General features: G+C 41.3%; 3 protein-coding genes across 8 annotated transcripts in view; 1 reads left to right on the top strand and 2 right to left on the bottom strand.

Annotated features, from left to right (window-relative positions):
• The window catches only part of LOC308239298 (BTB/POZ domain-containing protein KCTD12-like), a 6,937-nt gene extending 5,636 nt beyond the window's left edge, over positions 1-1,301 (bottom strand). The window contains exon 1 of the mRNA XM_080652103.1: positions 1,183-1,301. The gene's annotated coding sequence lies outside the window, so the exon portion shown is untranslated. The remainder of the gene's footprint in view (positions 1-1,182) is intronic.
• Positions 1,302-14,637: 13,336 nt separating this feature from the next.
• On the top strand, positions 14,638-33,913 carry NBDY (negative regulator of P-body association). 6 transcript variants are annotated; one of them, XR_013959729.1, is made up of 4 exons: positions 14,638-14,684; positions 14,763-15,036; positions 17,432-17,569; positions 33,075-33,913. XR_013959729.1 is itself a non-coding variant. In XM_080652104.1 (2 exons), the coding sequence occupies exon 1, from the start codon at positions 14,804-14,806 to the stop codon at positions 15,008-15,010; it is 207 nt and encodes a 68-aa protein (XP_080508230.1). In that variant the 5' UTR covers positions 14,697-14,803; the 3' UTR covers positions 15,011-15,036; positions 33,075-33,905. The 6 variants fall into 6 exon arrangements, 1 of the variants encoding a protein (XP_080508230.1); XR_013959733.1 differs by lacking the exon at positions 14,638-14,684 and adding an exon at positions 15,610-15,685 and having other exon boundaries at positions 14,697-15,036; positions 33,075-33,905; XR_013959730.1 differs by lacking the exon at positions 14,638-14,684 and having other exon boundaries at positions 14,697-15,036.
• A 25,725-nt stretch (positions 33,914-59,638) lies between these two features.
• Positions 59,639-64,625, bottom strand: SPIN3 (spindlin family member 3). The gene is made up of 2 exons (XM_080652838.1): positions 64,401-64,625; positions 59,639-64,197 (listed from the first exon to the last, which is right to left on the bottom strand). The coding sequence occupies exon 2, from the start codon at positions 64,002-64,004 to the stop codon at positions 63,228-63,230; it is 777 nt and encodes a 258-aa protein (XP_080508964.1). The 5' UTR covers positions 64,005-64,197; positions 64,401-64,625; the 3' UTR covers positions 59,639-63,227.
• Between the last annotated feature and the right edge of the window lie 2,978 nt (positions 64,626-67,603).

Below are 67,603 nucleotides of genomic sequence, written 5' to 3'. Positions count from 1 at the left end.
CATGTATTTTTAATGTAAAAATATCTTTTGCATATAAAATTCTTTAAATATTTTCCCTTCCTTCCCCCACCCCAGTATTTCCTGTTCAGCTAGCTTACTGAAGAGGAAGCCAAATAATTGTTCATTGAATCTAACCTTTCCTCAAGTCTTTTCAATGTTTGTTTGGGATATAGCCCTGTAATGTCTCATTTTTTCCCTCCTGCACATAAACCTCAGGCTGATAATGGCTTGTGGTTAGCTGCTCTCATTAAATCAAAGAAGTAAAAATCTCTGCAAGAAGGAAATGAAAAGAGAAGATGTGAAAGGTAAATAGTTTAAATCAGAGGATGAAATGTTCAACCCAGCTGTATGCTACAAAAGCCAGGAAAAACTGAACTTTACATTTCAATGTTTCAAGGACACTGAAGAAAGTAGCTAGTGCATCACTTGCTTTTATAGTCAAAGAATGCTGCAACCAAGATACAGTGTTTTTAAAAGAAAAATAAAGTCAGATAGATCAAAACCCCTGATTTCTACCTGAAAATGAGAAGGAAGCATTTTCTAAGGAAATGAGTTAATAAATGTCCTATTTTCAATTTTATTAACCCTTATAGCTCTGTGTCCTAATATCTCCTCTCTTCTCTCTTTCCCTCTTACTTTCTCCTCTTTTGACCAGTCTGTATTAAAAATACACTCTTATAAGAATGAACGCATCAATGTTCATTTGAAATGTGATCCCCACCTTTTATGTTGTTCCAGTTCAAATTGATTCAAGAAAACAAAGTAGTGACAGCTGAACTGGAAGTGTAAGCAAAAGGAAACAACAACTCTAATAAGAATTAAGAAAGTGCCTTTTCCTACTTGAAGGAGAAAACCATCAGCAGCATTCCTAGCCCCTGCAAGTAGCTTTGGTGGATGGCTTTTTGTCTGTTCGTAAAATGAAATGCTAGTACCGAGATGCTTTAACAACTCAAAATAAAGACAAACAACCAAATGATGAAACGAAATGTGAATTTTCAGAATTCCCTTTCAGGGAAGAAACTTGCCTGCTTTGGGATCTCTAGGCAGTTTTCACATCAGTCCTGTCTCGGCACACAGAAAGAACATACAGTCATGCTCATCCCCAGCTCAAATGCAGAAGCTCCAGAATTCCAGAAGCTGTGGGCCGGAAAGGAAAGGTAAGGGGATTAATGGAGTAGTTACCTTGAATCTCCAGCCACTCGAATATTGCCAAGCACAGCCTCAGTCCCTCTCTGCCTCTCTGCAAGCCTGGCTCAACTTGTGAACTGTCTTCCTGCTCTCCTCCCTCTCCTTTGCTGTGTGCTTGGGGCTCAGTCTGAGTTTCCCCTTTTAACACTAGGAAGTCTGTAGAACCTCCCCTCCTGCTATGACATACTTGGCTCCCTCCCCAGACAGCCTCCCAGATGGAAAAGGCAGTTTGAGGAGAAAGCAAAGTTCAGAAAGGGAGAAGATGGTGGTGGTGATGTTAATAAAAGAATATCACTTGGGGATAAGAGAAACTATTTTCTGACCTTTGGTGATTCAAAAAGAACAAATAAGCATTTAGCAGCTGCAAATGGTGTTGTTTTTTAACTTAAGAGTTGGTTGAATTTTCAACATGGATGCATCAGAGATGTTTATTTTAATAACTTTACTGTAATAAACACTCAAATGGCATCCATAGTTCAAATAAATCATTTACTAAGCACTTCTTATGTACCAGATACTGTGCTAAATGCTGAGGATAAAGAAATAAATTAGTCACATACGCCTTATATTTTAGTCTAGGAGAACAATTTGTGAACAAATAAATTCAATATAAGTTAGTGTTATGTTATGGAAGAGGTGGACACACAGAGCTGTAAGAACATAAAGGAAATACTCCTAGCTCATATAGGGGTTCCCAAAGACTTCCTGGAAGAGATGTCTAAACTAAGTTTTATCAGATGAATAATAATTAGTAGGAAAAAATAAGTAGGAAAAGCATTCCAGGAAGAAAGAACAGTGTTAGCAAAGTGGAACAGAATGAAAGAGTATGTCATGTATTAGGAACCAATTTTTTTTTAACGTTAGAATAAGGAGAGGCAGGATTTTATAATCCTAAACTCTAAATTTCTTCAGATTACCTCTGTAATCCAAGTAGAGAATGAACAAATGATCTAATATGGGTAGCTCTAACTTAATGATTGCATTTCACATGCAATTTCTCTTTTTTACCTCAAGTTGAATCACTGAATTCAAATGTGGATTTTTTTCAAAAAGGAATTATGAATTTTGCCATGGCCAGGTCTCTCTGAACCTTGTACCTCTTCTCCATCAGTTAAACAGCCAAACAGATTCCTGAGAAATAATGTTAGAAATGGTGCGATTTGGGGTGAGGTTACCTTTGTTTATAAGGAACAGAAAGCCAGACTCAACAATAAGGGGATATGTGTTTTTCACATAACAAATCTTTAGGTAGGCCAATTATACTATTGGTTATTTCAGTAAATAAATGACTTCATTAAGGACACTTTCCATTATTATGTTCAACTGTCTTTGACATGTAACACCCTTCTCAGTCACCAAATGGCTTTAGCAGCTTCAAATATTATAAAGTTTCACAAAAGGCTCTAAAAACCTGCAAGTGAAGAAAAGGGATATTCCTTCTAATCTCTCTCTCTCTCTCTCTCTCTCTCTCTCTCTCTCTCTCTTTCTCTCTCTCCTATTTTCCTATTTTAGGAGTATTTAAGTAATGACAAAACAAAGAAGGATGTATGCAGTATTATCAAATTATTTAGAAGCTAATGTATTTGGACTCTACAATTACAAGATCTCATTATCTATAGCCTTTCCAATATTTATTGTTAAGGTAAAACAATCATTCCCAGGAGCACTACCTGTTCCCACAGTAGATATTCCCACAGATGACATTGGCCCTGATTGGGTCATATGCCCACCCATGAACCGATCGCTGGTAAGGGGATTTAGATAAGAATCATAGGCTAAAATCAATCTTAATTTTTTAAAAATTTATTAGGATGACATAGGTAAACAGCATCTTAAATGTCAAAAGTTGAGCTTCTTCCCCCAATTGCATTGGTCAGGAAAGAACAAAAACTTGCGCTATAGCACCACTTACTGGAAAACAAAAGAAATACCTCTACTTATCAAGCTGCTGAATTGTTCAAATAAAAATGGTACCTAAATAGGAAAGATGTTCACTACTTCAAATGCACCAGCAGAGACCAACCTATCAAGTACCACGAATAACCATGGTAACAAAGTATCAAAAGGAAAATGACAACTTTCCAGAATTAAACTCAAAGTCATGGAAGATTATAATCAAAATGATAGAGAATTCAAAATAGCAGTCATGAGCAAACTAAACAAGATACAATAAAATTCATAAAGGCACCTCAATAAACACAGAAATAAAATTAATGAACAGAAATATTATACCAAGAAGATCAAAACTCTTAAAAAATCTAAGCAGAACTTCTGGAGCTGAAAGAACTCAAATAAAATGAAGAATGCATTGAAAAGCACTGGAAATATAGAATATCATATGAAGCAGAAAATTAGCAAGCTCAAAGACAGAAATCTAGAAATGACTCAGGTAGAAAAAAAAAGAGGACTGAGATTTTTATTTATTTATTTTTATTGATTTCAGAGAGAGATGGAAACATCAATGATGAGAGAGAATCACTGTTCAGTTGCCTCCTGCATGCCTCACACTGGGGATCAAGCCTGCAACCCAGACATGTGCCTTGACCAGGAATTGAACCTTGACCTCCTGGTTCATAGGCTAGAGGAATAATATGTTTAAATTAAAGAAGCCATTGTTCCTTTGCTGAGCCCTCCCCTTGCAGTTGCAGGTAGGTGCCATATCTGAGTCTCCATCAACCTGCCTAACACTGTTCAACCTGCCCTGGCAATTCCCTGACACTTCAGCCCACCCAATTTGCAGGCCCACCCAAACCACTTCCAGTGTCTTTTCCATAGAAATTGCCTGTCTTGGCTCATGTGTTGGACTTTCCTCAAATCTCTCAAAGGTTCACAAACCCCAAACAAGCAGCCTCTGGCCTGGGCATGCCTTTACCTCTTGTTAAGTAGCCCCACACCTGGCATTAGAAGCAGCCGGCCTTGGTTCACAGCTTAGCCTCTCCCAGCACCTCCAATCCCAGCACAAGTGGCCACCATCTGAACATAACTTTTCAGCTCATTCCAGGTGGCCATGAACAAGGCAAAGGCAATGGCTGACTTTGGTCTGCAGTTCCTGGGAGGCCCAGAGCTAGCACAAATAATTCTAAAAATTTTATGGACCCACAAAAGACTGCAAATAGCCAAAGCCATCTTTTAAAAAAAAGCAAAGTTGGAGATATAACACTACCTGATATCAAACTATGCTACAAGGCTATAGTACTCAAAGCAGCATGGTACTTGCATAAAAACAGAAATATAGAAATTATTCAGATGGAAAAAAGAGAGGATTAACATTTTTCTTTCTTTATTTTTATTGATTTCAGAGAGGAAGGGAGGGGGAGAGAAAGATAGAAACATCAATGATGAGAGAGAATAATTGATCGGCTGCCTCATAAATCAATGGAACAGAATAGAGAGCCCTGAAATAAACCCTCACATATAGGGCCAATTAATCTATGAAAATAAGACAAGACTATAAAATTGAGTAAAGACAGTCTTTTCAATAAATGGTGTTGGGAAAACTGGACAGATGCACACAAAAAATAAAACTAGACCACTTGCTTACACTGTGTATAAGAATAAACTCAAATAGACTGAAGACTTAAATATAAAACCTGAAAACAAAACTTTTAGGAGAAAACATAGACAGTAAATTCTTTGACATCACTTTTAGAAATATTTTTGTATGTCTCCTCAGGTAATGGAAAGAAAATAAAAAATAAGGAAATGGAAAATGTACAGCAAACTAAAAAAAGTTTTGCACAGTGAAGGAAACAACCAAATGAAGTCAACCTACTCAATGGCAGAAGATATTGGTCAATGGGGCCTCCAATAAGTTGTTAATATTCAACCTGATGGGATATGACATTTACAAATTATATTTCTGCTAAGGGGTTAATATCCAAAATATATAAAGAATGCATACAACACAATAGCAAACATATAATAAAAAAGCAATCCTATTAAAAATGGGCTGAGGAACTGAATAAATATTTTTCTAAAGAGGATATACAGGCATATAAAAAATGCTCAATTTCACTAATTATTAGCAAAATGCACCTCAAAATCAAAATGAGATATCATGTGTCACCTGTTAGAATGGCTATTACAAAAAAGACAGATAACAAGTGTTGAATATAGCCATTCTGATAGGTGTGAGGGGATATCTCAGGGCAGTTTAATTTGCATTTCCTTGATGATTAGTGATGTTGAGCATTTTTTCACATTTCTTTTGGCCTTCTGTATGTCTTCTTTGGAGAAGTGTCTATTTAGGAACTTTGCCCATTTTTTTAATTGGATTGTTTGTCTTCCTTTGTTAAGTTGTATGAGTTCCTTATATATTTTGGAGATTAACCCCTTATCAGATATTTCATTGGTGAATATGTTCTCCCATTCAGTGAGTTATCTTTTCATTTTGTTGATGGTTTTCTTTGCTATGTGATAATAGCCATCTTATTATGTGTGAGATGGTATCTTTTTTTAAAAATAAATCTTTTTTTTATTTTTTTAAAAAATATTTTTTATTGATATTTTACAGAGAGGAAGGGAGAGGGATAGAGAGCTAGAAACATCGATGAGAGAGAAACATCGATCAGCTGCCTCCTGCACACCTCCCACTGGGGATGTGCCCGCAACCAAGGTACATGCCCTTGACCGGAATCGAACCCGGGACCCTTCAGTCCACAGGCCGATGCTCTATACACTGAGCCAAACTGGTTTCGGCTAAATAAATCTTCATTGTTCAGATTATTACAGGTGTTCCTCTTTTTTCCCCCCATAGCTCCCCTCCCTGATTCCCCACCCCACCCCATGCCCTTATCCCCTGCCACTGTCTTCATCCATAGATGTAAGATTTTTGTCCAATCTCTTCCCTCACCCTTCACACCCCCTCCCCCCTGAGAATTGTCAGTCCACTCCCTTTCTATGTCCCTGATTCTATTATATTCATCAGTCCATTCTGTTCAACAGATTTTTTATTCACTTGATTTTTAGATTCACTTGTTGGTAGGTATGTATTTGTTGTCTTTTTGTTGTTCATCATTTTTATCTTTACTTTTTCTTCTTCCTCTTCTTAAAGAATACCCTTCAGCATCCTATATAATAAAAGAGTAATATGCAAATTAACCATCACTCCGCTACGCCCGCAAGCCATGCCCACAAGCCATGCCCACCAGCCAATCAGGAGCGAATATGCAAATAAACCCAACCAAGATGGCTACGGCCACAGACAGCAGGAGGGAGGCTTAGGTTTCCCCGGCAATGGAGGAAGCCAAGCTTTCCTCCTGCCCTTGCCAGCCTAGGCCTCCACTCAAGGCTACAAAGTTTCAATGATAGAAGATACATAAATCCAAACAGAAATGGCGGCAGCCACAGAGCTGGAAAGAGCAGGAGGCTAGGGTTGCCCCCAGCGATGGAGTAAGCCAAGCTTTCCACACACCCTGGCTGGCCCAGGCCTCCGCTTAAGGCTACAAAGTTTCAATTATAGAAGATACATAAATCCCCCCCAAAATGGCTGCCGCCATGGAGCAAACAGAAGTCTTGGCTCCGCTCCAGGCTACAAAGTTTCAATTGTAGAAGATAAATAAACCCCAGATACCAGGGCCTCCGCTTGGGTCACCAGGAGGCGTGGCTGGTCTGCAAACCACCACAGGCCCCTCACCCAGGCCGCTCCATGCCCCAAGGAAACCCCCACCCAGATCCGGGACACCCTTCAGGGCAAACCAGCTGGCCCCCACCCGTGCACCAGGCCTCTATCCTATCTAATAAAAGAGTAATATGCAGATTGACCATCACTCCAACACACAGATGGCTGCCCCCATGTGGTCAAAGATCCTGCCCCCATGTGGACACAAGATGGCCACCACAAGATGGCCAGCAGGGGAGGGCAGTTGGGAGGGACCAGGCCTGCAAGGGAGGGCAGTTGTGGGCGATCAGGCCAGCAGGGGAGGGCAGTTGGGAGGGACCAGGTCTGCAAGGGAGGGCAGTAGGGGGCGATCAAGCCTGCAGGGGAGGACAGTTATGGGGGACAGTTATGGGTGACCAGGCCGGCAGAGGAGGGAAGTTGGGGGCGACCAGGCCTGCAGGGAAAGGCAGTTGGGAGGGACCCAGGCCTGCAGGGGAGAGCAGTTGGGGGGTACCAGGCCTGCAGGGGAGGGCAGTTAGGGGTGACCAGGCCTGCAGGGGAGGGCAGTTGGGGGGTACCAGGCCTGCAGGGGAGGGCAGTTAGGGGTGACCAGGCCTGCAGGGGAGTGCAGTTGGGTGGGACCCAGGCCTGCAGGGGAGAGCAGTTGGGGGGTACCAGGCCTGCAGGGGAGGACAGTTAGGAGTGACCAGGCCTGCAGGAGAGGGCAGTTAGGGAAAAACAGGCTGGCAAGGGAGCAGTTAGGCATCAATCAGGATGGCAGGGGAGTGGTTAGGGGGTGATCAGGCTGGCAAGCAGAAGTGGTTAGGGGCAATCAGGAAAGCAGGCAGGTGAGCAGTTGGGAGCCAGCAGTCCTGGATTGTGAGAGGGATGTCTGACTGCCCGTTTAGGCCTGATCCTATGGGTCAGACATCCCTCGAGGGGTCCCAGATTGTAGAGGGTGCAGGCTGGGCTGAGGGACACCCCCCCCTCGCCCCTGTGCATGAATTTCGTGCACCGGGCCTCTAGTTTCATATAATACTGGTTTGGTGGTGATGAACTCCTTTAGCTTTTTCTTGTCTGTGAAGCTCTTTATCTGACCTTCAATTCTGAATGATAGCTTTGCTGGGTAGAGTAATCTTGGTTGTAGGTTCTTGCTGTTCATCACTTTGAATATTTCTTGCCACTCCCGTCTGGCCTGCATAGTTTCTGTTGAGAAATCAGCTGACAATAGTATGGGTACTCCCTTGTAGGTAACTAACTGTTTTTCTCTTGCTGCTTTCAAGATCCTCTCTTTGTCTTTTGCCCTTGGCATTTTAATTATGATGTGTCTTGGTGTGGTCCTCTTTGGATTCCTCTTGTTTGGGGTTCTCTGCACTTCCTGGACTTGTAAGTCTATTTCTTTCACCAGGTAGGGAAAGTTTTCTGTCATTATTTCTTCTAATAGGTTTTCAATATTTTGCTCTCTCTCTTCTTCTGGCACCCCAATAATTCAGATGTTGGTACGCTTAAAGTTGTCCCAGAGGCTCCTTACACTATCTTTATATTTTTTGATTCTTTTTTCTTTTTGTTTTTCTGGTTGTGTGTTTTTTGTTTCCTCATACTTCAAATCTTTGGTGTGATTCTTGGGGTCCTTTGATCTACAGTTGAATTTCTGTATATTCTTTATTTCAGACTGTGTATGCTTAATTTCTGACTGGTCCTTTTCCAATTTTTTTTGGCATTTTCATTAAGATCCTTAAAGGTCTCATTACGTTCCTCAGAGGTTTTTAGAAGATTCTTGAGTAACCTTATAAATGTGGTTCTGAACTCTATGTCGTCCAGTAGTTTGCTTTCCTCCATTTCTTTCATTCGTGACATGTTTCTTTGTCTCCATATTTTGCTGCTTCCCTGTGTTGATGGAGTGGTTTTCTGTGGTAGGTGACCAGTGGTTCAGCGTATCACCTGAGGTGGACACTCTTGGTGCACCCCTTTGTGGGCTGAGTGCAAAGTCTTGGTGTAGTTAAGCCTTGATTGTTGTTGGTATCACTGGGAGGAATTGACCTCCAGGCCAATTGGCTGTGAGGACCCGCTGTGTCTATAATGGAAGAACTGCTGTGCTGGAGACACCCTTATGGGGCAGGACTTGCTTCAGTGGGGCTTTGGTGCTCACTGAGTCTGCCTCTCGAATGTGTCACTTATGGATATGAGTAGTTGAAATCTGGTGTCGTCTCACACTGACCACTAGGTACACTAGCTTCTGGATCTCCAATGGGGTTCAGGTCAGCTACTGTCTGAGGCCACTCAGCAGGAGCTACAGCGAGAACTACAGTTTTCTCCTCTTTGCTTGGGTTTTGGAGGTTTTGGAACTGTCTGACCAGAGCTGCAGTTTGTTAGGTTAAGCTGCGATAGTGCAGGACATTTATGTGCAAAAGCCGCTGCGTGGAGCTTGGGTGGGTTTGTAGATTGTGCGGGGCGGGGTCTCAGGACGTCACTAGGCTAGGGCATGGCAAACAGCGATGGCTGCCAGTCAGCCATCTCTGCATCTCCACGTTTCCAAATCCCCATGCCCTGCGCCCCAGTGCAGTAAACAATGATTTCTGCATGCACCTCTGCAAGAAAGCCACCCTCACTTTCCAACCTGATGGCAGACAGTCCAGCTTCTCCCCGTAGGAGTTTGGGTCCCCAGTGTCTCCCCAGAAACTGGAGTTTGGAGTAATCAGGAGCTTGGGTTGAATAAAGCAGCGCTCCCAGTCGCCATCCGCCAGTCCGATTCGCGCACCTCTGTACCTCAGCTTTTCAGTGCTTGTGCACCTCTCAATGCTGTTTTCTCTTTCCTTCTAGTTGTAGAACTTCCATTCAGCCAGCTTTTCCGTGGTTCTGGGTGATAGACGTTTTGTCTTTTAGTTGTAATTTTGAAATTGTTGTGTGAGGCAGCAGTTTAGGTGTTTACCTATGCCGCCATCTTGGTTCCTACCCAAGATGGTATCTTATTATGGTTTGGATTTGCATTTTCCTAATGACTACTGATGTTGGGGATGTTTTCATGTACTTATTGGATATTGGTCTATCTTCTTTGGAGATGTGTCTCTTCAAATCTTTGTCCATTTAAAATTTTTAATCTTTTGAATTTTAAGTGCTCTTCATATATTCTGGATACCAGATGCTTATCAGTTGTGTGATTTGCAAATATTTTCTATTCTGTGAGTTCTCATCACTTCTGTGATAATGTCCTTTCATCCATAAAAGTTTATAATTTAGATGAAGTTCAACTTATCTCTCTTTTCTTTTGTTGTTTGTGCTTTCTACATCATATCTGTAAATCCATTACCAAATCCAAGTCATAAAGTTGTGCCCCTGTTTTCTTGTAAGAATTTTATATGCACCCCTATGCTCATTGCAAAGTTCTTTACAATAGCCAAGGTTTAGAAGCAGCTCAAGTGCCCATCTATGCTAATAAAAGGGTAATATGCTAATTAGACCCGGAGACCTTCCGGATGTCCTTCCAGACAAAGCCACGGTGGCAGGGCTAACCGAGGCAGAGGCAGTTAGGAGCAATCAGGCCAGGAGGGGAGGGCAGTTGGGGGCGAGCAGGCTGGCAGGGGGGGGTGCAGTTGGGGGTGAGCAGGCTGGCGGGGGGGCAGTTGGAGATGATCAGGCCAGCAGGGGGGGCAGTTCAGGGCAAGCAGGCCAGCGGGGGGGGGCACAGTTGGGAGTGATCAGGCTGGCAGGGGGGGCAGTGGGGGCGATCAGGCCATCAAGGGGGGCAGTTGGGGGTGAGAAGGCTGCCGGGGGGGTCAGTTGAGGGCAAGCAGGCAGAGTGGTTAGGGGCAACCAGGCAGGCAGGCAGGTGAGCAGTTAGGAGCCAGCAGTCCCAGATTGCAAGAGGGATGTCTGACTGCCGGTTTAGGCCTGATCCCACAAGGTCCCAGATTGGACAGGGTGCAGGCCAGGCTGAGGGACACCCCTCCGTGCACGAATTTCATGCACCAGGCCACTAGTCAGTAGATAAGTGGATAAAAAAAGCTGTGGTACATTTACACAATGGCATAAAAAAGAAGGAAATCTCACTTTTTGTGACAGCATGGATGGACCTGGAGATTAGTATGCTAAGTGAAATAAGGCAGTCAGAGAAAGACAAACACCATATGGTCTCACTTATATGTGGAATCTAATGAACAAAGTAAATAGACGAACAAAATAGAAACAGAGGCATGAATACATGGAACAGACTGACAGCTGTCAGAGGGTGTTTGTTGGGGGGAACTGGATGAAAGAAGGTGAAGGGATTAGCCAAAGAACATATATGCATAACCCATAGACTCAGACAAGAGTGTGCTGATGGCCAGAGGGAAGGGGGGGCCTGGGGCTGGGTGGAGGTGGGCAAAGGGGGGGAATGGGGACATCTGTAATAGTGTCAATAATAAAAATAAAGTTAAGCCAAAACCGGTTTGGCTCAGTGAATAGAGTGTCGGCCTGTGGACTGAAAGGTCCCGGGTTCGATTCCGGTCAGGGGCATGTACCTTGGTTGTGGGCACATCCTCAGTGGGAGGTGTGCAGGAGGCAGCTGATCGATGTTTCTCTCTCATCGATGTTTCTAGCTCTCTATCCCTCTCCCTTCCTCTCTGTGAAATATCAATAAAATATATTTTAAAAAAATAAAGTTAAAAAATTATGGTAAATCCATAAATTGGTATTTTGTGAAGCCTTTAAAAAGACGTTTAAAAATGAGAATAAAGAATGTGTTATCTGGAAAACTTGCCAAGCTGTATGGTTAAGTTCAAAACAAAACAAAACAAAAATCTAAGTATAAAAACTGAATATTTCACAGAGTTCTTAAAAATTCCTAGTTAAATAATACATTAAAACCTAAAATAAAACAAAAAAATCATATGTGTATTCTCCCTCCAAATGATTCTTATTTTTCATTTTATGAGAATGTTGCAGAAACTCCAAGATTCTTGTCCTTAGATATGTACTTAAGCCAAGGAAGAGGGAGGTGGGGGAGAGTGGAAGCAGGCAAAAGGAGGGAGGGGAGGAAGACTCCTGCAATAATGTCAACATAAAAAAAAGTCTTTTAAACCTTTATTGTTAAGAGTATTACAGATGTCCCCCCATTGCCCTCCTCCATCAGGTTCCTGCTTTGTCCCAGGCCTTCATCACCCTATTGTCTGTGTCCATAGGTAATGCATATATGCATATAAATTCTTTGGTTAATCTCTTCCTGGCCCACCTCCCCTCTTCCCTTTGAGATTCAATTAACAGAGAAGTCCTTTATATTTCCACATAGAAGAGAAAAAGTCTTGACCTTGAGATGAAAGCTCATTTCCTAAAGAAATCACAATGAATTAACCAACTTCTCAATTTAAAAATATATGAAAACTGACTAATGTCACCCAGAGGTGAGTTTGGTTTTTTTCTTTGTCTTTGTACTCTCTTTGGGCACTTGAAATTATGAAAGAAATTCATATCTACAGACCCTTTTAAATCTGGTTCTTCAATTTAACAGTGCCCCCTTCTGGTTCCATGTTTCACATTCTGCTAATTCATCACTGTTGGGAGGTGGGGGCGGGGTGGGGGGAAGCTTAACATGGAAAACATGATGGGGAAAATTATTTTGAAACCTAAAAGTAAAAGGCTTTAGTTTTCCATCTTGCCATGACAAAATAAATGAGCAAAAATCCAGTTGTGAGTATAATGGTAGTTGCGAAGTGCTGGGGAGAGGGAAAAATGGAAAGCTATGTTTAATGTGTGTGAAAAGTTTCTGGAGATTGTACAACATTGGGAATATACTTAACACTACTAATCTGTATACTTAAAATGGTTAAGGTGGTATGTTTTGTTATATGTATTTTACCACAACTAAAAATAAATAAACCCTATTGAAACAGAAAGAGTGCAGGTTGATGGCAGCCTCTCTAAATTGAGATTGTTGTCACCTCAAGTCAAATGTTTATAATAAATCAAAACCAGCTGAATTTGATATAATTGTAAATTCCCGTAATTTCACTAAAATGGGCACATATTTCTCTTAATTTCCTAAAACTATAGCTATAAAACAACTGCATTTCAACTTTTACTCTTAAACTCTCTAGTCTCGGAGATTTGGAGACCCATGTAAAAAGATTGTAAAAATGTCACTTCACTTACTTTGGGAAATAATAAAATATTCTTCAATATAAAAAAAAAAATAAAGACTCAAAGTTTGGCTTCTACTGGGTCAAAGGCATGACATTTACTGAGATTAAAAAAACACACACTAGGAAAGGGACAAGTGGGGTGCTACTGGCCTGGGTTGTGATACTGTTAAACATCCTACAATGCACAGGACAGCCTCTCTCCACCTCCCCAAGAACCATCTGTCCTCAAATATCAATAGTGTCAAGTGTGAGAAACCCTGGGTTAGAGTTCTTTCCTCTGACTTGGGCCATTTTTCTTAGCCTTTGCAGCAGGCTTCTTTCTCTTCTTCTGTCTCTAATGACTCACTATTCTGCCTTTAGCCCACTTCTCTTTTCTCTATATTTTCTTTTGGGGATAGCATCCCTTCTCACGATTTCAACTACCACATCCATGTTACTGATCCCCGCAGGGGAGTGGTTAGGGGTGATCAGGCTGGCAGGCAGAAGCGGTTAGGGGCAATCAGGAAGGCAGGCAGGCGAACAATTGGGAGCCAGCAGTCCTGGATTGTGAGAGGGATATTAATGTAGATGATTTTAATTTTAAAATTAATGTAGTTAATTCTTTAATGACCCTGCCTCTCAGTTCCAACCCCTCCTCTAGCTCTAGAACTTTTTTCTCTTGATTCCCCTTCACATATTTCTCTTAACCTATTGGTAGAAAACTACAGGGTCATTTATATTCCCAACATTTTCCGAGCATCTAATTTGCATTAAAGGCTGCGCTGGTACTTGGAGGAAGGCAGTGACGGTGGAGACCAGAGGCAATCATGGTTAATAAGTGCTTTAATTGCATTATATCTGATTATGGCACTAGTTCTGCAAGGGAAAAAAAGCATTATCTCCTGGAAAGTAACGCTCCAAGTCTTTAATCAATTACTTAAATATTGCAAAGTTTGCTTTTAGCAGAATGTTCAAAGTGCCATTATATTTTGATATTAAAGATTGAACTATTCCCCCCCCCCCTTTTTTTTATGAGGACAGTGCTGGAAATGTGTGGTCCAGTTCCTCTGTAGCCAAAGGGGGATGGGTGTGAATGTTGAAGTAAGTTCTAGTAGCCTCTTCTTCTAAGCCAATTTGCACCCCCCTTCTGGTTGCTACCGTATGTCATAGAATATAAAACTTGCGATAGTAAGATGAATCATTATTTTCCACAACTCTCGGGGGTTAAAAATAAACATTGCCAATTAAAGTATGACATGCCATCAATTGTCCAAGATGTCCCAGATGCTGAAACATTTTTTAAAAGGTAAGCCTTCAGAGGTATCTAATTTGCTAAAATATGAACAAAAAAGTGATGTTAGATTCTATGACATACGGTGAATTTATTTTCCACATCCATTTCCAAGGTCAGTTCCAGTGTCCTATTTTGCACTTTCGTAAACTATCACGGGTGTATATTGTTTTTGAAAGAGTCGTCTGCAACTCGATCCTAAAGCCCTTAGCTCTTCAATCATTTCTTTGTTCGCCCAACCCGCCCCTCCCACTTCGCGCCGGTCAATAATCGATGCAGAGTTTATGATTTAGGAGTAAACCTCAATTTCTTCTAATCATAAAATTGCATAGATTGTATACGACTGTCCATAGCATTCGCTACATTAAGGGGGAAAGATGATGGAAAACATTATGTTACATAAACGCATCTTTTGTAAAGACCCATCCTTGTAGAAATGTTAAAATGGGGTAGGGTAGGGAGCCCGGCGGAGGCGGAGAGGGGATATACGTCTCGGGATACAGGAAATACGGTAGGAGAGAAACCCGGAGGAAGCTCTGGGTCTGGAGGGGAGGGGACCCGCCGCCATCTCAGGTCTCTGCCTGGCTAGGGCCCACCGGAGAGAGCTGACGCCCAGGTCCTAGAATCCTTATGGGGGACCAACCTTGTCCCTCCGGGAGATCCACGCTCCCATCTGCCAACACGCGAGAAAGCAAGCCTCCAAGAAAGCGCTGCCTCTTAGCTCCACGGTGGGATTATCCAGAAGGGACCCCAAACGGAGGTACCCCTCTTCCCTCCGCACCTCCTCCGGCATCTCCCGGCCTGAAGTCGCACCCTCTTCCTCCGGAGAAGTCATAGAATAGACTTCTCCCACCCTAAACCAGGTCAGATTCTTTCTCATCTGGGACATTCTGGCTCTCAGAAACTTAATTATGCGTTTCCTAGCTCGCCTTCCCGTTCTCTCCCCCGCCCCCCCCCGACTCCGTTCTCTCCACGATTTAAAAATTGAAGAAAGCATATGCAGACATTAAATAGCTCTTTTATAAAATATGCTTGGATGAAATTTTGGCTATTTAATGACATTAAGTAATTATTTTAAATATACAGGGTCTCCCCACCCCCCAAACATGTATACACACTTCAACAGCTGATAGCTCAATTTTGAAAAGGAAATGCATTTTAAGAAACACTGCCTCTATAATTATTCCAAGTGTGTGTATACATTTTTGGGGGACATCCTATAGCAGTTGTGATAATTGTGGGTTATATTTTTTAAGAAATAGACTTCAATGTTTTTATATACGCAAAAGTAATTTAGTGGGGTCCAGGTGGGGGGTACGAACTAAAGGTCCATCAGTTGATAATTGTTAAAGCTAGGCGATGTATTATGGTGATTCATTATAATGTTCTCACGACTTCTGTGTACATTTAAAACTTTTCCATTTAAAAATGCTTAGCTCCAGATTAATAACAACAGCGTATGCAAGGCCTAATTGCGATGCCCAGCACTGTGCTAATAGAGGGATTTATAAGGTGAGCTACGTAAGTGTGTGTTTCTCTGTGCATGGTAGGAGGATTTAATAAGTAAAAGCAGTGACAATATGGTAAGTCAAACCCAAGTGCCCTAATGTTTGCTTGTTCAGAGTATTCAGGAAGCATCCTAGGATGGACCAACTCATTCTGCCTGATAGTAATCATGAACTTTTAGGGAGGAAAAGGGAAATGTGGGTGAGCCTTAAAGAGTGAGTGACATCTGCCCTGCGGAGGTGGAGAGAGTGTTTTTCAGGACTTTTGTTTCTAAAACAAAAGCCCCAAGACAGGTTTGTTTTGGGGAAAGCTTGGCTCTAACTCTGAAATCTGTTAGGAGATCTTAGGAGGTGAGATAGAATGTTGTAGGACCTTGAATGTTATACTAAAGGAATATGCAGTTTAATCCATGAGCATCAGCAACCATGGAAGATTTTCAAGCAAGATGATGTATTTCAGGAGGCCAGTTTTTAACATCAGAGAAACAATCTTCTATTTGCATCAGCTTATAGAATGCAAAAACTAAAATCAAATCTGATCTGAGCCTCACAGATCCTTGTAATCTAAAGGAGACAGGCCATCCTTTCTTCACTTCTGCAATAAACCTCTCTATGAAGCCCTTGCAATGGACTAGCCATTGTGCTGGCAGCTGGAAGGGATGTATGACCAAGGAATAGTGCCTGGTACATAGTAGGAGTGAAACAGATATTTGAATAAGTAACAACAATGAATGATAAGAAACAGTAGCAAGTAAGAGGGTTCTGGATTTAGGGGTTGGTGGCAGTGCATAGAAAATGAATGAGCTCTATTTTACCTGAAAGCATCGCCTGGCCATTCCTTACAGCCTCACTTCCCTCAACTTTAGCTCTGTGTCCAAACCAGTAGTGGCAGAGGATGGGAGAGCAGAGGGATAGCAGTGCTTAGATATGGCAAGAAGTGCAAGAGCTACTTAATTCCTTCCAGTGATTCAAATAATTGAAAATTATCATAATAGTAAATATTTACTGAATATCTTTATGTGCCAAATACTGTTCTAAAGGGCTTCCATAGTCTATGCTTATTATTATGCTTACTAGAGGCCTGGTGCATGAAATTCGTGCATGGGAGGGGTGGTGTCCCTCAGCCCAGCCTGCACCCTCTCCAATCTGGGACCCCTTGAGGGATGTCTGACTGCCCATTTAGGCCCGATCCCACCGGATATCCCTCTCACAATCCAGGACTGCTGACTCCGAACCACTCGCCTGCCTGCCTGCCTGCCTGATCACCCCCTAATCACTCCCCTGCCAGCCTGATCACCCCCTAACCACTCCCCTGACAGCCTGATCGACGCCTAACTGCTCCCCTGCCAGCCAGGTCACCCCTAACTGCTCTCCCATGCTGGCCTGGTCACCCCCAACTGCCCTCCCCTGCAGGCCTGGGGCCCCCCCAACTATCCTCCCCCTGCAGGCCATCTTGTTGTGGCCATCTTGCGTCCACATGGGGGCGGCCATCTTTGACCACATGGGGGTGGCCATCTTGTGTGTTGGAGTGATGGTCAATTTGCATATTACTCTTTTATTAGAAAGGATTATTAATATTGTTAATTATTATTATTGCTATGCAATAAACCTTTTCTAATACTATCTTTGTAACTGTTTTACAGGACTATATAATTGAAATGTGGGCATGGTGGAGCATAAGAACTTGAGGAGGCCAGGAGAAAGATAAACAGCAACAGAAAAAATGATTTTACCTTATTTTACTATTTTTCAGTTTTGGAGGGATTGCAGTATGACTCCATTTCCATGGTGCGTTCATAAAATAGTTTATCCAGTGACAACAATGAAGGTTATTGACAATGCTACCCTGATTTTTCTGTTCTTCTGCACTGGAAAATTGTGATTTTTTAAGGTAATGTCTTTGCCAAGAACTCATTAAAGGGGGAAGAAAAATAAGTTGATTATGACACTACCCTTGATCATGACATTACAAATGACTAGCCAAACAAAAACCAAAAAGTTATCACCAAATGATAAAACTGAAACCACTTTCTACACTATGTGAAACCATATATACCACATAATAATGCAATCTATAAGCTGTTTTGTTAGATTAACTCCTAATTACCTTATCGTTTCTGTTGTTACTGTGAAATGTGTCTTTTAAACCAGGTTAGCTGATTATTTCTGGTAAATGGGAATAGGATTGATATATTTACATATATTTACATACTTATTTAATATGCTGCAACCTTTCTGAATTCTATTTATTCTAATAATTTATGGATTCTCTGTTATTAATTATATTGGGAATAATGGCAGTTTCTTCCTTTCCAAATTTTTTTAGCTTTTCCAATATTTTTAGCAATTTTTCAGGTTGTGTTACTGTGCTAGCTAGGATCTTCAGTACAACAAAATATAGTAAAAGTGATAGAGAATTTCCTTGTCTTCCTACTGAATTTACAAGGGAATTCTGCAAATGTTTCATTATTTTTAGTAGATTTTTCTTTCAGCTCAGGAAGTTTTTTTCTATTCTTAAGTTGCTGCAAGTTTTTCTTATGAATGACTATGGAGTTTTTCTCCAGGTACTTGGTATTTATTGCCATGATCATATGGGTTATTTCTCCACTAATATGATAGTGTGACTGTGTGATAAATTAAGATAATCAATTTCTAATACATTTCCTGCTTTTGATTTCATCAGGTCTCACCATTGAATAATTTGTTTTCTATTTTAGTAATTTTTGCTTTTATCGTTTTTTCTTTCTGTTTGCTCTTTTTATATTTATTTATTTGGACCGTTAGCTCAGTAATTTTCACTTTTCTAAAATAATTTGTGACTATAAATTTTTTAAAAATATATTTTATTGATTTTTTACAGAGAGGAAGGGATAGGGATAGAGAGTTAGAAACATCGATGAGAGAGAAACATCAATCAGCTGCCTCCTGCACACTCCCTACTGGGTATGTGCCCGCAACCAAGGTACATGCCCTTGACCGGAATCGAACCTGGGACCCTTGAGTCCACAGGCTGACACTATCCATTGAGCCAAACTGGTTAGGGCATGACTATAAATTTTTAACTATCAATTAGAAGAATTTCACAAGTTTTTATATGTAGTGATTTATCATTCAGTTTTTCTTAATTTCACTTATTTCTTTTTGCTCATGAGTAATTTTTAAAATCTACAAACACGTGTCTCTTTTTAAAAATCATACTGTGAAATCATTAGTTCAATTGCAAACTAACTTATTTTCTGCTCTAAAGTGTTTCATGTTTTTTATCCGTCTGGTAACAAAAAACAGAATTACACAGTGGCTCCTCATCCCACTGGATTTTGACAATATAAAACTTCTTTCATTAAATACATGGAACAGTGTGATTATACTATTCAGTGATGGAATTATTGCTGACAGTTATGCTTGTGTTTTTTAAAACCTTTGAAATCTTTTTTTAAAAAATATTTTTATTGATTTCAGAGAGGAAGGGAGAGGGAGAGAGAGATAGGAACATCAATGATGAGAAAGAATCATTGATTGGCTGCCTCCTGCACACCCCCTACTGGGGATCAAGCCTGCAACCTGGGCATGTGCCCTTGGCCGGAATTGAACCTGGGACCCTTCAGTCCACAGGCAGAGGCTCTATCCACTGAGCCAAACAGGCTAGGGCTAAAAGCTTGATCTAATTCTACACTTAAAGAAAATTTGTGAGAATATCACAACAAACTCCCATATACCCTTTATCAGGATCTACCAATTAACACATCACCATGTTTGCTTTATCATTCTCTATGTCATTCTCTATTTCTATATCATTCTTTATCATTTTCTATCATTCTGCTTCCCCCTCTTCTTCCCTTTTTTCCTCTCCTCCTCCCCCACTCATTCCCCTTTCCTCCACCTCTTTCTCTTCTTCTCACCTCCTCCCTCTCCTTTTTTCTCTATCTGAACTGTTTGAGAATATCTTGCAGGCATTACGCTTTACCTGTAAATACTTCAATGTATATATCCTCAGAGCCATGTCTTTCTCTTAATGACCTCAATACATGTGACAATGTACTAGTAAAAATTTGGCATTGTTCCATAAACCTTTATTGTCAAAATTATACAGTCATACTTACTGAAAAAAGGGATGAGTTTGGAAAAACATATATTTATTTGTTTAAAAAACATTTTAACAGTTTTATTTCAGTATAGTTAATATTCAATAAACTGTACATGATTAAAATGTACAAGTTGAGTATTTTATCATATCTATGGGACCATAACCATAGTCAAGATAGTACAGCACATTTTCTTGGGGTTCCTTTTTATTTTGTTTTGTGGTGTTTATTTAAAACTTATTTTTAGAGAGAGAGAGATAGGAACATTGATGAGAGACAAACATCGATTGGCTGCCTCCTGCATGCCCCCCTCCGGGCATCAAACCTGCAACACAGGTACATGGGTGCCCTTGACTGGGAATTGAACCGATGGCCCTTAGGTACTCAGGCCAACACTCTAACCACTTAGCCACACTGGCCAGGGTTTGTTGTTGTGTTTTTATTCTTTGCTTTTTTTCAGTTGTTATCAACAGCTATTCTTTTCTTTCTTTTTTTGTTGACAGTATTACAGATATCCCCCATTTCCCCTTCTTTACCCCCCTCCTCCTAGCCCCTGCCCCACCCTAGACCTTCACCACAAAATTGTCTGTGGCCATGGGCTATGCATGTATGCATATCAGCTCTTTGGTTAATCTCTTCCCCTCCCCCTCCCCCACACCCCTTCTCTCTGAGATCTGACAGTCTGTTCCATGTATATATTTCAAATGGACAATGTAAGCTGTAATCTTTTTTCCCCAGCTTTATGGAAATATATTTATCATATAGCATTTTTTAAGTTTAATGTGATGATTTACTATACATATATGTTACAGAATGATTAGCACAATACGGTTCATTAATACATCAGTTATCTCACAGTTACCATTTTTTTGTGTGTGATTAGAACTTTTGAGATCTACTCTTTTAGAGACTTTTAAATATACAGTACAGAATTATTAACTATAGTCACTATTTTTTGTTAATATTCACCTGAGGATATTATTTCCATTGATTTTTTAGAGAGTGTGGAAGGGAGGGAGGGAGGGAGTAGGAAAAAGAGAAAGAAACATTGATGTAAGAGAGACACATTGATTGGTTATTTCCCACACGTGCCCTGACCTGTCAGAGATCAAGCCTGCAACCTAGGTACGTGTCCTTGACTGGAATTGAACCCATGACCCTTCAGTCGGTGGGCCAATGCTCTAACCACTGTGCAAAAGCAGCTAGGGCTATAGTAACTATTCTATAGTATAGTACTATACTATGACTATAGTTATATAACTATATATAACTATATATAACTAAATATACTATAACTGTATTATTAACTATAGTATGATGTACATTATGCTGTATATTAGATCTTGAGAACTTGAAATAATTGAAGGTTTATACACTTTGACCTACTTCATCCATTTCCCCCATGCTCCCACCCCAGAAACCACCAATCTACTCTCTGTTTCTATGAGTTAGGCTTTTTAAATTTCATTCATAAGTGAGATTATACAGAATTTGTCTTTCTCTGTCTTAATTATTTCCTAGGTCTTCAGGTTTAGCCATTATATCAGAAATGGCAGGATTACCTTCTTATAACTGAACTAGAGGCCCGGTGCAAGAAATTTGTGCATGGGGGGGAGGTGTCCCTCAGCCCAGCCTGCACCCTCCCTCTCCAATCTGGGACCCCTCGAGGGATGTCTGACTGCCCTTAAACGGGCAGTCGGATATCCCTCTCACAATCCAGGACTGCTGGCTCCCAACTACTCGCCTTCCTGCCTTCCTGATTGCCACTAACCGCTTCTGCCTGCTAGCCTGATTGATGCCTAACTTCTCCCTTGCCAGCCTGTTTTCCCCTAACTGCCCTGCCCTGCAGGCCTAGTCACACCTAACTGCCCTCCCCTGCAGGCCTGGTCACCCCTAACTTCCCTCCCCTGCAGCCCTGGTGCCCCCCAACTGCTCTCCCCTGCAGGCCTGGGTCCCCCCCAACTGCCTTTCCCTGCAGTCCTGATTACCCCCAACTTCCCTCCCCTGCCAGCTTGGTCACCCCTAACTGCCCTCCCCTGCAGGCTTGATCGCCCCCAACTGCCCTCCATTGCAGGCCTGGTCCCTCCCAACTGCCCTCCCCTGTTGGCCTGATTGCCCACAACTGCCCTCCCTTGCAGGCCTGGTCGCTCCCAAATGTCCTCCCCTGCTGGCCATCTTGTGTCCACATGGGGGCAGGATCTTTGACCATATGGGGGCAGCCATCTTGTGTGTTGGAGTGATGGTCAGTTTGCATATTACTCTTTTATTAGATAGGATAGAGGCCTGGTGCATGGGTGGGGGCCAGCTGGTTTGCCCTGAAGGGTGTCCCGGATCAGGGTGGGGGTTCCCTTGGGGTGTGGGGTGGCCTGGGCGAGGGGCCTGTGGTGGTTTGCAGGCCAGCCACACCCCCTGGTGACCCAAGCAGAGGCCCTGGTATCTAGGGTTTATTTATCTTCTACAATTGAAACTTTGTAGCCTGGAGCAGAGCCAAGCCTTCTGCTTGCTCCCTGGAGGCAGTCATTTCTGTTGGGATTTATGTATCTTCTATAATTGAAACTTTGTAGCCTTAAGCAGAGGCCTGGGCTGGCCAAGGTGTGCGGAAAGGTTGGCTTCCTCCATTGCCGGGGCAACCCTAGTCTCCTGCTCTTTCCAGCTCCGTGGCTGCCGCCATTTCTGTTTGGATTTATGTATCTTCTATCATTGAAACTTTGTAGCCTTGAGTGGAGGCCTAGGCTGGCAAGGGCAGGAGGAAAGCTTGGCTTCCTCCATTGCCGGGGAAACCCAAGCCTCCCTCCTGCTCTCTGTGGCCATAGCCATCTTGGTTGGGTTTATTTGCATATTTGCTCCTGATTGGTTGGTGGGCGTGGCTTGTGGGTGTAGCGGAGTGATGGTTAATTTGCATATTACTCTTTTATTAGATAGGATAATATTCTAATATACACTGAGCGGCCAGATTATTATGATCTCTGAATGCGTATTAATCTGGCCACTCAGTGTATATCCTATATAATAAAAGGCTAATATGCAAATTGTCCCCTCGACCAGGAGTTTAACCAGCAGGCAGGCCGGCCAACCGCCCATGTCCCCTCCCCCTGGCCAGGCTGGCCGGATCCCACCCATGCATGAATTCATGCACCGGGCCTCTGATACATATATATATATATATATATATATATAGTGGCCAGATTATTATGTGTTCAGAGATCATAATAATCTGGCCACACAGTGTATATATACTGTATGTCACATTTTTGGTTCATTCATCTCTCTGTGAACATTTGTTTCAATGTCTTGGTTATAAATAATGATGTAGTCAGTGAATATTGGGGTGCAGATATCTCTTAGAGATAGTAATTTCATTTTTTTCAGCTATATTCCCAGAAGGAGAATTGCTGGATCATATGGTAGTCCTCTTTTTAATTCTTTGAGGAACCTCCATACTGTTTTCCATAGTATATGTAACTATTTACATGCCCACCAACAGTATACAATGATTCCCTTTTCTCCACATCCATGCCAGTATTTGTTATCACTTGTCTTTTTGATAGTAGTAATTCTAACATGTGTGAGATATCTCATTGTGGTTTTGATTTGCATTTTCCTGATGATTAGAGATGCTGAGCAAATTTTCGTGTACCTGTTGGCCATTTGAATATCTTCTTTGGGAAAATGTCTATTCAGGCCCTGTATACCCTTTAAAGTTGGATTACTTATTTTTCTCCTGTTGAGTTGTATGAGATCCTTATATTTGGGGTATTAATTTCTTACCAGATATGTGCTTTACAAATTATTTTCTCTCATTACACAAGTTTTCTTTATACTCTGTTGATCATTTTTTTTGCTGTGTAGAAGCCTCTTAGTTTGATGTAGTCCTACTTGTTTTTTTTTCCTTTATTCCTTTTTCTTGTAGTGTTATAGCCATAAAATCATTGCCAAGACCTATGTCAAACTTTTTCACTATGTTTTTTTCTAAGACTTTTACGGTTTCAGGTCTTACCTTAAGTCTTCAATCCATTTTAAATTGATTTTTGCGAGTGGTGTAAGATAGGGCTCCAGTTTCATTCTTTTTCATGTAAATATCCATTTTCCAGCATCATTTATTGAATAGACTATTTTTCTTCATTGAGTACTCTTGGCTTCCTTGTCAAATATTAGGTGATCATGTATGTGGGGGTTTATTTCTGGGCTCTCGATTCTTTTCTATTGGTTTAAGTGTCTTTTTTATATGCCAGTACCATACTGCTCTTTTTATAAATTTTCATTAAAGTATAGTAGCCATGCAATATTATATTAGTGTACAATATAATGATTCAACATGCATATCATATACCTTACAATGTGATCACCACACTAAGTCTAGTAGCCATCTGTCACCATACAAAGTTATTACAGTATTGACTATATTCCTTGTGCTGTACACTATATCCCTGTGGCTTATTTATTTTATAGCTGGAATTTTGTTCCTCTTATTCATCTTAACATTTTTCACCCATCCCCTATACATCCACCCTTCTACCAATCATTAGTTTATTCTTTGTACCTATGAATCTGTTTTTGTATTGTGTTTCAGATCCCACATATAAGTGAAATAATAAGGTACTTACTTGTCTTTCTCTGACTTATTTCACTTAGCACATCACTCTTTAGATCCATTCATGTTGTAGCAAATGGTAAGATTTTATTTTTTTCTGACTAATATTCAGTCATATATATATCAAATGTTCTTTACACACACACACACACACACACACACACACACACACACACACACCAAACTTCTTTATCCATTCATCTAACAATGCACACCCAGGTTTTGCTTCCATATCTTGGATATTGTAAGTAATGCTATAATGAACATGAAGGTGCATATATCTATTCACATTGCTGTTTTCTTTCTTTTTCTGATAGATTCCCAGAAGTAGATTTTTTGGGTCATATGCTAGTTCTATTTTTAATTTTTTTGAGGAAACTCCATACTGTTTTCAATAGAAGCTACACCAATTTACAATTCCACCAACAGTGCACGTCCATTCCCTTTTCTCCTCATCCTTGCCAACACTTGTTGTTTGTTGATTTATTGATCACTAGAGGCCTGGTGCATGAATTCATGCACGGGTGGGGTTCCTCAGTCTGGCCAACAATCGGGGCCAATTGGGGCCATTTCACCCAGTCCCAATCAGGGCAATAGGGGCCGGCTAGCTGCGGGGGAGGGACCACGGGAGGTTGGCTGGCTGCAGGAGGTTGGCTGTGGAAGTGCACTGACCAACAGGGGACAGCTCCTGCATTGAGCATCTATCCCCTGGTGGTCAGTGCATGTCATAGCAACTGGTCGACCGGTAGTTTGGTTAACTGGTCAAAACAGTTGTTTGGGCTTTTATATATATATAGACTAGAGGCCCGGTTCAGGGGAAGGGGGTGTCCCTTATCCCAGCCTGCACCCTCTCCAATCTGGGACCCCTCGAGGGATGTCCGACTGCCCGTTTAAGCCCAATCCCAGTGGGATCAGGCCTAAACGGGCAGTCGGACATCCCTCTCACAATCCAGGACTGCTGGCTTCCAACTGCTCGCCAGCCTGCCTTCCTGATTGCCCCTAACCGCTTCTGCCTGCCAGCCTGATCACCCCCTAACCACTCCCCTGCCAGCCTGATAGATGCCTAACTGCTCCCCTGCCAGCCTGTTTGCCCCTAACTACCCTCCCCTGCAGGCCTGGTCACCCCTAACTGCCCTGCCCTGCAGACCTGGTCACCCCTAACTGCCCTCCTCTGCTGGCCTGATCGCCCACAACTGCCCTCCCTTGCAGGCCTGGTCCCTTCCAACTGCCCTCCCTTGCTGGCCATCTTGTGGGGCCATCTTGTGTCCACATGGGGGCAGGATCTTTGACCACATGGGGGCAGCCATCTTGTGTGTTGGAGTGATGGTCAATCTGCATATTACTCTTTTATTAGATAGGATAGAGGCCTGGTGCATGGGTGGGGGCCAGCTGGTTTGCCCTGAAGGGTGTCCCGGATCAGGGTGGGGGTTCCCTTGGGGCATGAGGCGGCCTGGGCGAGGGGCCTGCTGTGGTTTGCAGGCCAGCCACGCCCCCTGACGACCCAAGCAGAGGCCCTGGTATCTGGGGTTTATTGAAACTTTGTAGTCTGGAGCGGAGCCAAGCCTTCTGCTTGCTCTGTGGTGGCAGCCATTTCTGTTGGGACTTACGTATCTTCTATAATTGAAACTTTGTAGCCTTAAGGGGAGGCCTGGGCCGGCCATGGTGTGCGGAAAGCTTGGCTTCCTCCATCGCTGGGGGCAACCCTAGCCTCCTGCTCTTTCCAGCTCCATGGCTGCCGCCATTTCTGTTTGGGTTTATGTATCTTCTATCATTGAAACTTTGTAGCCTTGAGTGGAGGCCTAGGCTGGCAAGGGCAGGAGGAAAGCTTGGCTTCCTCCATTGCCGGGGAAACCCAAGCCTCCCTCCTGCTGTCTGTGGCTGTAGCCATCTTGGTTGGGTTTATTTGCTTATTTGCTCCTGATTGGCTTGTGGGCATGGCTTGTGGGTGTAGCGGAGTGATGGTTAATTTGCATATTACTCTTTTATTAGATAGGATAGCCATTCTGACATGGGTGAAATAATATCTTTTTGTGGTTTTGATTTATATTTCCCTGATGATTAGTGATATTGAGCATCTTATGTCTGTTGGCCATCTGTATGTTTTCTCTGGAGAAATGTCTTTTCATGTTCTCTGACCATTTTTTGACTGGGTTGTTTATCTTTTTTTAATTGAGTTGTATGTGTTGCTAATATATTTTGGATATCAACCCCTTATTGGGTATATCATTTGTGCATATCTTCTCCCATTCAGTAGGTTATTTTATTGTTTTGCTGATGGTTTCCTTCATTGTGCAGAAGCTTTTCAATTCTACAAAGTTTCATTTTGCTCATGTTTATTTAGCTTGAGTAGCTTTCTCTTCCAATCTCAAAAAAGTGGTTCTTGTATTAGACTGTGTGTACAAGGTGGTTTTGGCAGGCCATCTGGAGTCATATTGGCCACAAGCAGCACCTGGTACACTGCTTGGCTGAGGCCACCACACGCTTAGTGCAGGGTGGCCCAGTGCACTTGCACTTGCAGTGGCCTCCTGTTAGTAGAGCTGTCCTTGCTGAAGTGGGCTCCAGGTAGTATGCTCAGTGTGTGCACATGCAACAGTGCCTCAGCTGTCTGAGGCACGTACAGCCTCTGGGCAAGGCAGCCCAGTGTGCATGTGCATGCAGTGACCCCTGCTTGGTCTGGCTTTCAGGGCTAAAGCAGGCTCTGGGTGAGTCATCCCACTGTGGGTACGTGCAGTGGCACCCTGGGTATCCTGGGCCAGATTGAGAATATGCTGGGCAAGTCCTGCAGCAGCTTTGTAGGTCTGCAGAAGCACCTGGATAGAGGTTCAATCTGCACTATTTAGGTGGAAGGGGAAGGTTAACAATGGTGCTCGCCACCACCTTCAGTTCTGGAGAGGTCCCACAGATCCCAGAGAGCTGTTGTGGTTCCCCAACCTTCTCCATGCAGTTTCTCTTTCTAGTTTGATGTGCAGAACCTGTTCAGTCAACCTTCAGTTGTCAGGAAGAATTGCTCTACATCTAAGTGTTTGTGGGAGGGACAGGTTCAAAGTCCTCTTCTGCTTCATCTTGGACCTGCCTCCAATACCACACTGTTTTGACTACTATATCTTTGTAGTATAGTTTGAAATTTGTGTTCCACTATTATGATCTAGGCCAGTGGTCGGCAAACTCATTAGTCAACAGAGCCAAATATCAACAGTACAACGACTGAAATTTCTTTTGAGAGCCAAATATTTTAAACTTAAACTTCTTCTAACGCCACTTCTTCAAAATAGACTTGCCCAAGCCGTGGTGTTTTGTGGAAGAGCCACACTCAAGAGGCCAAAGAGCTGCATGTGGCTCACAAGCCGCGGTTTGCTGACCACTGATCTAGGCCATATTCTAATTTGACCAATTGTCCCACTAATGTTTTTATAGCTATTTTCTTATTAAAGTTTTCATTTAGGGTTATCCATTGCATTTAGTTTTCATGTCTCTTTAGTTTTCCCTAACCTGAAATAGTACTACCAATCTTTGTCTTTCATGACATTGACAATTTTTAAAAATACAGGAAAATTATTATGCCCCTCAATTGAAGTTTGTGTGTAATTTTCTCATGATTATATTTTATTTTTGCATTTTGGCAGGAAAACCAGAGAAATAATCTTGTATTGTTCTCAGGGCATCATATCAGTGGCACATGATACTGGTTTGACCCCTTAGAAATAATGTTAACCTTGATTATTTGGTTAAGATAATACTTGCTAGATTCAATCACTATAAAGTTATCATTTTTCTCTTTGCAGTTAATGGTTTTGCTGGGGATACTTTGAAACTGGGTAAATATCCTGTTTCTCAACAAACTAAAATCCCCTAATTTGACAGCCCCTGACAATTCTTTTTTTTAAATATATTTTTATTGATTCATTGATTTCAGAGAGGAAGAAAGAGGGAGAGAGACAGAAACATCAATGATGAGAGAGAATAATTGATCGGCTGCCTCCTGCACCCCTCCCACTGGGGATGTGCCCACAACCCGGGCACGTGCCCTTGACCAGAATCGAACCTGGGACCCTTCAGTCCACAGGCCAACACTCTATCCACCGAACCAAACCGGCTAGGGCAGCCCCTGACAATTCTTGACTGACTCAATTTTTACTGTGATGACTGTAAAATGGTAATTTTCAAATTCCATCATTTTTACTGTATTTATTAGTTGGTATTCTATTTCAAGGAAGAGATTTTTTGTCCATATATTTGTTTATTTATGTTAGTTTGGAAACAAATTTTACTTTATTTCATGATTATCCTATTTCTATCATTATTATTATTCATTTCCTAGGTTTATCCATAGTAGCCAATTCAAATTGGCTTCCCTGTCTTTTTGACATGTCCCTATCTTTCTTTGATACATACTTTGACCTCAGAATATATTAATTTTCTTACTTTCAGGCCTATCTTATATTTCCTGCTTAATTAACCACTTCTCTATGGAACTCTGATACCTTCTAATGGGAAATGGTACTTAGAAATCAAGACATGGGTACATAAATCTTTTTTAGCTTAACATTTTGTTATTCTTTTCCAATTAATTAAACATAGTACAGACATTATGGTTTATATGATACTGATAATCTAGTATTTGTTGAGTTTTGTTCTATGTTATAGAGAACATGATCCATTGTTAAATGTTTCATGTGAGGCTGAAAAGATTTTGCATATTCTAATTATTGCATATAGGGTTCTATAAATGTCCATTAAACTTATGATTCTTCTACACTGAATGGCCAGATTATTATGATCTCTGAACGCATAATAATCTGGCCACTCAGTGTATATCACCATGAATATTGTTAGTTGCTAAATCTATCAATTATGGAGAAAGTTATTTTTTTCTTTCTAGCAAATTTAGTGGGGTGACCTTGGTTAACAAAATCAGACAGTTTTCAGGTGCACAATCCTACAACACATCATCTGTATACTATATTGTGTATACACCCTAAGTCAGGTTTCCATCAATCACCATTTATCCCATCATACCCTCCTCTAGTATCCCTTCCCCTCCCCCTCACCCTGGCAATCACCACACTGTTGTCTATGTCCATGAGTTTTTTCTTTCTTTTTCTTTTTTGTTCAATCCCTCCACTTGTCCCCACCCAGCCCCCAAACTGACGCCCCCTTTATAGCTGTCATCCTGCTCTGTATCTATGAGTCTTTCTCTATTTTGCTTTAAATCTCCCACTGTGATTGTGGATTTGTCATATTCTTGTAATTCTGTAAACTTTTGTTTTATATATTTGAGGCTCTGTAATTATATGCATAAAAGTCTGAAATAGATACATCTTTTATTATTTTTAGTGACCTATTTTCCTTTTTGCATTTAAAGTCTCTTATGTTTAATAGAACTTCCTTTGTTTGGATGGTATTCGTTTTTCCATTCTTTTACTCTCATTTTTCTTTTCTTTTTCAGAAAAATGTTCTGCCAACAAAAGTGACTGCATTGACTTATTTCTGAAGTTAACAGCAGGATCTATAATTAGCAGGAAAGATGAGCTTTATATCTCCAAACATTTTTCTTCACCAGCTGTTTTAAATACAATTTTAACTTTTCAGACATTCTTTGGGTTGATCCATCAATTGTTTATTTTGCTACATACCTCTCTTTATAAGTATATACACACACTCACTTTGTTTTTGCTTAACCATTTGGAAGTAACTTGCAGATACCATGGCACTTCAGCTCTTAACACTTAAGTGTTTATCTCCTAAGAACAGGGGCATTACTATTGTCACACTCAGAGAAACTGAACATTAATTCAACACTGTTATCCAATATACTGTTTATATCAAAGTTCCCTAATTGTCCTAACAATTTCCTTTATAGTTTTTTATTTTTTATTTTATTTTTTTAATATATTTTACTGATTTTTTTACAGAGAGGAGGGGAGAGGGATAGAGAGTCAGAAACATCAATGAGAGAAACATTAATCAGCTGCCTCCTGCACACCCCCCACTGGGGATGTGCCCGCAACCAAGGTACATGCCCTTGACTGGAATCGAACCTGGGACCCTTCAGTCCGCAGGCCGACGCTCTATCCACTGAGCCAAACCGGTCAGGACTATTGTTTTTTATTTTGATCCAGGATCCAGTCAAGCAGCATGCACTGTATTTAGTCGTCATACCCCTTTTAGTTTCTTTTAATCTAGTATAGAAGCTTCCTATCTTTTTCTTTCCATTTTTTATAACATTGGCATTTCTGATGAATCCAGATGGTTGTGCTGCCTGTGTTCCACAATCTGAACTTGTCTGTTTCCCTGTAATTAATTTAAACATTTTTAGCAAGAAGACTACATAGGTGATGCTGTAGTCCTTGTTATCGCATTGCATCAGAAGGCACAAAATGCCAGTTTGTCCCATTCATCATCACCATCATCATTAATAGTAGTAGTAGTAGCAGTAGCAGTAGTAGTATTTTTATTTTTAAAAGGTCTCACATTTATTACTGAACCAACCTACTATTGCAGGGAGAAAAATCATGCTTCCAATAATTTACCAGTGAAAATGCCCAACTGTCCAGACAGTAGTGATCTTTTCAGCCATTTAAAGGTGCAGGCAACCTGGATACCACATAAATATGTCAGCCATCTCTCATGTGGGATTCCTTATAGACCCAGTTTGATTCTTCTCCAACGTCTCCTCTTGTAGTTGTACCTGATTTGATTACCAGTTTTCATCCGAATCTACTGGGGAATAGGCCAATTCTGCTTTTGTTTCTTGGCCAGGAACCTCTTGATCCTGAAAGTCTCGTGAGAAGACATGGTGAAGGAGAATCAACCACACACACCACAATGGCAGAGAAAGACAGGAGGAAGCGGAAGGATGTATTTAGTGGCAGTCTGTCCCATTCATTATTGATAATACTAATTTTGTTGACTTTTTAATGAGCAGTTTTAAGTTCACAGCAAAATTGAGAGGAAGTTACAGAGTTTTCTCATCTTCCCCCTGCCTGTACACATGCATAGCCTACTCTATAATCAACATTGCCTTCCAGAGTGGCACAAATGATGTCACAATGAATGAGCCTAAATTGACAGGTAATCACCCAAAGTCCATAGTTACATTATTGTTCACTCTTGATGTTATATATTCTATGGGTAACAACAGTATATAATGACTTATTCATCATTATAGTATCATACAGAGTATTTCACTTCCCTGAAAATTCTCTATGCTCTGCCTATTCATCCCTCTCCTCTCAACCCCTGGCAACCACTGATCTTTTTACTGTCTCCATAGTTTTACCTTTTCTGGAATGTTTTATACTTGGAATTATACAATATGTAACCTGTTCAGATTGGTTTCTTTTGCTTAGTAATATACATTTAAGGTTCCTCCATGGCTTTTCATGACTCGATAGCTCATTTTTTTCAGTACTGTAACATTCCATTGTCTGACTATACTAATTTTTTTCCATTCATCTGCTGAAAGACATTTTGGTTTCATCCAAGTTTTGGCAATTATGAATAAAGTGCTGTAAACGTCCATGAGCAGAGGTTTGTGTGGATATACGTTTTCGACTCCTTTTAGTAAATATCAAGAAGGACAATTGGTCCTAGCTGGTTTGGCTCAGGGGATAGTGTGTTGGCCTGTGGACTGAAGGATCCCAGGTTTGATTCCAGTCAAGGGCACATACCTCAATCGCAGGATCCCCAGCCCTGGCCAGGGGATGTGTGGGCGGCAACCAATCAATGTGTCTCTCTCACATCAATTTTTCTCTCTGTCTCTCCCCCTCCCTTTCACTCTCTCTAAAAATCAATGGGAAAATATCCTCGGGTGAAGACTAAATAAAATAAAATAAAATTCAATCTGAAGATACCTTATGAAAAATTCCAGCCCTAGCCAGTTTGGCTGAGTGTATAGGGCGCCAGTCTGTGGACTGGAGGGTCCCAGGTTTGATTCTGGTCAAGGGCACATGCCAGGATTGTGGGCTTGATCCCCAGTAGGGGACCTGCAGGAAGCAGCCAATCAGTGATTCTCTCTCATCATTGGCGTTCCTCTCCTTTTCCTTTCCTCTCTGAAATCAATAAAAAATATTTTTTAAAAAGAAAAACTCCAGCAAAACAGATTTTTTAAAGCCTATAGTGACTAATTTTGCTGCTTCTATAAAAATAGCAAAAAAATTTTTTAAAAAATAGACATATTTTGGAAACACCTTATTCTTAATTTGGCTATCTTTTGTAAAAATGAGGGGGACTTTTGAAAAATCATGTTTCCGTACTATACCTTTTTGGATATTAGATTCTAGTGCTATTCATTATATTTGGAGGTTTTTATTTTCCTACCTGCAAATTGGACTGGATCCAGAATTATTCTTGTTTCCTATAACATCTGCCTGACTCTCCAAACATTTCCAATTTCTCTCCCACCCTTCTGACTTGCAATCATTGAGAATTAAAACTGCCCTTTTCCAAAAGCCATGCAGTTAAAGTGAAGCACCTTAATAGAAATTTCAGAGTAATCACAACACCTCATACATGGTCGATCTCAATGCCAGTTGCAGAAAAAAAAAATCACCAGAGACATTTATATTGCAATCTATCAGATTGTCTCTCCCCCGCCCCTTTACTCCACCTAAAGATTCTTCAACCATCTAGAAATCTTTTCGACTGGCAGCCTTCAGGAATGAGAAACTGGGACTATACTCTGCATTGATGAATAACTGTTGCTTATCATTTTGTCTCCATAGGGATGCCTCTTAGGAAATACCAGATTGCTTGTACCATACGCCTACCTTTGGGAACCACCTGCATCATCACCTCCTGAAATGAGAGACAACTGATAACTGAACTGTTTTCAAGACTGACTGGTTTTAAAACTTATATGTAACAATCATGTCCTGATTGGACCTATCCTAAGGCTTCAACATAAAAATTGGCACAAATATTGAGCTGAATATAAACTCATATATGGCAAGCATGTCTCTTGCCCATACCGCCCCCCCCCCCTACAAGGAACATAATGGACCCAAGAAAGGCACTGTCACCATGGCATCGAGGGGGTTTAAAATGTTTTGTTTGATCTATGATGGTTTCTGAGAGAAAACTCTTAATCAAAGGGGGGAAAGTAGGAATGGAGCAAAAAATAAAATGGAGTCACTATAATCAAGCTGCTAATTACTAATATCAAGTAGGTTAAGCTATGAGGAAACTATTCTAATCTTCACTAGGCTGAGAACTTAAAGTTATGAACTTTCCAGTCCTATGTCAATGCCTGTATATATATATCAAACCTCCAGATAACCCTCTGATTAACCCCTGAAGGATTAAGGAAACGATTTTCATGTATCCAGATCACACAGCATCCAGTATCCAGACCACTGGTCATCTAGAGAATTACCATCTTGGACTAATCCAGAGGCTAAGAACACAGGACTGATTCTTCTCAAGAATGTACCTTTTACTATAAGACACTTAGCTTTTCTTTTTTTCTTTTCCTTTTTTTGTTTCGGAAGACTCTATTTCCTAGCAGTGTTTCCAGTTTGTAAACCCTAATACCCTTTAATAAATCATATTATTTATTTCTAGCAAAGCCTCCAAACTTTTTGAGTTTGTTCAACAGGGGCAAGCCTAGGAGCCACATTGGAGGTTTCAGTGGTTCTGAATTGGGGGTTTGGGGGTGGGGAGCCAGAAAAGGTCAGAATAAGAGTGAATTTATTAGGCCGAACTCTTCTTTCTCAATCTCAGCCTCACCCTATCAGTTCTAGGAAAAATACTTTTTCTTTCTTTTTTAAGTGTTTGGGTATAAATGCTCCTTTAAAATATCCTGTGAAAGTGTGGACCTTATTTAAAAAACACCCATTCTTGGGTCCATACCATTCTGCTTTGCCTTTGTCAATGAGGTTTTTTTAATCCCCACCCTCATTGGAGGCCCACATTTCATCCAAGTTCACATTCCATGGCGAAAGTGTGCTGGTGGCCACCATCCAAGCGACAAGGAGAAAATTCTGAGATGTCCTAAATTAAACTACAGCAGGTCAGAGGGTAGAAGGAAGAGATAAGAGCAGATACTCAGTTAAAAAGTACATGGAAAGCCCAGTCAGTGTGGCTCAGTGGTTGAGCAACGACCTATGAACCAGGAGGTCACGGTTCGATTCCTGGTCAGGGCACATGCCTGGGCTGTGGGCTCGATCTCCAATAGGGAGCATGCAGGAGGCAGCCAATCAATGATTCTCTCTCATCCATGTTTTTCTCTACCTCTCTCTTTCTCTCTGTGGGAACCATGCCAGGTACCTGGATAGTCAAGGTCAGTGGGAGCATAGAGGACTTGGCATGTGCCTAAACTGGATGTTCAAGGTCTCTGAGCCTGGGAATCCTAATCAGGCCAAGATACCACAGGTGCAGGACACATAGTACACTGTGCCCTTCTGTAACCAAAATATGATTGATGTCACTGTTGGCAACTAGCCTTCTTTGTTTCTGGAGTAATATACAGGTTACTGACCAGGAGACAGAGCAGAGAGAGCAGCAGAGCAGAGGCCAGAAAGCTCAGAGAAGCAGCGGCAGTAGACACAGAGAATGTGTGCAGGAGAAGCTAGAGAGCTCAAACAGAGCTGAGAGCTGATACTGCTACAATGTAAGGCTAAGAGCTCATAGAGAGTTCAGCTATAGCTACCATGTTAACTGGCCAGTGTGCTGGGCAGGGGAGACAGGAGGAGCTGCTGAGCCAGAGAGGTTACTGAGGCTGTAGCTCTAAGGGAGAGCGCAGGTGCCGCTATAATGTGAAGCGGTGAGTCTGGGGCAGCGTGCAACTGCTGAGACAAGGACTGTGGATACAGCGATCAATACTACTATGTGAGAAAGATATGTATTCACCAGCCGGTGTCTGGCTGCCTGCCTATATGGACTTTACTGTAAAGGACTGTCTTGTCTGATGGCCATAGACTCATTCTTACCAGTATATACCCACAACTTCTCATGGGTTCTCTGTCTGCCCCGCTGCAGAGAATTGACCTCTGTCTCTATGAGCAGAAGATAAAGGAAGAACTTGGACTAAGTTCCCAACAGTTAGTACAGTGGGCAGGGATCAAGAGGGACCTGCCCTGGCGTAGTCGAATGGGAGAAGTTAGGAGAATACATGGACCCAGAACAAACAACTCAGAGCACCATCTGGCTGCGCTCTGACACTCTCCTTCTCCCTTCCTCTCTGAAATCAATTAAAAAATATTTTTTTTAATTTTTTTTTTGTTAATCCTCATCCAAGGATATTTTTCCATTGATTTTTAGGAAGACTAGATGAGAGAGGGAAGGACAGAGAGAAACATCAATGTGAGACAAACACATCAATTGGTTGCCTCCTGCACAAGCCTCCACCAGGCCTGGCCCCAGACGGGGAGGAGCCTGCAACTGAGGTACGTGCCCTTGACCAGAATCAAACCTGGGACCCTTCAGTCTGCAGGCCGACACTCTATCCACTGAGCAACACTGGCCAGGGCAAAAAATATATATATATATATATATATATATATATATATATATATATATATATAATGTTAAAGTACATGGAAAGATATATATATATATATATATATATATATATATATATATATACACACACACACACACACACACACACACACGGAAAGATGGGAAGGAAGTTGTGGGACTGGGTGAAAAAGATGAAGGGATTAAGTACAAATTGGTAGTTACAAAATAGTCATGGAGATGTAAAGTACAGCGTAGGGAATATTGTCAACTATATATATAAAACCCTAATATGCAAATAGACTGAACTGTGGAACAATCGAACAGCTAGTCACTATGACATGCACTGATCACCAGGGGGCACGTGGAACATGGCAGGCGTTGGCAGCAGGCAGCAGAGTGTGGAACATGGCGGGAGTCAGCCGTGGTGGGATGGTGGAACAGGTGAGCCAGGGTGCCAGACCAAGATGGGGCACTGGTCGCTGTCATTGGGGCAAGCCTTTGGTGGTTACTGAAAATTCTTTGCTCCCACATGCCCTGGTCCCACCCGGTGCTCAACGCTCAGCGCTGTCAGCGGGTGTGAGCGGCAGCTGCCAACCCCTATCGCCCCTGAGCACTTCTCCACCTCCCCCTGCTCCTGAGGGGCGATCAGGGCAGCAGCTGCCACTCACACCCACTGACAGTGCTGGCCCCACTCCCACCCGCTGCTGGTACCATCCCCAATCATTCTGCATCAGTGGGTGCGAGCAGGCCCAGCACCACCAGCATATGGGAGCAGTGGCGGCAGGAGCAGGGCTGCCAGCAGACAGGGGCCATGGCAGGAGGGGCCAGGCGGGGGCATGGAGGATGGGCCAAGACCCACCCCTGTCCACCACAGCCTCACAGCCCACAGTTCCTTTCAAGGTGCACTAATTTGTGCACTGGGCCCCTAGTATTGTAATAACTATGGAACCAGGTAAGTACTGAAAATATTGGGGGGAACATTTTGTAAAGTATATGATTGTCTAACCATTATGTTGTATATCTGAAACTAATAAAAATAATATCGACTATAAACTGTAATTGAAAAATAAATTTAAAAAAAACCTGCAGGGCAAACCCAACAAAAGACTACTTACGTAATTCCTGAATGTATGTTGAATATTTGAATTAATTTCCAGGTGGCTATTTCCTCCATTAACTAAAGAGAATAGCCAGACACCACTGACCAGCATGTACTCCAGCTTTTTGCTTAAACATGAACTTTGGATTCTGCCCACCACCAATCCAACGGAGCAAAAACGTTTTCCTTAAGGACTGTGAACCTCTCACAGAACTAGCCCTGCTTCATTTTCTCCCTTTTAGTCCATCTGTAGCTAATGTAAATGTTTTTTTCAAAACAACTTACCTATTTCTTCCCCAAACCACAACAAAGCGTCCATCAACAGAGGGCATGTTTGTTGTTTTCACCCAGCCCTGCTTCTGCTAGTTCGGTCTGTATGCACCAGGACCTAGTCCTTTCTAGCTAGCATTTTGGCTACATAAACCTTTCCTTCAGAAAAGCTTTCAGCTGTGAAAATGTTTTGTTTCACAGGAGCACCACTGCATTCTCAGTTTTACCCCTAGTACCAGCAGAGGGAAAGTCTTATAGGAAGACAAGACCTCAGGGTCTGCCAAAACCCTGGGGGAAGAGCAGAACTATCAGGGGAAAGCACTGGCTTCTATACAGACTTTGCAGAGGAGAGGCACATTTAAAAGACTACAACTTCACCCTAGCTGGTTTGGTTCAGTGGATAGAGCGTCGGTCTGCGGACTGAAGGGTCCCAGGTTCCATTCAAGTCAAGGGCACAGAGCCTGGATTTTGGGCTCTGTCCCCAGTAGGGGGTTTGCAGGAGGCAGCCAATCAATGATTCTCTCTCATCATTAATGTTTCTATCTCTCTCTCTCCCTCTTCCTTCCTCTCTGAAATCAATAAAAATATATTTAAAAATAAAAAAAGACTACAACTTCAGGATACCTCTTTTTTTGTAATTTAAGGAAGGTGTGACTAGTATATATATATATAATTTATTGGGGAGAGGAAGGGAGAAGGAGAGATAGAAACATCAATGAAGAGAGAGAATCATTGATCAGCTGCCTCCTGCACATCCCCTACTGGGGATTGAGCCTGCAACCCAGGCATGTGCCCTGATCCTGAATCGAACCGTAACCTCCTGGTCCATAGGTCGACGCTCAACCACTGAGCCACACCAGCCGGGAAAGATACCTCATTCTTTAATCTAACAAATACATTGGACTCTCCCTTTTCCACATTATAGCATTGGCTCCCCCTCCCCCAACCCCACAAGGTATTCAGGTTTACCATGTCTGCGTGCCATTCCATCAATGGCTATATCTTAGTTTACCTGACGACTTCCTTCATGCTCAGCTATTACAAGGCAGTACCATTCTAGTAACCATGTGGAATATCTTTGACCATGAACATGCATTTCAGAGTGTTTTCAGGTAGATGCCTGGGGTGGGGAGGCGGGTCTTACTAGGACAAAGCCTATGATTGTTTTCAAGGCACATTGCTTGCATAGTGCTTTAAAACTCACCTGGTCCTGCATTTTTCTTCCTCTATTGTCCTAATAATTTTATAGGGCCAGCCAGTTATAATTTACATTTCCTTTTGTCTTAGATCCATTGTCCTACCTGCTCTTGTGATTTAGGTGTTATGAAATAGAATTCTTCCCTTCACATTGTCCACTTGGATACCCTGAAACTTACATAAAATCAGGTTTAAATATGCCAGTGCATATGAAAATGTATTATTATATTCATTGTGGTGGTGTCCTTTGCAAAAGCTCTAACTCTATTGATAAGGCCTCTGATAATTAATGGCACCACAAAAGAGAAAGGGGAAAATGCAGTGTGTGAATTCAAAGTCTGTAGGTGAAAGTGTGCCCCAGGAAAACTCTGAGCTGCAGGATATTCATAAAATATCTCCCTGGTGAATGAAGACCACCTTTTCAGTCTGGCATCAAATGGTCTTCACGACCTGGGTCCTTTCTCCCTTTCCAACATCACTATTTGTGACTCCTGCATTATTTTGTACTACTTCCTGATCCTCATGCTACAGGCTATTTCCCTCAACATTCCAAATGTGTCCACTGTTTAAATTTCAGTAATCTTTTTCCATTCTGTTTTCTCTTGAACTTCCTGCCTCATTCTGAACCAGTAGATAAAATGTCAATTTGTTAATTAGATACATAGAAGATAATTCATTGGGTACATGAAAGTTAGGGCGTTAAACATACACAAACAAGGTTTGCTGGTGATAACAGATAAGAACTCTAGAGCTGTTTGGGCATTTGAGATTAACTATTTCACCTCTTGCACTGAGTATGGAGCAGATCCAGAGAGAGTAAGGAATTTAATGTAACACAGTGATGTCCTATAAGTGCCTTAAACCAGTATTTCCTGGCTCCTGGGAGAAGCTGCTACCACTGCTGCTTTTCCTTTATTTGTTTCTTTCACAAGGGAAATGTTTGCAATATGTGTAGCCCTTACTGTGTCCCTTCCACATTTTTTCCATTGATCCTGAACTGAGGTGGGGGGGTGCATCCTTCTTACTGGTTTTATTTATTTATTTAATTGATTGATTGATACTTCAATTATAGTTTACACTCAACACCATTCTGCACTAGTTTCAGATGTACAGCATAGTGGTCACAAAATCATGTAGTCTAAAGAGTGGTCCCTGAAGTCCTGGGGGGAGGGTAGGGGCTGGGAGAAGGGGCGTAAAGGAGAGATGGAAATTGGAGACATCTGTAAAACTATCAACAATTAAAATATATTTAAAACAATAAAAAAGAGTGGTCTCCCCGGCACCCCAAGCACCCACCTGGCCCCACACACAGCCATCACGACAGTAATTATCATACTCTTTATGCTGCAATCCACATCTCTGTGTCTATTCTGTAATTACCAAGTTGTACTTGTTAATTCCTTTACCTTTTTCACCCAGTTACCCAACCCCTCCCCTATGTCAACCATCAGTCTGTTCTCTGTATCTATAAGTGTTTTTCTATTTGGTTTGTTTATTTTGTCCACCTCCTTTTGCCAACTCCATCCATCTTCTTCTCATTGCCATGATTTTTCTGAGGATAATTTGGAATTTTCTGGCTTCCTGGAGAATCTTGCAGTCTTCCCATATTGGCTCCTCTAAGACCTCTCCATTTCCATTGCTTCTATTCTTCCCTCCCCTGTTTAACACCTCTGATATTTTATTCACTCTCTGGGATTGTTTAATATGTCCCCCTTCAAATTCCTACTTCATCCTTCCCTCTGCCCATCCCTGCCACACATTTCTTTTTCTTCTTCAACCCATCAAGTCCCTATAGTTGCTTAACTTTAGTCTCATGCCCCTATTGGGATCTCTCAAGGGACTCAAGGTTCAACAAGAGCAAGTGCCTGGGGCTGAAAAAAAAGGGCTAATTGGAAACAGACTGAATTGTTTATCCAATCAGATAATTTTAGTGACCTCCACATAGCCATTAGATATCACTTCAGCCTAAAATATAGTCTACAAACTTCATAAGATTACATCTGTATATATAAAAGGCTAATATACTAAGTGTCCATCCGAACAGTTGCTATGATGCACACTGACCACTGCGGGGAGACGCTCAATGCAGGAGGTGCTGTGAGGTGCCAGGCCAAGGCGGGTGCAAGTGGGGACCCAATCGCCCTGCCGATCGTTCTATTGCCCTGCTGATCGCCCTGCAGATGGTGACCAGCAGCAGCAGCCGGGGGGAGGAGGGGGGCCCTGGCCCCGATCGAGGGGGGGTGCCCTGGCCCCAATCGATCACCCAGCAGGCGGGAAGGTGGAGCAGGTGAGGGGGTGATGCCAGGCCACAGCAGAGTTTCAGGTGGGGCTGCAGGGCTGTGAGGCTGGGGGTGCAAACTGGGGCCCAATCCCCACAGGTCACCCTGAGGGACTCCACCTGTGCACAAATTCGTGCACCGGGCCTCTAGTATCAAAATAAAATAGTTGAAGTCGCCTGGCTTGCATGGCTCAGTGGTTGAGCATTGACCTATGAACCAGGAGGTCACAGTTCGCATCCTGGTCAGGGCACATGAGTCTTTGCCACAAATGTGGGTAAAAAGCATTATCTCTCATATTGACCATGTAACCTTTACTTGTTCTGTTTTGGTCAGAAACACAATTGATATGTAAATATAAAGTGGAGTAAGATAAAAGGCAGCTATTTTATATAAACCAGTGAGTTATTTATTGCTGTGTTGCCTCATTCAAGGTCAATTTTTACAATAAAATATATAAGATCTCTATTTGCAGCTGTCTGTCCATGTGTGTATGTATGCATTTATGTTATGTATATGTGATATCTTTCTATCTCTAGCTGGTATTACCAAAGTAACTTATAAAAATTTTATGACTCCTATTTAAATTGACTTAGAGATAAATAAGAACTAATATAAATTAAGCATTATTAAAACTACCAGAAACATAGGGACAAGTTCAAAGGTTGTTCAAGTTAACATGAAATTTGAAAATATTTGGTAAATAAGATTAGTATAATTCTGTTTGTTCTGTGTCTTCTGTGTTATCGGCATTAAATATAATGTCAGCATACATTTTATTCTATCTGGGTTTCCTGGCAAAATAAGTTTAAAAATAGATAATGAAGAAATAAATTGAGATGATGGTTACCTTTGATTGGTTTTACAGGACGTCTGCCTAAAAACAGTTTCCAACATTTGCTTTGCTCACTTGCAACCATAGAGTTAAGTAATAGATATTTATTAAATGTCTGGGTCATTTATAAGTAATATAAATAACTAAAACACTAATTACTGAACCTAATATTAAGTTTGTATACTTTGCTCATCTTGTTTTTATATGGTATAGAGAAGCTAAATACTGAAAATAAATGACAATTTGTACTTTACATAGAATGCCACCAGATGGCAGTGTAGGAGATCAATCCCATGTCCCCTCACAAAGATCAATAGTTTGCCAACTCTGCTGGAACAAAACCAGCTCTGGAAGAGCACTGGAATACACTTAAGAAAATTCAGCAACACAGTGGAACAACATATATGAGAATAACCACATAAAAAGGAAGGAAAACGGGTTCATTTTGCCTGCATCATTCCATCCCCAAAGCCAGCGTTGCTTATCACTAAGAGCAAGCATGTCAAACTCAAAGGCTAACACGGGCCAAATAAACAAGGTTGAAGTGTATGTGGGCCGCAAAACAACAAAAGCTTCCATTTTCATAGAAACGTAGGTTTATTTCGATAGAGACATGCTGAATACAAAGGGCTGAAATACATGAGTCATCATTCACATAAAATAATAGAACATTTTAATAAAAATTAATATTTTTTCTTGAACATTAACTTACCAGACACTGAATAACTGCACAAATTAATAAGCGTCACGCAAATAAACCTATTTTTCTTGTTCTCCGAAAGTGAAATATTTCCTGTTGCACACACCAAACAAGTCAGTCCAAGATTAATGATGTGGCCATCGGCTGCTAAAATATTCGTTGCTATTATTAGTGGAGAGAAATGGTGCACCTGCACATAAGGTGTGTAAGGGACATGAATGCGATTATAGTAATCAGTCATTAGCAAATGTTGTAGTTCATTATTAAAAACTAGAGGCCTGGTGCACAGATTCATGCACATTGAAAGAAAATTAATGAGAAGGTGGCCGGCGGGGTGGGACTGGGCGAGACAGGCTTGACATCCCTGGAACCAACCTCCCGTGGTCCCTCCCTGGCTGGCCACACCTGGGGAAATGCTGGGGCTCGAAGGGTGTCTGCAGAGTGAGCAGGGTCCCTCTAGCAGGTGGGGTCCCTCAGCCTGGCCTGCGGGGATTGGGCCAAAACCGGCTCTTTGACATCCCCCAAGAGGTCCCAGAGTATAAGAGGGCACTCTGCAAAGTTGCTGTTGCTCAGCAGCTCCTTTGTTGAGCGTCTGCCCCCCGGTGGTCAGTGAGTGTCATAGCTACTAGCCAGTCAGCCGGTTGCTTAGCCTTTTATATAGGGAGATTATGTATAACATGATATTGTAAAAATTAAGTTATGAAATTTTTATTAAAACATTACTTACATGCTGTTATATTGGCTGGGCCACAAAAATATTCATTGTGGGCTACACGCAGCCCATGGGCCACGAGTTTGACATGCTTGACTAAGAGGGAACTTCCCAGGTAGGAATAGTTTCCCTAATGAGAAAAGGGAGAATGAAGTGAGTGAAAAGCTTCCCCCACCTTTCGGGGCACTGCAAGTAGAACCATATTTGGTTTTACTACACCCAGAGACTGACAAAGCTGAGATATATAGAGGTGGCTAGAAACAAAGAAGAAAAGCAGAGGCTACCAGTTTCCGCCATGCATTGAGAATGACCTTGGTTTCCAGTGACCAGCTCTGCAGAAGACCCTTTCAGCTGCTTTCACCACTGAAGAAACCAATGGACAGCACAGCTGCCACAGACCTGCCAATCAAGAATACTATAGCCAGCAAAGTTGTTCTTCAGAAATGAAGGAGTGATCAAGACTTACCCACACAAACAAAAGCTGTGGTGATTCATCAACACTAGACCTGCCTTATAAGAAATTCTGAAAGGTATTATTCAAGCTGAAGTAAAAGGGTGTTAACTAATAGCATGAAGACATGAAAATATATAATACATTTGGAAAAATAAGTATACAGTCAACTTCTGAATACTCTAATACTGTAATGTGGTGGTATTGTAAAGGTGAAAGGAAAACAGTATTGAAAACATTTATACTGCCCTAGCCGGTTCGGCTCAGTGGATAGAGCATCGGCCTTTGGACCGAAGGGTCCCAGGTTTGATTCTGGTCAAGGGCACATAACTCAGTTGCAGGTTTCTTCCTGGCCCCCAGGCTGCATGCAGGAAGCAACCAACCAATGTGTTTCTCTCACATTGGTGTTTTTCTCTCTGTCTTTCCCCCTATCTTCCACTCTCTCTAAAAATCAATGGAAAAATATCCTCGGGTGAGGATTAAAAAACAATGTTATGATGTCTCTATCATAATAATTTGTTAATAGATACACAATATAAATACATATCATAAGACGTCTAAGCCTCAGTGTAACCACAAAGCAAAAACCTACAGTACATACAGACAAGATAGAGAAGTAAAACAGAGTGTAACTATGAAAAATCATTAATTCTTAAAGGACAACAGCAAGAAAAGAACAAAGGAACCAAAAACAGCTAAAACAATTAATAAGGCCCTAACTGGTCTTGCTCAGTGGATAGCGAGTCGGCCTTCAAACTCAAGGGTCCCAAGTTTGATTCTGGTCAAGGGCATGTACCTTGGTTGTGAGCACATCCCCAGTAGGGGGTGTGCAGGAGGCAGCTGGTCGATGTTTCTCTCTCATCGATGTTTCTAGCTCTCTATCCCTCTCCCTTCCTCTCTGTAAAATATCAATAAAATATATTTTAAAAAATAAATAAATAAAAAATAAAACAATAAGGTGGCAATAGAAAGGCCTTACATATAATTACTTTGAAAATGAATGGATTAAATGCCTTAAACAAAATAGAGTGGCTGAATGGAAAAACAAACCCAAGTTTATTCTACCTACAAGAGACTCAGTTCATCTGCAAGGACTCACATACACTCAAAGTTAAGACATGGAAAAATATATTTTTCAAAATAGGGCAGGGGTAGCTATGCTGTCATCAGACAAAATAGACTTTAAGCCAAAACCTATAACAACAAACACAATCATTATATGTGGATAGAAAAATGATTCTATGGAAAGTAACCTCACAGGGTAATCTGATCATAAATTCCTAACTGGGCATGTCATTGTGGCTAGTCAAACCCTAGGCACATAACTTCTTTAGTAAAAGGATTATCTTCGCATTAAGAATGCCCTGTCCATTGCTCCTGTGCATCTAGGATAATACACCTTTGAAATGACTTTTTCAGACATCTCCTTCTAATGTGTGACCACCCTTTCAGACCCCTCCTTTTAAAGCATGAATAAGCGTAATCAAGAGGGCAAATAATCATACTATCCTGTAATCTAGTCCCTGCCTTACTTTCTCCCACCTTCATGAAAACTTCCTTATGTTCCTGCCTTAATTTCAAATGCATTAAAGAAACTACAAACTGTTAATTCTTTGAAGCATTCTTCTCAGTCTGTTGAGATTTTGTTTTGAGGTATATCCTCTGTTTGACTCAAATAAACTCATAAATTTTCTACAAGTTTGGACATTTCTCTTTTTTAAATATTTTTATTGATTTCAGAGAGGGAGAGAGAGGGAGAGGGAGATAGAAACATCCATGATGGGAGAGAATCATTGATTGGCTGCCTCCTGCACGCCCCCTACTAGGGATCGAGCCCATAACCCGGGCACATGCCCTCAACTGGAGTCAAACCCAGGACCCTTCAGCCTGCATGCTGACGCTCTATCTACTGAGCCCAACCAGCCAGGGCTAGACATTTCTTTTTCTTTCCGTTTTTTTTTTTTTTTTGACATTTCTTATGTTGACATTTCCTTGGCATAGTACAGCAGGATTCTGAAGAAGCCACCCAGATCATCCCATGGACCTGGTGCTAAGTACCAGCAGGAGACTACTGTGTTCCCCTGACTCCCCACTTTGCATCAAGTGAACTTGGGTAAGACTTTCCCTGGAATCCCGGATCTACCTGCCTTAGATAGAGGTTCCTGGCTTTGTTGGAGCTGTTCCTATGTAACTGTTCAGAATTTTTGCTTTTTAAAATGGGCTCAAAAGAAAAATTAAATTTAACATGGGAAACTGTGCCTCTGAGGTCAGTGAGCCCCACAACAGTCAGTCTCCTTTTAGTACTCCAGCCAGTTTTATTTACAATAAATATGGAACCTCAACTTGCAAGTATCTACAGAAATGGGGAGATTTAACTGAAAGTGATAGCTGCTTGGGATGGCTGGAATGGATCTCTTTTAATACCTCTAAATTAAACTTTCTGCATGCTCAGTTAGAAAAAGCAGGCTCTAAAATTGAACTGAATGTATGGAACACTTACCTTGATTGGAAAATAGAAGCTTCTAAAATAAGCACAGATAAACTTTCTTCTCCTCAGGGAATTAATGAGACACTTTTAGAGACTGTGTCTGAACTAAAGAAGGCGTCCAAAATTGCTCAATGCCAGACACACCACTTCCTTTCTCCAGCTGACCCACTACTTCATGTGCTACCTTTTCAAGACTTGCCCTCCCTTTCGCTTTCACCTCTTCTCTACACCTCCTATACCACTGCTCTCAATTGACTTAGGGAAAACTAGGAGTATAAAGCTAGACCAAAAATAGCCTAGAAGAACCAGAAATTATGGCAGCTCCCTTTAGAGAATAGCCAGTCTCAAGATGAGGGGAACTGGCAATAACTTACTGTCATTGGACTAAAGCAGAATTAAGAAATCTAACTAAAGATGTTCCGGATTCTTTCCATGACCCTGTTGGTTTCAGAAGTGAATTTGATTTAATTGTTAGACTACATAATCATGGCTGTTCTGACATGTTCCAACTAATATACCTATTGGTTTCTGAAAGCAAAATAGCAGAATGGCTAGGTAAGGGCCGATAGAAAATTCCTATAGAGGGTATTATTTATTTATTGATTTATTTGTTAATCCTCACCCAAGGATATTTTTCCATTGATTTTTAGAGGCTGTGGAAGGAAGGGGGAGAGACAGAGAAACATCGATTGGTTGCCTCCCGCACGTACCCTGACCCATGCTGGGGATTGAGTCTACAACCCAGGTACGTGCCCTCAAACCCAGGACCATTCAGTCCAAGGGCTGACACTCTATCCACAGAGCCAAACCAGCTAGGGCTAGAGAGTATTTTTAAACAAGAGAAACAGACTGGGAAAATGCAGGGAAATAACCCTCCCTGAGATTTCCTCTCCCCCTCCCCCCCAAAAAAATAGACCGGACAAAATCCAGCAATGTAGATGAAAACCTGATGAAACCATATATGCTTTCTTTGAACGTTTTGAAAATCTTTCAAACTGTATTCAGAATTCTCTCCAGAGAGTTTTAAGACTAATTAAAATGATCCAAAGCTCAATTCAACATTTCTGGAAAGACTAGATGAGGAGTTTGTAGTTCTGATTAAACAACATGAATTAAATTGGCCAACCACACATGCTGATAAACTAGCAACTCTGAGTGGACAATTATTTAAAGCTATTCAAAAAGAAGAAAAGGATAAAGCTACTAAAATTATGAATTTACAGCTCCGGCAGCTAAGCAATCATGTCAGACCTCCCTGAAGGCCTTTTCAAACAGGGGAAAACAGGGACTGCTTTTACTCTGGAAAGCCTGGCCTGTGTGGCTCAGTTGGTTGGGCATCATCTCGTGCACCACGGGTGTTGCTGGTTCGATTCCTGGTCAGGGTGCATGCAGCTGATTAGTGTTTGGCTCTCTCCCTCTCCCTTCCACTCTCTCTAAAAATCAATTAAAAAATCTTCTTTTTAAAGGGTTGTAAAAAGATGAAATGGAATTTAGTAAATGAAAGGAAACAGGAGCAAGCATAGGATTGCTCTGAGGATTGCAAGAGGGCATTTCCCCTTCTTTTTACCAACACTTAAGGGGAAATGAAAATCAGCATAAGAGGGAAAACTAAGAAGGCCTTTGTGGATACTTTGTCTTTACCTAATATTCACCAATGTCCTTTAAGTCTTGATGCACTAGCTGAAATTAAGCTCATTATACAAGATTACTTATACAAGATTACTCCATCCCCAGCAGGCGGCATGCAGGAGGCAGCCAATCAATGTTAATGTTTCTCTCTCATCAGTGTTTTTATCCCTCTCCCTTTCTCATCCTCTCTCTCTAAATTAATAAAAAAAAAAACATAGAAAAAAAGGGGGAGCTTATTATTCCATGTATGAGCCCCTGCAATTCTCCTATTCTTCCATTAAAGAAACTTAAGAGTAAAGGATGAAGATTTGTACAGAAACTCAGAGCTATAAATAAAATAGTTATGCCCAGACATTCTGTAGTTCCGTACCCTATTATCAGCCATTCCTGAGGACTGCCAATTATTTTTCAGTAATACATTTACGTAGTGCCCTTTTTCAACATTTCTGTAGAAAAAGACAGTTAATACCTCTTTTCCTTCACCTGGAAAGATCACCAATTTACTTGGACTTAATGCCCAGGGATATACAGAGTTCCACCTATTTCTTTCAAATACTAAAGGCTGATTTAAATGATGGTGATTTTCCCAGAGGTTCCAATTTATTCCAATATGTGTATAATTTACTTTTATGCTTTAGCACATTAATAGACTTCCCAAAGGACACAATTTACCCATTACAACAGCTAGCCATAAAAGGACATAAGGTTTCAAAGGACATGCTTCAATTCTGTTTGCCCCAAGTAAAATACTTTAGTCATCTTATATCTAAAGATAGGCTGCTAATTAACCATGAAATACTCAGAGGAATCCTCTCCTTTCCTCTTCCAAGAACAAGAAGCAGCTTAGAAGTTTTGTGGGGTTCACTGGATACTCTTGCAACTGGGTTCCAAATTTTTCATTAATGGCTCAACCTCTATATGGCTTATTAAAATCAGATCAACCTGATTTAATCCAATGGAATTCTGAAGTGAAACAAGCCATAGAATCTCTACAGGAAGAATTATTTAAAGCTTTTGCTTTTGGACACCCTAATCATGAATTTTCTTTCTTTCTTTTCACACATGAAAATAAATGAAATGCTTTAGGAGTCCTAGGTCAGAAATATAGACCTATGGGATATTAAAGCCAATAATTAGACTCAGTAGCAAAGGCTTTCCCTCCCTGTATGAGAGCCATCTCTACTACAGCCATGTTTTGTGAACAAACAGGAAATATTTATGGGTTCTCCTTTAACCATTTATGTTCCTCATTCTGTTGAATCTTTGCTAAACTCTTAGGATACTCAGCATTACTCAGTCAGCCAACTGGTTTCTTGTGAAGTACTCTTGCTTTCTGCACATAAAATTACTGTAGCTTGATGTAACAGTCTTTTTAAGTGTGTGTATATATATATATATATATATACATATATATATATATATATATATATATATATATATATATATATATATATTATTGATTTTTTACAGAGAAGAAGGGAGAGGGATAGAGAGTTAGAAACATCGATCAGCTGCCTCCTGCACACCTCCTACTGGGGATGTGCCCGCAACCAAGGTACATGCCCTTGACTGGAATCAAACCTGGGACCTTTCAGGCCAATGCTCTATCCACTGAGCCAAACCGGTTAGGGCTGATGTAACAGTCTTAACCCAACAACTTTACTACCTTTATTAAAGGGTGAAGACAATCATGATTGCATTGTACTTATTGAACACTTTATTTTAATCCTCACCCAAGGATATGTTTTATTGATGAGAGAGACAGACAGAGAGAGAGACAGAGAGAGAAACACTGATGTGAGAAACATCAATCTGTTGCCTTTCATATGCCCCCTGATCAGGGATCAAACCCACAACCTAGGTATGTGGCCTGACCGGGAATTGAACCCATAACCATTTTGGTGTATGTGACAAAGCTCCAGCAAGGGCATTAAAAAAATTCTCCCCCACCCCTTTTTATTGAATTTAGTGTTTCAGGTGTACAATTCTACAACACATCATCTGTACATTGTATTGTGTGTTCATTACCCCAAGTCAAGTCTCTGTCCATCACCATTTATCCCCCCTTTACCTTCTCTACCCACCTCAACTCCCCCTCACCCTGGCAATCACCACACTGTTGTCCTGTTGTCTGTGCCCATCAGTTTTTTCCTCTTTTTTTCTTAATCCCTCCATCCCCCTGCCCCCCCCCCCCCCCACACACACACACAGCTGTCAGCCTGCTATGGGTCTGTCACCATTTGCTTGTTAGTTCATTTTTACTGAACACTTTCTTTTATAAAAAAGGAAGTATTCTTTATTTTTTATTATTATCTATATATATATAAGCCTAAGCAACCGTCCGACTGTTTGACTGTCTGACCGTTCGACCATCCGTCTGGTAGCTATGACACGCACTGACCACCAGGGGCAGATGCTCAATGCAGGAGCTGCCGAGCTGCGGTGACTTGGCAGCCGCGGTTCTTGGGTGACACACCCCAGAACCAGAGAGGAGGGAGCCCAATTCCAGGGTGCATCACCCAAGAACTGCCCTCTCACAATCCCGGACCCCTCAGGGGATGTTGGAGAGCCGGTTTCGGCCCAATCCCTGCAGGCCAGGCCGAGGGACCCCACCTGTTGGAGGGACCCCGCTCACTCTGCAGACGCCCTTCGAGCTGCAGTGCCACCTCAGGTGCAGCTGGCCAGGGAGGGACCACCGGAGGTTGGTTCCAGGGTGTGTCTGGCCCATCTTGCCCAGTCCCACCCTGCTGGCCACCTTCTAATTAATTTCCTTTCAATGTGCACGAATCTGTGCACTGGGGCATTAGTTTTAAATATATTTTATTGATTTCAGAGAGGAAGGGAGAAGGAGAGAGAGAAACATCAATGATAAGAATCATTGATTGGCTGCTTCCTGCACGCCCCCTACTGGGGATTGAGTCCAAAACCTGGACTTGTGGCCAGACTGGGAATCGAACCATGACCTTCTGGTTCATAGATTGACGCTCAACCATTGGGCCACACTGGCTAGGCTACTGAACACTTTCTTGTTTGAATGATTTACAGGAAACTCTTATTGACTTAATTTGGTTGACAGATGAATCTTAAAGAGGAACAGGGACATTACAGAGCTGAATTTGTAGTAACTTCCATTGTGGATTTAACTGAAAGGTTTTATTTACCTGAAATAAAATATGCTTGGCAAATCCAATTAATTGCTTTAACTTGAGCTTGTCAATTGACCAAAGATCCAATAGCCAATATTTACAACAATCATCTCTATGCCTCTGGTGTAACTCATGAATTTAGGAATGCTATGGAAGCAATGAGGTTTCTTAACTTACTCAGGGCAGTCTATAAAAATTAGAAAACAGGTTGCAGAATTATTAGATGTCATACAGCAATTGAGTAAATTTGAAATTATCAATATTTCAGGCCATTCTAAACCTACCACCATGGAAGCCAAAGGAAATCATTTAGCTGATGCTGCAGCAAAACAAGCAGCAGTAAGCAATCAAATTATCCAGACATGAGAATGTTCTTTGCTCCCTGCTAAATTAATAAGATTCTTTTTTTTCCAGTTCCAAAACACAACTACAGAAGAGGAAAAGAAGATATGGCAAAGAATATATACATTCCTATGTTCATAGCAGTGTTATTTACAATAGCTAAGACCTGGAAACAGCCCAAGTGTCCATCAGTAGATGAGTGGATATAAAATCTGTGTATACCGGTTTGGCTCAGTAGATAAAGTGTCAGCCTGCGAACCGAAGGGTCCTTGGTTTGATTGAGTGAAAGACGTGTACCTTGGTTGCAGGTTCCTCCCTGGCCCACATCCTGGTCAGGGCGCGTGCAGGAGGCAACCAATCTATGTGTTTCTCTCATATCGATATTACTCTCTGTCTTTCCCTCTCTCTTCCACTATAAAAATTAATGGAAAAATATCTTCGGGTGAGGATTTAAAAAAAAAAAAAAGCTGTGTACATTTGCACAATGGAATACTATGCGACTGTAAAAAAAGAAGATTTCTTACCCTTTGAGACAGCATGGATGGACCTGGGGATTATTATGCTAAGCAAAATAAGCCAGTCAGAGAAAAACAAGTATCACATGATCTCACTCATATGTGGAATCTAATGAACAAAATAAGCTGATGAACAACATAGATCCAGAGGCATGGATATGTGGAAGAGACTGACAGATCTCAGAGGGGAAGGGTGGGGAGGCAGGAAGAGATGAACCAAAGAACTTATATGCATAGCCCATGCACCCATAATGTGGTGAAGGCCTGGAGTGAGGCCAGGACTAGGTGAAGGGGGGCAAAGGGGGAGACATGGGGGACATCTGTAATACTGTCAACAATAAAAATAATGCTTTACATTTACTAAAAAAAACACCTCATAGGATTGTATAATAAACTAGAGGCCCGGTGCATGAAATTCGTGCACAGGGGTGTGTGTCCCTCAGCCCAGCCTGCACCCTCTACAATCTGGGACCCCTCGAGGGATGTGTGACCCGTAGGATCAGGCCTAAATGGGCAGTCAGACATCCCTCTCACAATCCAGGACTGCTGGCTCCCAAATGCTCGCCTGCCTGCCTTCCAGATTGCCCCTAACTGCTTCTGCCTGCCAGCCTGATCACCCCCTAACCACTCCCCTGCCAGCCTGATTGATGCCTAACTGCTCCCTTGCCAGCCTGTTTTCCCCTAACTGCCCTCCCTTTCAGGCATGGTCCCCCCCAACTGCCCTCCCCTGCAGGCCCAGTTGCCCCCAACTTCCCTCCTCTGCCAGCCTGGTCACCCCTAACAGCCCTCCCCTGCAGGCTTGATCGCCCCCAACTGCCCTCCACTGCAGACCTGGGTACCCCTAACTGCCCTCCCCTGCAGGCCCAGTTGCCCCCAACTTCCCTCCTCTGCCAGCCTGGTCACCCCTAACAGCCCTCCCTGCAGGCTTGATCGCCCCCAACTGCCCTCCCTTGCAGGCCTGGTCCCTCCCAACTGCCCTCCCCTGCTGGCCATCTTGTGGTGGCCATCTTGTGTCCACATGGGGGCAGGATCTTTGTCCACATGGGGGAAGCCATCTTGTGTGTTAGAGTGATGGTCAATCTGCATATTACTCTTTTATTAGATAGAATAAGCTTTACTGTATGTGCATTCTTTAAAAAATTGTGTGGCAAGAAACTATTTCTGGAAATTACTTTGTTCATAAATTTACCAACCTAAGGAATACTGGTTTAACAGACAATTCACAATTGCTTATGAAGAGACCAACATTCTGCCACCCTGATGCTGCTTTTTCAAGAATTGATTTAAAGCTGTTTATTAAGAAAAAAGACTCAGATAGAACATTTGACAACCCCCTGCCCCTTTTATAATTGAAAAGATTCAGACAGAGAAACCTGTTTCAGAAAGGGCATCTTAGGATGCAGCCTTCGCCTAATTAGAATTAAGTGTGGAAAGCCAGAGGGCTTCAGGCAGGTGCTTGTTTGCTCAATACCTCCGCCCTCACGTCTCATAGTTTCTCAGTCTCCTGGAAAGAATTTTGCTGTCATGTGTGTTCCTTTCTGCTCTTCCTCACTGCCTGCAAATCGCCTATTCTCACTTCTGAAATCTAATACCTTTTTTCCCCCTTTCTTCTTTGTCCAAAATATGCCTTATATAGACAATGTTGCCTCACTGTCTTTAGAAATTTCATGGATTTATTATGTCTATGTGAATTACTCATACATTAAACTTTGATCTTCTCCTGTTTAAAAAAAAAAGAAGAAGAAGAAGATATGGCAACAAAAGGGGGGAACCTCTTACATCCAGACAGATATGGTTTGGACCCAGTGAAGACTCAATCTTACCTATAAGGGGATCAATTGCCTATACTTCAACATGTACATGAACTAACACATTGGGGTTCATGGAGTAAACAATATTACAAGAAAACGTCTCCTACTGTAACTCACAAAGTATATAGCAGATATTCTCTCTGTCCAAAATAGAATTTTGGAAAACCACCTCATGAATCTCAGGGATACAAATATGTTAGTTATAATTTGTATTTTCTCTCATTGAGTTGAGGCATTCTCTTGCAGGAGAGCAGCAGCCTTAATGGTAGGTAAATTTTATTGGAAAAAATAATTCCCAGTTTGGGAATTCCCTCTGAGTTACATAGACTGAGGGACTCATTTCACTGGGCAAATAATGCAATTCATTTTTTAATATTTTTATTGATTTCAGAGAGGAAGGGAGAGGGAGAGAGAGATAAAAACATCAAGGATGAGAGAGAATCATTGATCGGCTGCCTCCTGCACGCCCCCCACTGGAGATTGAGCCCACAACCCAGGCATGTGCCCTTGACCACAGGCCAAAGCTCTATCTACTGAGCCAAACCAGCTATAGCTAATGCAATTCATTTTTAACATATGGCCTATTTTACAGCATTTGCATTGTTCTTGTCACCCCTAGTCCCTGCTTGGTGGAATTTACAAATGTTACAATTAAAAATTAACTAGTGTCACTCCAATAAATTCAATTAATAAAAACATTCATCACCATACATTTTACAGATTTTTTTTCCTTGTGATGAGAATTTTAAAGATCTACTCTCTTAGCTACTTTCAAATACACAATACAGTATTATTAACTATTGTTCTCATGATGTACATCATATCCGCATGACTTCTTTATTTTAAGATGGGAAGTTTGTACCTTTAGACTCACTTCACCCATTTTGCCTATCCTCAACTCCTGCCTCTGGCACCCATTCAATCTGTTCTCTATATATGAGCAGGCCAGCACAGTCTATTCTGATAAGGATCTTGAAACTGGTCAAGTGATGATCTCATGTGCGTCATCTTGGTCTTCAACATCCTGGTTCTATGGTTAAAGGTCAGAAAATCTCCTGGAACTGGGATGACTAAAGTTGGAGTCTGTATCTTTTAAAGTTAGTTCCTAGGATTTTTATACAAATATGCTGTTTATCTACAAGCTACGTATTACAGTCAGCGTTTACAGTAATAATGTCTAAAGAATGGTGGGTGGGTTACAATTCCCCACTGTTAGAATTTGAGGCTAAACACGTTTTTTAGATGAGAAATGTGAAACCACAAGTTAACCCCTTTAAGTTAAAAAAAGATTCCACATATAAGTGAGATCATACAGTTTTTGTCTTTCTCTGTGTGACTTATTTCAATTAGCATAATGTCCTCAAGGTTCATTCATGTTGCAAATGGCAAGATTTTATTCTTTTTGTGGCTAAATAATATTCTGTTGTATGTCTATAATATATAAACATCTTATTTACCTATCATGCACACTTAGGTTGTTTCTATATCTTTGGTATTATAAATAACCTAAATAATGCTAAATAAATGAAAAAGAATACTAAAATGACCATTGGGGTGCATACATTTTTCAAGTTAGTGTTTTTATTTTCTTTTGATAAATACCCAGAACTGGAATTGCTGGATTATATGGTAGTATCATTTTTTATTTTTTTGAGGAACTTTCATAGTGTTTTCCATAGTGGCTGAACCAATTTACATTCCAACCAATAATTCATAAGGGTTCCCTTTTTTCCCACATCATAACCAGCACTTGTTAGTTCTTGTCTTTTTTATAATAACCATTCTAATAGATAGGAGGTGCTGTCTCTTTGTGGTTTTGATTTGCATTCCCCTAATGATTAGTGATATTGATCATCTTTTCTTGCACCTATTGGCCATCTGCTTGTCTTCTCTGGAAAAAAATGTCTCTTCAGATCCTCTGTCCATTTCTTTGTCAGGAACAAGACAAGGATACTCACTTTTACAACTAGTATTCATCATAGTACTGGAAGTCCTTGCCACAGCAATCAGATAAGAAAAAGAAATAAAAGGCATCCAAATATAAAAAGAAGTAAAACTGGCACTATTTGCAGATGACACAATACTATATATAGAAAATCCTAAAGAATACACCAAAAATAACCGAATTAATAAAAGAAATCAGCAAAATAGCAGTATACACAATTAATATACAGAAATTGGTCATGTTCCTGTACACTAATAATGAAGAATCAGAACAAAACAATCCCATTCATAATTGCATCAAAAAGAATAAAAGGCCTAGGAGTAAACTTACCTAAGGAGGTAAAAGACCTCTACTCTGAAAACTCTAAAACATTGAAGAAAGAAATTGAAGACACAAATAAATGGAATGATACACCATGCTCTTAGATAGAAGGGATTAATATTGTTAAAGTGATCATATTACCCAAAGCAATTTACAGATTCAATGCAATTCCTATTAAAATACCAATATCATTCTTCTCAGAAATAAAACAAATAATACTGAAATTTATATGGAACCAGAAAAGACCCCAAATAGCTAAAGCAATCTTGAGAAAAAGAACAGAGTTGGAGATATCATGCTCCCTGATCTCAAACTATACCACAAACGTATAATAATCAAAACAGTATGGTGCTGGCACAAAAATAGACACATAGATCAATGGAACAAAACATAGCACACATAAATAAACCCTCACTTATATCTTTTAACATTTTGAACATGCTATTCCATTCTTTCTTGAACTGTAGAGTTTTAGCTGAGTTATCCAGTGATTGCTTATTAGGGGGTTCCTTTGTAGATTATATTTCTTTCCCTGCTTGTCTTTAACAGTATTTCTTTTTTTTTAACAACAACTCAAATTTATTCTATTACAGTTTTAGAAGTGGGCAGACACAACTGAGTCAACAAGGCTGCATTCCTTCTGATGGCGCTAGGAGATAATTTGTTTCCTTACCTTTTCTAACTTTTAGAAGCCACCTGCATTCCTAGGCTTAAGGCCCCTTCTTCTATCTTCAAAGCCAGCAGTGTAACATCTTCAAATCTCTCACCCTTGTTTCACCGTCACTCTCTTCCTTTCTCTGACTCTACTTCATCATCAAATCTCCTTTTCTGACTGATCCTGCCTTGTGGTTACATTGGCCCCATCTGAATAATCCAGAACAATCTCCCCATCTTAAGATAGCTAATAACACCTGTAAAGTCTCTTATGCCATCTAAGATACCATAATCACAGGGTTTGGGAATTAGGACATGGATATATTGGGGAGGGTGGGGGCATTATTCTGCCAAACATAGTACTTGTGCTCTATGTCTCCTTATGTGAACTTCAGTAATACTTTTCTTTATTATTTATTTTAAATTAAATTTTAGAGGTAACATTGGTTAATAGCAATATATAATTTTCAGGTGCACAGCAGTATAATTTGATACCTTTATACTCCATAGCATGTTGACCAACATAAGCCTAGTTTCCTTCCTTACCATATTTTTTATTTATTGTTGACACTATTACAGACGTCCCTCATCGCCCCCCCCCCCCACTTTAGCCACCTCCACCCAGCCCCTACACCCCCTCCTTCTGGCCATCACCACACTGTTGTCTGTGTCTATATATTTTATATTTTTTAGCAATTCACCCTCCTCCACCCCTTCTCTCTGGTAACCACCATTATGTTGTCAGTAGCTATGAGTTTGTTTTTGTTTGCTTCGTTAGTTTTTGTTACTTTTTTGCTTTTTACTCCACATATGAGTGAAAACATACATTTTTTGTCCTTTTCCACCTGTCTTATTTCACTTAGCATAATACTCTCAAGATCCATCCATATCGTCACAAATGGCTTAATTTCCTAGACCAGTGTTTTTCAATCAGCATTGATGATGATGTTAAGAATCACCTGGGATGTCTAGTACTAGTAGAGCTGTTTCAGGTTTCCCCACTTGCCTACCAAGATAATTTGATTCATTGAATCGAAGGTGAGGCTAGCAATTTATATTTTAGGAAGTACCCCAGGTAAATTTATTATCAGGTGAGTTAAGGAAATAATGATTCTGTCCTCACACAATTGCCACCTACAACTCAGTGATTCTCAACATGGGGGTCCCAGGACCAGCAGCATCAGTCTCCTGTAAGAACTTTTTAGAAATGTATATCCTTGGACCCCACCTTAGACCTGCTGAATTACAATATCTGTTGGTGGGCCCCAGCAATCTGTACTTTAACAAGTTCTCCAGGTGATTCTAATATGTGCTAAAGTTTGAGGACTATTGTATTTTTAATAACTTTTAAAAATTGATTTTAGAGAGGAAGGGAGAGGGAGTGAGAGATAGAAACATCAATGATGAGAGAGAATCACTGATCGGCTGCCTCCTGCACGCCCCCTACTGGGGATCGAGCCCGCAACCTGGGCATGTGCCCTGACCAGGAATCAAACCCGGGACCCTTCAGTCCACAGGCTAACGCTCTATCCACTGAGCCAAACCAGCTAGGGCGAGAACTATTATATTAAACAACGTCCAATTCTAGCCAACAACAGTTTAACCCCAGAACTTCCAGGCACAAGATGATATAAGGTGAAGTAGCCTGGTAGGGCTCTCCATCTCCCAGAAAGTATATTCACCAAAGATATGTCTCCAAGGGAGACCCTTTTAGAGAACCAAAAGAGGCTGGCTGACCAAAGGACTTACTTTACTGCCGGGACAGGGAGTCCTTTTCTAACAGGTTATGATATTCCTTTAACCAGAAACAATATTTTTTCTACTTCCTCCCTTTTTAAAATGGTAGCTTTTCCCTGGTTATTTCTCCCCAATTGCATATTGGGTATGTTGGGGTGAAGAGTAGTTTATAATTTAACTGCAGGTGACAAGACTGCTAGGATGATGGATCTGAAGATGGCTGCATATCAACTAGAGATCTAAATGCTAAAATGCAGTAACTGGATAAGACTAGGTTTTTCCCCTTTGAAAACATAAATTCACTACATGTAGGTGTGGGCATTTTTCAAAGTACATACGTGGGAAGAAAGGTGTCCCTGGATGCTTGCTACCCAAAATAAGAAGCAATACTAGACATTTGTGATTGCTTCTTGGCATTCACTCCTTATGCCTTTGATTTTACTAGGAATCCATTTGGTTCTAGGGAGATAGGGATTCGGGAATGGAACACACGCCCTGGCTAAGCCATTCAATGCAGTGCATTTAATCCACGTGATGTCAGTGACTGATCCAGATATGTGACCTAAGCCATTTCAGAATGCATCACAGCACACAGGTTATTTATTTTTGTCTAGACTGGAACTGTGGAAGCTTGGAACTGCTGGTCCAATTTTGCTACCATGAGGAAAGGAAAACTGAGAATCAAATTGACATATAGAGTAGGGAAAACACTACCAGGCGTCCTCAAACTATGGCCCGCGGGCCACATGCGGCCCCCCGAGGACATTTTTCTAGCCCGCCGGGTGCCGATGCCTGTCCTGCTTAGGAGCCGACTCGTCCCGGGCCCGCAGTGTGCATAAGAATTTGTTCATAGTTTGTTGTGTTTTTTTTAACTATAGTCCGGCCCTCCAACGGTCTGAGGGACAGTGAACTGGCCCCCTGTTTAAAAAGTTTGAGGACCCCTGCCACACACTGAGCCTGAGCCTCAATCAAACTATGCCTGAAGCCCATCTAACCTCTGGATTATTTTAGTTACATGAATTAATGATGTTTGGTAACTGTTTAAACCTGTTTAAAATAGGTTTCCTGTTACATGCAGTAAAGCATTCTATTAGAAAAGGCAAATAAAAACTATCATAAATTTGCATATGACAGTATATGTGAGTGCAAGTTGGAATAAAAAAATATTGTTCATTTTTGGGTTACTTATTATATTACCTTAACTTTTTCCCACAGCTTCAATTTATAGTTGAGTTTCCCTTTAACTTACCTCAATAAAAATATGCAGGCCTCTCTCAAGGAGTTCCTTCCACAGAATCCATCACATTCACATACATTTCACTTTCTACTAGTTAGAAAAATTTGCCAGGCAGAAATGGTGGGTTTGCAGGGATGTGTAAGTTTTCATTAAACCAGATTTGGGTTTGGAGGTTTGAATTAGTCACACCTCCCTTCCCCTCTAGATTCTAAATCAACTAAAAAATACACACAGGTCACCAGCCTGGTGTGGCTCAGTGGTTGAGTGTTGACCTACGAACCAGGAGGTCACAGTTCCATTCCCGGTCAGGGCACATGCCTGGGTTGTGGGCTCAATCTCCAGCGGTGGGGGCATGCAGGAGGCAGCCAATCAATGATTCTCTCTCATCATTGATGTTTCTCTCTCTCTCTCCCTCTCCCTTCCTCTCTGTAATAAATAATAAAAAATACTCAGGCATCAAAGTGGGATTAAATATCAGCTTTAATATATTGTTAAGTGAAAAAGCAAAATTCAGAACAGCATGTATAATATGCCACCATTAGTATAAAAAACTGATATACACACATACATACATAATATGCTTGTACATACATGGATTATCTCTGAAAGCATACATAATAACTGGTAACAGTGGTTACCTTTGAAAAGTGGGACTGAGGGACTGAGGTAAGGGTGAGAAGGGGGAAAGAAAATTAGTTTTTACTTTATAACCTTTAGTACCATTGCATTTTTACCAGAAACAGGTGTTTTTCTCCAAAAACAATTTATATATTAACATTTTTAAAAGAAAAAAATCAATACCAGCTTTATTACTGATAGATCTGGACTGGAGAACATGCTTTGGACCTGAGCCTGAAATGTAGTTCTACCCCAAGTCGAAAGTAGACATTTACTCAGCCGTGTAGTGAAAGGCTACCTTCTTTCCCATACCTTGCTGTGAGATAATGAGCTGAAGAGCCATAGAGAACTAGGACTAGGCTGCTTATCCATAATAACCCTTTTTTCAATTTTACCAAGTTTATTCCTCCTCCCAGAAGGAAGAAATGAGGGGCAAGTGGAGGTGGGTAGAAGTTTTCTTTCAAATACTTGTGAGAGTCCTTTATTTTTTTTTTCTTGAGTCAGGAACATGGAGAGAGACATAAGATATATCACATCATATCCATGGACATTTTTGTTCTCTAAGCCATAGTGGTCAACACCCAAGACTATGGCTGTCCCCCTATGGGGAAGACCAACATTATCTTAGGAATATCCTGCTTCCATCTGTGGAAGACTGGTGAGCAGTTCTGTTTTTGACCCTAGAAGGCTCTGAAATAAGTCAGAATAGAGCAGTAATTAAAATTAATTCCAAGGCTACATTATACCCCAGGCTGAAAATTCACTCACTATTTTATCCCTAATTTATAATTATGTCCAACCACATTATATGATTTAGTTTACAAAGATTACACAATGAACCCCAAAGATAGCATATTAAAATACTCCAAAAATTAGAATATCAACTACATAATGAAAATGCCTTAATTTGAACTATATAAAACCCACTCTAATGATTAAACTCCAAGGGAGAAAGGAATGCTCCTAGTTAAATTTCTATTTTAAAGTCCAAAGGAATTAAAGTCCAAAATTTTGCCTTTTACATTTTCTTGTTTTTCTCATTTCAGCCATACGGATCCCACAGAGATGTCTGGACAGATGTATGGTTCCTTCAGCAGCCACAGCCTGGGCTGTCTTCATCTTGATTACGTGTAGTTCCTTCAGGACGTTAGAAGCTGAATTAATCCAACCTCACAACTGCATGTTATATATTTTTGAGTCCACAGTATCAATAGGTCAAAAGATGACCACAGGCCTCGCCGGCGTTGCTCAGTGGTTGAGCGTCGATCTATGAACCAGAAGGTCACGGGTTCTATTCCCATTCAGGGCACATGCCCAGGTTGGGGGCTCGATCCCCAGTGTGGGGTGTGCAGGAGGCAGCCAATCAATGATTCTCTCTCATCATTGATGTTTCTATCTCTCTCTCTCTTACCTCTCTGAAATCAATAAAAACATATTTTAAAAAAGATGACCACAGTATCATCTTCACACCCCAAAATTAGAAAGCACACTAATTCCCAGTCACTGGAAGCAAACTTATGTTACCAGGACTTAATACATAGGACAGAGAAAACATGGGAGAAAAGAGACTGTTTTCTTGGTTTCATCCTCAGCAGGATGCTAGTCTGTCTGTGCTAGCAGTCCAGAATCCATGACCTGTGAACTTAAACTAACTTGGAAGATATTTCCCAAGTGTTTGATTGTATTGCCACACATCCCAGCCCCATATTTGCAGAAGTCCAAGGCCTGTCTGTTACTGTTAATGGTGCTTGTACAGAGACCCAGTGTGAAAACGTTGGCTTTTGCCAGGTGCTTCTCTCCAAAACCTTACTTATTTTTAACCTTTTCCCCTAGGCTTTGGTTAGCCTTTACCAGTGCTAATGGAAGGTACAGTACCCATTCCATTACTTATTTTTCTGCCACAGTAGGGCTCACCCTTTTCCGCATATGAGTATCTTAGGACCAGACAACAAACAGGATAAAGTTGAAAAACAAAACACTAATAAGTACCCATTAGATTTCTATCTACCAATGCCAGCATTATGCTCTTAAAACATCATTAAGCCTATTGATCATCTAGCATTGATTCTGATCTATGTGTTCCATAGTTCTTCTAGGACCGTGGTCGGCAAACTGCGGCTCACGAGCCACACGCGGCTCTTTGGCCCCTTGAGTGTGGCTCTTCCACAAAATACCACGGCTTGGGCGAATCTATTTTGAAGAAGTGGCATTAGAAGAAGTTTAAGTTTAAAAAATTCGGCTCTCAAAAGAAATTTTAATCGTTGTACTGTTGATATTTGGCTCTGTTGACTAATGAGTTTGCCGACCACTGTCTAGGACAACATAAAAGATGAGCCCACCAGTTTATACGAGGAAGTCTTTTATAGTTCTAGCAAGTGTCTTGCCCACCTCATATGCTGGGACTCAAAAGTTCCCTAAGAATCAAATCTAAAACTTAATCTAAAAGTTCTGTCTCTCTCGGTATAGGAAAGAAATCTGTATCTCAGCCTGATTCCAGGTTTTTGCTCTTTTAATTTTGAGGTCCTGGACAGACTTGACAACACTTGATAAACTCAGGCTTTACCGTGTGACTGAGAACTCTAGCTAAATCCTGGCTTAATGCTCCATTGGGTTGGCAAAGCCTACTTGTGCTAAAGTCTGCCTGCAGGGCCTGCGTTTGTTAAAATCCACTCCATGTCTACAGGTCCTACCCAGAGTTACTGCAGACAACAGAGGCTCTAATACCATTGACGAAAAACCTTGATTTCTCCACTTGGGAGTTCAGTTCCCAAATGCTTGCCCTCTTATTAATTTCATAAGGTTTCTCAGCCTATACTTATATGCTAAAATGAAAACTAATTACCCTCTTGATTTTGCAACAAGTTGAGCAATAGATGTAAGAACCAGAAAAGGAGCAATATGTTAGTCTTACTCTCAGTACAGACAGAATTAAAAATGCAACTTGGACAGGAGACCAAAATGGCTTCCCACTCTTCCTCAAATTACACTTTGAAGCTACCTAGAGGGAAGAGTTAAAGTTGCAAAGAAACTTACCCAGCCAGTCATACCTAATATCTCCGGAAGCTTCATAGTTCAATGAGTAGAGAGAGTCCGAGCGCCCAAAAGAATGAGGCAACAGGTGTTCACCTACATTTAAACTATTAACACCAGCAAAGATAGAAGTATGGGCCAATGGATGTCAGACTTTACCCTTCTCACTAATTAGATAAATCAATCACTCTCCTGTGGGAAGGAACCTGTAAAAAAGGATGGAGAGAAAGGCAAAAGCTTTCTTCCCAAAATGTCTGAGTTCCAGTTCCTTTTTCTTTGGCCAGGCAAAAAGCATGCAGAAAGCGAGAAGATGGTTCTTACAAATTGGAAAGCAATCAAAGACTTTGTGTGTGCACAGATTTTACAAATAGTCTCACATATTTGGCAAATTTCAAGATGACTTCTAGGTTGTTTTTACCAAATCGTAGACATAGATATGGAAATCGTCGTCAAATTTGATGAAGTACACAGAGGGTTTGGCTTCTACCTGATGAATGACCATGCCAGTTCTCTTGGAGCCATCGTCTTTGGCATATTCCACCTGTTTGCCTACTAGGCTGTCTATGACTTCTCCTGGCTCCCTCTCTGCAGGAGAAGAATCATTGGCCTCAGGAAGGATGCGTAGGTCACCGTCTTTATAATCATCTAAGAGCTGGTACATATATAAAACAGGATCCTTCTCATAGGTAATGTAAAACCATGTTTTCATGACAGGTGCCTGAGCCAAGACCATCCCCCTCCATTCATTTTTGGAACCTTCCTCTGTCTCAAAAATATGTTCCACTGCTTTGCCAATCAGAATTTCTGTTAAGTGTGAATCACTGATTGTAGATGATGCAATTCTATTAGGAAAGACTTCAAGTGATGACACTCTTTCATCTTTATGCAGTTCCAATCCATAAACACAGTCAAAGCCATCATATTTGATAAGATACAGAGAGGGATTTACAGGTACCTGATCCAGAACGGTTCCCTTCCACTGTACTAGAGGCTCATCTCCGTCTTTCCATCCGTGCCGAATTCTGCAGCCCACGATGTTCCTCCGAGGCTGGGAGGGGGGTCTGCTCCTGTGTTTCTTGTGTGCAGCCTTTCTCTTCATCACGGAAACGGGCACACCGGCATGCCTTGAGCCTGTTCTGGACCGCTGCTCTGCAGCCGCCTTTGCGAACGGCGGCTTCATGCCTGAGAGGAGCACAGTTGCAAGGCAGGCCAAGAAAGGAAATTGAGAAAAAATCAATTCAAAGTATGACACGCTGAGCTTTGTCTCCTAATTAGTGCACTCCGTGCACCCACGCCTAAGTTTCTCCCGAAAGCTGGGAATCAAGGTATCCTGGCGTGTGCCTGCAGTAACCTTCCTCCCCGGTTCGTTCCAGCTACGCAAGAGAGAGAGAGAGAGAGAGAGAGAGAGAGAGAGAGAGAGAGAGAGAGAGAGAGAGAGAGAGAGAGAGAGAGAGAGTTGCCGTTAGGGTCAAAGAAATAGGGGGCACCCTCTATTCCTCCCACCCGGCTTCCAACATTGTGCCAAGTGGCACAGACTCCCCAAAGCCTCACGTGCCCAAATCAGGCACTTTGCTACCTTCGCTGTGTGCCTGGAGGGGAAAGATGATCAGCAGGCGCCAAGAAGGGAGCTCGCAAAAGCTGGTGGAGGAGGAGGATCCTTAGACGAAGTGCGTGGCAGGCAGGCGAAGAGGATGGCGGCTGTGTCTCCAGCACGGAGCTCAGGGGCCCGCTGCGTCCCAATCGGCAGCTGAGGCCCCTGTGCCACTTCGGGATCCCACCAGCCGCTACTGCTGCAGCAGTCTCCTCCCTCTCTGTATCTCAGCTTCCTGCCAGGAGAGTGGCCTCCCCTTCCTGCCAAACAACGTGTGCCCTCCTCCCCCAACTCTCACGCCCACCTCTGCCCGGAGCTTGGGAAGCGCTTCTCGGTTCCTGGACCTGCCCCTTTCCAAATCAGGAGCAGCCCCGCTCACATCCCCCTAGCGTCTCTTTCTCCAGTTCAGAGCCCCTGGGCTCCCCACTCCCACACTACCTTAGCCCAACCTCGGTGCCCCTGCCCCATCTGCTTTCCATCTTCTAGGAATTCGCCCTTTCCTTTACCCCGTGCTTTTCTGGAGTTATTCTTTATATACAGAAACCTGCCCTTCCTGTCATTTAAAGGGATTTGTGGTAAAATGAGAGAAATGCATTAGTGCTCAGTCTGCCATCTTGACTCAATCTCTAGGTAATTTTAACTCTCTGGTCATTCCCAGACTTTACTTCTTGAGGATAATTTTTTTTTCTTTTCTCTTTCTCTCCTTTTTTCACCGCTTGCTGAAGAATTGTATGCACAATGTGGGCAAAACTCAGAAAATTGACATGAAGAAAGTCAAGTGTAAGCTCACATCCCATTCCCCACACCTCAGAGCAAACTATGAACATTTTACATTGCCTTTTCAATAAGCACTTACAAAACTGGAATAATTTTGCATATGCATTTTCATGGTATACTCTTTTCCATATAGAATAGATATTTGCTCAGTTTATTAGATATTGTCTTATACATTTTTGTAGTACCTTCATTAAAATCAGCATAAGGATATTTTCATAATTTAACCATTCTCTCCAATCAGATGTTTAGTTTTGTAAATAAAAGTTTATAAATGATGCTTGCACATGAATTATTAATCTGTTCTTTTTTATTGTTTAAAGTATTACATATGTCTCATTTTCCCCCCTGATTGACCACCCCGGCCACTCCCACCCCCCAGGACAAGTCCCCACCACCCCAGTGTCTGTGTCCATTGGTTATGCTAATATGCATGCATACAAGTCCTTTGATTGCTCTCTAACCCGTCCCTCCCCTGCCTTCTCTCTGATGTTGGATGGTCTGTTCAGTGTTACCTTGTCTCTGGATCTATTTTTGTTCATCAGTTTATGTTGATCATTGTATCCCACATATGAGTGAGATCATGTGATATTTATCTTTCTCTGACTGGCTTATTTCGATTAGCATAATGCTCTCCAGGTCCATCCATGCTGTTGCAAATGGTAAGAGTACCTTTTTAACAGCAGCATAGTATTCCATTGTGTAGATGTACCACAGCTTTTTAATCTACTCATCTGCTGATGGGCACTTAGGCTGTTTCCAAATCTTAGCTATGCTGAATTGTGCTGCTATGAACACAGGGGTGCATATATCCTTTCTGATTGGTGTTTCTGGTTTCTTGGGATGTAGTCCTAGAAGTGGGATTACTGGATCAAATGGGAGTTTCATTTTTAACTTTTTCAGGAAACTCCATACTGTTCTCCACAGTGGCTGCACCAGTCTGCATTCCCACCAGCAGTGCACGAGGGTACCTTTTTCTCCGAATCCTTGCCAGCACTTGTCCTTTGTTGATTTGTTGATGATAGCCATTCTGACAGGTGTGAGATAGTACCTCATTGTTGTTTTGATTTGCATCTCTCAGATGAATAGTGACTTTGAGCATGTTTTCACATGTCTCTTCGCCTTCTGTATGTCCTCTTTCAAAAAGTGTCTATTTAGGTCCTTTGCCCATTTTTTTATTGGATTGTTTATCTTTCTTTTGTTAAGTTGTATGAGTTCCCTGTAAATTTTGGAGGTTAAACCCTTATCGGTGATAACATTGGCAAATATGTTCTCCCATGCAGTGGGCTTTCCTGTTGTTTTGTTGATGGTTTCTTTTGCTGTGCAGAAGCTTTTTATTTTGATGTAGTCCCATTTGTTTATTTTCTCCTTAGTTTCCATTGCCCTAGGAGCTGTATCAGTAAAGATATTGCTATGATATATGTCTGATATTTTGCTGCCTATGGAGTCTTCTAAAATTTTTATGGTTTCCCTTCTTACATTTAAGTCTTTCAACCATTTTGAGTTTGTTTTTGTGTATAGTGTAAGTTGGTGATCTAGTTTCATTTTTTTTTGGATGTATCTGACCAAATTTCCTAGCACCATTTATTGAAGAGACTGTCTTGACTCCATTGTATGCTCTTGCCTCTTTTGTCAAATATTAATTGAGCACAGTTGGGTCTATTTCTGGGTTCTCTGTTATGTTCCATTGATCCATATGTCTGTTCTTGTGCCAGTACCAGACAGTTTTGAGAACAGTGGCTTTGTAATACAGCTTGATATCTGGTATTATGATCCCTCCAACTTTGTTCTTTTTTTCTCAGGATTGCTGTGGCTATTTGGGGTCTTTTTTTTTTCCAGATGAATTTTTGGAGAGTTTGTTCTAGGTCTCTGAAATATGCCATTGATATTTTAATGAGGATTGCATTGAATCTATAAATTGCTTTGGGTAGTATGGACATTTTAATGATGTTGATTCTACCAATCCATGAACACGGTATGTTCTTCCATTTGTTTATATCTTCCTCTATCTCTTTTTTCAGTGTCCTGTAGTTTTCCATGTATAGGTCTTTTACCTCTTTAGTTAAGTTTATTCCCAGGTATCTTAATTTTTTTGGTGTGATGGTAAATGGGATTGCTTTTTTAATCTCTCTTTCTGTAAGTTCACTGTTGGTGTATAGAAATGCCATAGATTTCTTGGCGTTAATTTTGTATCCTGCTACATTGGCGAATTCATTTATTAAGTCTGTTAGTTTTTTGATGGAGTCTTTCGGGTTTTTTATGTACAATATCATGGAGTCTTTCGGGTTTTTTATGTACAATATCATGTCATCTGCAAATAAGGACAGCTTTACTTCTTCTTTTCCAATTTGGATGCCTTTTATTTCTTCTTCTTGTCTAATCGCAATGGCTAATACTTCCAGTACTATGTCAAA

This window comes from Plecotus auritus (assembly GCF_963455305.1).
Source record: "Plecotus auritus genome assembly, chromosome: X".
NCBI classification, from domain to species: domain Eukaryota; kingdom Metazoa; phylum Chordata; class Mammalia; order Chiroptera; family Vespertilionidae; genus Plecotus; species Plecotus auritus.
The sequence above is the reverse complement of the archived record's forward strand: the minus strand, read 5'-3'. Positions and strand labels throughout refer to the sequence as shown.

Excerpts from the sequence above, each read along its gene's own strand:
- NBDY (XM_080652104.1), top strand. The coding sequence starts at position 14,804 with ATGGGGGACCAACCTTGTCCCTCCGGGAGATCCACGCTCCCATCTGCC.
- SPIN3 (XM_080652838.1), bottom strand. The coding sequence starts at position 64,004 with ATGAAGCCGCCGTTCGCAAAGGCGGCTGCAGAGCAGCGGTCCAGAACA.